The 72,089-nt window shown below is 44.5% G+C and overlaps 1 protein-coding gene across 1 annotated transcript; it reads right to left on the bottom strand.

Moving 5' to 3' along the window:
* Positions 1–22,500: 22,500 nt before the first annotated feature.
* On the bottom strand, positions 22,501–62,611 carry LOC140386808 (protein ABHD15-like). The gene is made up of 3 exons (XM_072469514.1): positions 60,963–62,611; positions 31,981–32,333; positions 22,501–23,951 (listed from the first exon to the last, which is right to left on the bottom strand). Exons 1-3 carry the CDS (start codon positions 61,530–61,532, stop codon positions 23,417–23,419), a joined length of 1,458 nt encoding a protein of 485 aa, XP_072325615.1. The 5' UTR covers positions 61,533–62,611; the 3' UTR covers positions 22,501–23,416.
* Positions 62,612–72,089: the final 9,478 nt, after the last annotated feature.

Raw genomic sequence — 72,089 nt, 5'->3', positions numbered from 1 at the left:
GCTGGACGGTCCTGACGTGTCTGCGAGGCTGTCGGAGATGTGTAGGATCCATGGGTTGAACCGCACGACAGTAGGCAGCATAATGGCCCATCTTGCCACATCGGAAGCACTGTCGGCTTTTAGCAGGACATTGCCCTTTTAAGTGTACAGCTCCACAGTTGCCGCACGTCATGACGTCACGGCGTTTGTTGCGCCACTGCGCATGCGCAGTGCGATCTTGCATTGGGCGCGCCTGCGCGGTGCGTCCCTCGATGTTGCCGTTGGTTTTGGCGCGCACAAGTGCAGGAGACCGCGAAAAGCGCGGGAAGCGGCCGCTCTCGTCGGAGCCGCGGGTCGGGAGATAATCGATGGCCTGGATGCGTTCGGCATCGTGGGCGGCCTGGCTTGCCGATTCGACGGCTGGGGACCTCCTCCGTGCCAATTCGGACGCCTGAAATCGGGCAAAACGGCTGGTTGCATTTTCGTGGAGGACACAGGCTTCCACTGCAGACGCTAAGGTGAGGCTTTTGATTTTAAGAAGCTGCTGGCGTAGGCCACTGGAGGCAACGCCAAAAACAATCTGGTCCCTGATCATGGACTCTGAGGTGTTGCCGTAACCGCAGGACTGCGCTAGAATTCGGAGGTGCGTCAAAAAGGGTTGAAAAAGCTCCTCCTTACCTTGCAGGCGTTGCTGAAAGAGATATCTTTCAAAACTTTCATTCACTTCAACATTAAAGTGCTGGTCTAGCTTGAGGATGACTGTGTCATACTTGGATTGGTTTTCGCCTTCTTCGAACACCAGTGAGTTGAAGACATCGATGGCGTGCTGACCTGCGTAGGAGAGGAGCATTGCAATCTTTGTTTCGTCCGAGGCACTCTGTTTCTCGTTGGCTCGGATGTACAGGTCTTATCGCTGCTTGAAGAGCTTCCAATTGGTACCAAGGTTCCCCGCGACTTGCAACGGCTGCGGTTTATTGGTGAGGTCCATGTCCAGAATGGCAGGTTAGTCGGCAGGTATCGATCCACTCCTGTACCATGTGGTGTTGGGCGTTCTGACACACAGATGAGCCAACACAGTTGTGTTTGGTACAACGCTGTTTTATTCAAACTTACTATCGACAGTTTTGTCTTGATACTCTGCACGTGGGGACTCCTTGTCTGTGATGTTATTACAGGTCTTGTCGTTGTCCTAGTCCCCAGATCTACTGCCCACCAGGTGTCGTGTTCTTTTGTACTGTCCCTGTCTTTGTCTGTGATTGGTTGTGGTGTTGTGTGTTCTGATTTGTCTGTTGGTGTGTCTATCATGATGTGTGTGTTTGAATATCATGACACTGGGTACGCACAGGTAAGCACAGTGCCCGGGGGAGAGGGACATGTGTTTGCAGTACCTTGACAGTGTAAGCCGGCGGGGGGTGGATGGGGGGGTTCACAATGTGTGGGAGATGTTCACAGTGTACGCGTGGGAGGGTTACCCATGTATGTGAGAGGGTTTCCCCATGGGGGTGGGTTGTCCATGTGTGAGGAGGATTGTCCTTTTAAAAAGGATGTTCCGATCTCTGGAAACTCAACGTTGCTGGCATTTTAGGCTCCACCCACCAGCATGGCAGTGTGGGACATGCCTCCAGAATTTATTTCTTCCAAGTGTTGGACAATATGGCGAGAAAAGCCGGCTGTTCAGCGGCAAACTGCACACCACTTTTCTCGCGGGGTCCAGCACTTAGAAGAAAAAAGGAAAATTCCACCCTATATATAGTGCATTTAATATAATTAAACTTTCCAAGGCACTTCACAGAAACATTTTAAATGAAGTTTGACATGGAGCCACAGAGGAAGATATTAGGTCAAATGACCAAATGCTTAGTCAAAGAAGAGTGTCTTAACGAAGGAAAATGAGGTAAAGAGAGTGAGAGGTGTAGCGATGGTATTCCAGAGCTTAGATCCCAGGCGGATGAAGGTGTGGCCACCAATGATGGAGCAATTAAAATGAGGGAGGCTCAAGAGGCCAGAATTGGAGGAATGCAAATATCTTGGAGGGTTGTGAGGCGGGAGGAGATTACATAGATCAGGGGGATCGAGGCCATGAAGGGTTTTGATAAAAAAAGTGAATTTTAAAATCAAGATATTTCTTGATTGAGAACCAGCGTCTAAGAGCCTAATTAGCTCACCTGACATCCACATATGTACAAGACCCCCTCCCCTGGCTTTAGCAATGACCCGGGTGGCCTCTAGCCAATTTTGCCTTCTTTAATCCCAAGACATTCAATTTCCTATCACATTTCTGGCTGTAATAACCTAATACAGAAAATAATTTATCCAGGTTCTGTGGAGCTGACAGGGGTCTCGCTGATCGATCAGAGAACCAGCAGGGAATGCCTGTCAGATACATGGTGGAAACTTGATGGAATCAAGTGCCCTTCAAGCATTTAAATGGCCACCAGTAAGCCTTCCATGCGATTGAAGTCTCCAGTGGGAAAAAACCTGCCCGCTGGCCAATCACGAGCCAGCAGCTCATGACTGCTGCCAATGCCAGTGGGAGTGATGGCTGCCGGTGGCACTGCACCCATTGGATGTTCAGGGTCATCATGGTACTCCAGGCCAAAGGTGACTGAGTTCAGAATGGGTGTTGCTAAGTGGTGGTCCTGGGAGATAGAGAGTGGGGGTATCAGAGGCAAGGGCAGGAATTGGCTTTCAGTGGCCATCCTCCTGTCTAATGCTGGTGTTGTGTTCCGTGGTGATGAAGTCATACAGAACATACATGTGTTGAACCAGAACGATGATTTATTATTAGACACGTAGGAGGATAGCAAGCAGATCTATATCCAAACGACATTTCTCAAGTTCCCAGGGAGCTGCTCTTAGTGCGACTGTCCGACTCTCCATCCTACCACCAACTGCCCAGTCCCATCAGTCACATGATGCATGTCCGACGCCACCCACTGGCATGAGGTCCTTCTTGTGATTATCATAGATCATATCATAGAATTTACAGTGCAGAAGGAGGCCATTTGGCCTATCGGGTCTGCACCGGGTCTTGGAAAGAGCATCCCACTTAAGCCTTCACCTCCACCCTATCCCCGTAAACCAGTAACCCCACTTAACCTGAGGGCAATTTAACATGGCCAATCCACCTAACCTGCACATCTTTGGACTGTGGGAGGAAACCGAAGCACCCGGAAAAAACCCACGCAGACATGGAGAGAAGGTGCAGACCGAACCTGGGACCCTGGAGCTGTGAAGCAATTGTGCTATCCACAATGCCACCGTGCTGCCCCAAGTACTGATGGAGTCCATATCGAAAACAAGCAATCAGCAGGAGAACCAAAGGGTATGCAGTATCCATAGAATCATTCTCATTGGGCCTCTGAGAGAGTGAATTATACATTTTGTAAATGGCAGTTTTCCCCACCTATCCAACAGTTCTATTTACTTGTCTAACAGCAATGTGTAATGGTGTATCCTATTCAATATTCTGCTTATTAAAATATTTAATCAAACACTGCCAGAAATGTAAAGAATGGAAGTTATTGAGAGTATCATTGTGGTATTGTAATTTGTTCAGAAGTCATTTTGATAATAACAGAACAGTAAGTCCAGATATTTCTTATTTAAAAACAAATTAACAACTGCTAAGAAAAAATGTAGATAAGAAAATATTTTGTAAATTCCAGGGAATCCTCTGAAATACTATGGCCAATTTGCCATTTTACAATTCTGCTGAAGCTGGACCTGATCGAATGTGCCATCTAGTGGAAAATGTGCATTACAGCTCTGTTTTATAAGAGAGCATCCTGCTGGAATTAATCTCAAAGACTATTTCATCACCCTTTAAAAGCTAAACTGTGGCAAAGGGTAACTTTTAGTATCTATGTTTTATGTTGATTTAAAAGACAAAATACTCATTGAATTGAAACTCTCTCAGTGGCACAGAATCTCTTGGGGTAATTTATCTGAGTGCCAGGTGGAAACTGGGCAGTTACCCATAAAGGTAAACACATTCACCCATACATACACACCCAAAGGTGGTCCCATTGCTCTGTAGCAGGGGAAGCAGGGTTCAGCGCGGAGCTCAAATACTTCGACTATTGACTGGTGGTGAGCTTTTGTTATCAGCTGAGTTGACAAAACAGTCAACTCTCCTGTTAGATGAAAAACTAAGGTTAAAAAGTTCACAAACATTGCAACTAATATGTTATTGTTTATCAAAAACCTGCCTTTTTCGCTAAGCTTTAAATTGGCCCATCTAATCTTCCTGCTTTGGATCAGTGTCAATTCCTGTCTGCTAATGCTTGTCTGAAGTGTCTTGAGAAGTTTTCCTAAGCTAATGGTGCTATATAAATTCAAGATGCTGTTTAAACAACTCGTATTGTGTTGTGCAGCTAGCCTGTTAATTTACTGCAGCTTCTCACTCTGGGGTGTGAGAGTTTCTTTAGATGGCACTGCCTGCCTCAGACCAAATAATTCTTCTGATGTGGACCATTTAAAATCAACTCAAAGTTAAATGAAAAACCATTGATGACATTTCAGTGATTGCTGCAGACTGATTATTCATATTGGTAATGTGGTGGATAGCTCAATAAATGAAATCCGTTCAAGTTAAATATATTATATTGTGACTTAAGTTTCAGATTTGATTTTATGGAAGGAATAGAAACAAGCAGAGCTCTCCCACACCATATTACAATCATAATAAATCCTTCTGAAAACTATACATGATTGGCACGAGGAGTGTGATTACAACTGGTTAAGGCATTGGATAGATGTGAGGCTGCATCCAACCCCTTTTCGGAATAGCTGCTGACTTCTTAATCGTGCTCCTACACTCAAGTCCAAATCTTGATATATACTGTTGAGTTCTGTGAGATGGTCGTTGCAATGAGGTTCATAGAACATCTAGTTGTTTAACTATAAAGATGATTTATTCACAGGGCAGCGCGGTGGTGCAGTAGTTAGCACTGCTGCCTCATGGCGCCGAGGTCCCAGGTTCGATCCCGGCTCTGGGTCACTGTCCGTGTGCTGTTTGCACATTCTCCCCGTGTTTGCGTGGGTTTAGCCCCCACAACCTAAAGATGTGCAGGGTAGGTGGATTGGCTACTCTAAATTGCCCCTTAATTGGAAGAAATGTAACATGGACCTCAAGGATCTTACATGTTACAGTTTTATATGAAAATTGAGTCCATCATAGGAGCGGATACATGTAAATCCCTGAACTTAGTTGAGTGACTGTATGTCCCAGAAGACAGGTGGCCAGCTGAATACTACAGATACATACAAGATATCATAGTGTGCACATTTGATGAGGATTTAGAAGAAATCCACATGGAGGACGACAAATCAGACAAAGTGATGGAAGAGCCAGCGAGCATTCCGCAATTCTGGTTAATTCATAGAATTTACAGTGCAGAAGGAGGCCATTCGGCCCATCGAGTCCGCATCAGCTCTTTGAAAGAGCACTCTACCCAAGCCCAGACCTCCCCACATCTCCGCCCTATCCCCATAACCCAGTAACCCCACCCAACACTAAGGGCAATTTTGGACACTAAGGGCAATTTAGCGTGGCCAATCTACCTAACCTGCACATCTTTGGACTGTGGGAGGAAACCGGAGTAGCCGGAGGAAACCCACGCACACGCGGGGACAACGTGCAGACTCCGCACAGACAGTGACCCAAGCCGGGAATCGAACCTGGGACCCTGGAGCTGTGAAGCAATTGTGCTAACCACCATTCTACCGTGCTGCCCTGATGTAGTGTTCAAGAAGGTCTATGTGCTCAGTGGAATGATACAGGAGCATGTCGAGCCCGTATTAAAGTATCTACAAGATGTGAATGTTAAATGTTCAATGCATGAGAAGCCGAGGAGCTTCACTCTGGAGTTTAAGTTTGAGCCCAATTAATATTTCACAAACGAGGTGATTACGAAAGCATATCAATCAGATGGATTCACGGCCTGACAAGCTTGAATCTTCATTATTTGATGAACCAGAAATTATGGGTGCACAGGCTGTAAGATCGATTGGAGGGATGGCAAAAATGTCACGTTGAAAACAATTAAAACTAAGCCAAAGCACAAAGGTCGAAGCACTTGTAGAACAGTTCTGAAAACTGTACCAAATGAATCGTTCGTTAATTTCTTCAGTCCTGAAGTTCCACAGCGTGGAATGTTAAGCAAATATTCGGCAGCCAAACTTGATGCTGACTTTGAACTTGGCTGCCTCCTGCGCGAACACATAATTCCGTGTGCAATGTTGTATTTTACAGGAGAAATTATTGCAAACGATGCTGAATCTGACGATGAGTACTACGAAGATCTATATAATGACTTTGAAGATGTTGCAGAAAGTAATGGCATGAAAGGTGAGCCAGATGAAGACCAATATGAAATGCTCGTAAATCTATTTTGCAGGAGCAATGAAGCCCTACTCCGGTGGTTTGGCGGAAATGCTGAGGTGGTCACAAGGGACGCCCAGACCACGCTGGACACTGAGAAGGGCCGGAGCTCTGAGATGGCGCACTCCAATATAAAAACTAAGATCACAGTGGCTGATAATTCGGAGGTCCAGCTCCTAAACAAGCTAGAAACAGACAACATCGTGTCAATCTTAGAGTAGCTTGTTCCAGAGGGACTTGGTGAATCGTTTTGGGCCTCTGAAATGGTTCCGGTAGTCGACTCCCTGATCCTCGAGGATATTGAAGATGAGTGGGAAGATATTGATGATGACTACGATAACATTGATATTGATGATAATGAGTATGAAGATATTGATGATGAATATGATGAAACCAGCTCTGATGATGTTCAAAATGATGACTCTGGGTGTGAGTCAGCAGAGGAACTGATGTCTATCTCGCTGAGTAGCTCGACGGATCACACATATTTGCTCGAGCAAGACCAGGAAGACCCAACGCCTGGATCGGCATGATAAGAGAGTGTCTGCATCGTTATTTCCAGTGATGAGGAGCCATTGAGCATTGCTCCAACGAACCAAGAAGGGGCAGCACCTGAAGTCGTCGATCTAACCTCCACTCAGGCACCAGAAAGTGAGGCGCTCCAACATCCAGTTGAGGGCGCAGAATTGGGCATGGTCACACAACCCAGTGATGACGCGTCATCGCCTCAGGCTCCACCTGAGCGTCCACATACTTCCGAGCACAGGGCGCAGACCCATACCGAACCAGGGGCTGCCAAGCCCAAACATAAAAAGAAAAGAATTCACAAACTATTTGTTAAACCAAGAAGGTGGAAGAGGTGAAGACTGGGAGAGCTAGCTCATCCCACTGTCAAAAACAAAAGAGAAGAAAGCAATGATGACCAACAAGCCAGAGACAGAAAAGACAAAAAAACACACAACGAAGCAGATAACACCATCATTGGAAGACACGAACAAAGAAGAAGCTGGTGACACATGTGTGGCAATCATGGCTGCATGCCTTCCAAAGGCACATAGTAAAGAGGATACAAAGCAGGAGACTGGCACATAAACCAGTCTTCGAAAAGGCTGGCAACAGCCCAAGTGATCACAGGGGTGGTCCCGCAAGGGAGGCACAATGACCATGCAAAAGGGATGGACGTTGACCAGGCAGATCATGTTTATGGACACCCTAGTTAAATCTGTTTAATGTATAAGCTTATTACTAATGTATAAAGTAATGATAGTAATCATGTTTGTAAACAAACTTCAATATCTCCTAAGGAAGGGGGATGTGCTGACATGCCTGTCGACGGTTTTGTATATAGTTAGTGGTCTGACCTCCAACCAGCAGGTGTCGGTACAGATCCACCATGTCGTCTCGAGACAGTGGTCATGTGACAAGGCACTCAGATATAAGTGAGGGCAGGTCCGGGGATCCAGAGAAGGTTGTAAGACATATATGAGGACAGTTGTGCAAAGGGGTAGTTCCAGGAGAATATAAAGAAACTCCATGATAACTTGCTCTGTATCTGATCGTTACCTTACCACGTGTGTATTAATAAAATCTTGGTTAGGCCAAGTCACCAGCAGTTCTGTGGATTCCTTGCTGGACACAAACACCGAACACAACACTGCAGACCTTTAAGAAGTTGCAGTTGCACCCAATTTCTCACCTCTCTGAAAACAAGCTGTTTATGAGAAGCACATTTCATGCTGACAGATCAGTTTCAGCATGCAAATATGAGGTGGCCCAGAAATTGTGACAGGGTTCCTGCTGATTGCTCCAGGTAGTTGCTGCTCTCCTTTCTCTCACCTCTCACCCATTTCATACTGGGTGATTGAAATGAGAACCCTCGTTTTTGCTGTTGCTGAGGGAGCTTGATCAGTATTAATTGATCTTGACGTTACTGCTTGACAACATGGGCCAGAGGTCTTTGAACCTTGATGCCTTCTGTTTAGCTGTGAGCTTTAGTGGATTGAAGGATGAACTTTGAGATGTGTTTGCTCTTTAAAACTGTGTGTTAGACTGGCAAAACATAATGATGTCACATCAATGGGAATTGATGCACGGCACCAAGCTGCTTCACACTCACCGTTTGAAAGTAGGAAAGGTGAAGGACAGTCACTGATAAGCATTCTGATAGTTGTTTTAATATTTAATATTATGAAATAAATCAGAATAAACTTCCCATTGAAGACCCATTTACCCAATATTAAATTTGTTTTGGGTTAATTAATAACAGTCTGAAATGTAGTCCCTAATCAGATCAATTTTGGTTAAGAATTAGTTTGCTGAGAGGAAATGAGTCGACATAAACAAAACAAAAATGCTAGGATTTAGGATCCTCTTTCACACTTGCTATGATTGACAGCTCCTCATCAAAAGGAGCTAAGTGGTTTCACTTCCACTTATCAGCAGCAGAAAGCACTTATCAGCAGCAGAAAGCACTTATCTGCTTTTTATGTGGCAGGAGCTGCAAGAATGTTTATAAACATTGTGGTTAGCATCAAAGCAGGGTAATGGGCATCCACCAAGCATCTATCTCTGGATTAATAAAACTGACAATCACCACAGAACTGCTGGTGACTTATCCTAACCAATGTATTGCTATGTAAAATTGAATGGCCGTTTTGCATTTCAAAGGCTGTCCCGGGTTGGAAGCCCTTTCAAGTGTACTTGGCTTTCCAGGAGGCCTCTGACATTTGTAACAGCTGCTGCTTTAAACACTTTTATCTGAGGCAGCAAATGTTAGGGAAGGGTAGGTGAAAATGCAGTGCTCTTTCATTGTACTGGCTGGACTGCTCTTCAGCATGACTGATGAAGGTCCCTGTTTGGGGGGGCCTGATGGAGGTCTCGGATGAGGTCTGACAGGGGTGTCTAATGAGAGGTCTGAATGGGGTCAGTGGGGTGGTCATGGGGGGGGGGGGGTCATGGGGGAGGGCTTGGGTCAACCTTGTGTGTGCTGTGAGGGTGTGACCTGTTATTTTCATGGTACAGAGGAGGATGCCCCTACTTGTCAGCGGGGGGAGGGGTCAAGATTTGCGTTGTGGTGGAGGCTTCCAATGGACTTTGAGGGGCACGTCAGTTATGCACTGACCCCTTTGTTCCACTTCAGGGTCATGCTTGGACGGATTTTCACCAAAGCCTGGCCGGTAGATTTACCGCTGTATGAATTGGTGCATAACAGAGGGTGGTGGTGAATCGGGCTTGCAGCCAGTTAATCAAATTGAAATAGATGCAAATCATCAATTTGCAGGTCAGGTAGTGTGCTGAGGCCGCCAGCGGGAATGTAGCATCGCACGGGTTTGGTGCCTGGGGAAGCTCCATTCTCTACCCAATCGGGAATCCAGATTGTGACATCGGACAATGGAGAACCTACCCCTACAAGACATAAAAATTTAATTTTTAGAATACTACAGAAATGACAAAAGATAATTCTGGAGGAGGTACAGAGGACCACAGAATTGGACTGAGATATAACCTTTGGCACCAAAGTTGGAAGGACTGATCTACATACTGGAAACAATTAATCAGAGGTTAAGTAGAAGAAATGTACTTGTTTAGTTATGATTTAAAGTGACTGAAGAGACAGCAGGTGTGGCAGGAAGCAAGTGTTGCCCTTAGTATACACTGTAATGAGATAAATAGACAATTTTGTTTTTGCCTGGATGAGTGCAGCTCCAACAACACTCAAGAAGCTCGACACCAGCCAGGACAAAGCAGCTCATTTGATTGCTACCCTTTCCACAAACATCCAACCCCTCCACCACCGACAAACAGTGGCAGCCATGTGTATCATCTACAAGATGCACTGCAGGAACACACCAAGGTTCCTTAGACAGCGTGCTCCAAACCCATGATCACTACCATCTGAAAGGACAAGTGGATACTTCGGAAGTCCACCATAATAGATTGTAAGACAATAAGACATAGGAGCAGAATTTGGCCATTCGGCCCATTGAGTCTGCTCCGCCATTCAACCATGGCTGATATGTTTCTCATCCCCATTCTCCTGCCTTCTCCCCATAACCCTTGATCCCCTTATTAATCAAGACCTATGGAATTCTGTCTTAAAGACACTCAATGATTTGGCCTCCACGGCCTTCTGCGGCAAAGCGTTCCACAGATTCACCACCCTCTGGCTGAAGAAATTCCATCTCATCTCAGTTTTAAGTGTTCGTCCTTTCAGTTTGAAGCAGTGCCCTCGGGTTCTAGTTTTCCCTACAAGTGGAAACATCCCCTCCATGTCCATTTTATCTAGGCCTCTCAGTATCCTGTAAGTTTCAATAAGTTTGTCCCTCATCCTTCTAAACTCCAACGAGTACAGACCCAGAGTCCTCAACCGCTCCTCATATGACAAGCTCTTCATTCCAGGGGTCATTCTTGTGAACCTCATCTGGACTATTCCCAAGGCCAGCACATCCTTCCTTAGATTCGGGGCCAAATGCTGTTCACAAAACTCCAAATGGGGTCTGACCAGAGCCTTGTACAGCCTCAGAAGTACATCCCTGCTTCTGTATTCTAATCCCCTCGACATGAATGCTAACATTGCATTTGCCTTGCTAACTGCCGACTGAACCTGTGCGTTAACCTTAAGAGAATCTTGAACTGGGACTCCTAAGTCTCTTTGTGCTTCTGATTTCCGAAGACTTGTCCCATTTAGAAAATAGTCTTTGCCTCCATTCTTCTTACCATAGTGCATAACCTCACCCTTTCCACATTGTATTCCATCTGCCACTTCTTTGCCCACTCTCCTAGCCTGCCCAAGTACTTCTGCAGCAACCCTGCTTCCTCAATACTAGCTGTCCCTCTGCATATCTTTATATTGTCTACAAACTTAGCAACAGTGCCCTCAGTTCCTTCTTCCAAATCGTTAATGCATATTGTGAAAAATTGTGGTCCCAAAACTGACCCCTGAGGCACACTACTAGTCACCGACTGCCATCCTGAAAAAAAACCTTTACCCCCACTTGCTGCCTTCTGCAAGTCAGCCAATCCTCTATCCATGCCAGTATCCTACCCTTAACACCATGGACTCTTAACTTATTTAACAGCCTCCTATAAGGCACCTTGTCAAATGCCTTCTGGAAATCTAAATAGATCGCGTCCACTGGTTCTCCTTTGTCTAACTTCCTTGTTACTTCCTCAAAGAACTTTAACAGGTTTCATAGAATCATAGAGTTTACAATGCAGAAGGAGGTCATTCGGCCCACCGAGTCTGCACCGGTTCTTGGAAAGAGCACCCTACCAAAGCCCACACCTCCACCCTATCCCCATAACCCAGTAACCCCACCCAACACTAAGGGCAATTTAGGGCACTAAGGGCAATTTAGCATGGCCAATCCACCTAACCTGCACATCTTTGGACTGTGGGAGGAAACCGGAGCACCCGGAGGAAACCGACGCACACACGGGAAGAGCGTGCAGACTTCGAACATACAGTGACCCAAGCCGGGAATCGAACCTGGGACCCTGGAGCTGTGAAGCAATTGTGCTGACCACTATGCTACCGTGCTGCCCACACATTTGTCAGACAAGTTTGTCAGACATGACCTCCCCTTGACGACGCCGTGCTGGCTCAGTCCTATTCTACCATACACTTCCAAGTACTCCGCAATCTTATCTTTAATAATGGACTCTAAAATCTTCCCAATGACCGAAGTCAGGCTAACCGGCCTATAATTTTGCGTCTTCTGCTTCCCTCCCTTCTTAAACACCGGTGTTACATTAGTCATTTTCCTGTCCTCTGGGATCCTCCCTGCCTCCAGTGATTCCTGAAGGATCACCAGCAATGCCTGCACAATCTCCTCAGCTATCACCTTTAGAACCCTGGGGTATAGTCCATCCGGTCCAGGTGATTTATCCACTTTCAGACCTTTCAGTTTCCCCAACACCTTCTCCTTACTGATGGCCACTACACTCACCTCTGTCCCTTGATTCTCCTGAAATTCTGATATCCCACTAGTGTCTTTTACCGTGAAGGCTGATGCAAAGTAACTATTCAGTTCCTCTGCCATTTCTTTGTTTCCTATTACTATTTCTCCAGTCTCATTTCCAAGTGGTTCAATGTCAATTCTTGCTTGTCTCTTATCTTTTATATACTGAAAAAAACTCTTGCTATCTTCTTTTATATTACTAGCTAGCCTACACTCACATTTCATCTTCTCTCCCCCCCCTTACTGCTTTTTTAGTTGTCCTCTGCTTGCTTTTAAAGTCTTCCCAATTCTCTGGCTTCCCACTAGTCTCACCACCTTGTATGCTTTAGCCTTTGCTTTTATGCTGTCCTTGACTTCCCTTGTCAGCCATGGTTGCCTTGACCTCTCCTTAGCATGTTTCCTCCTCCTTGGGATGAATTTCTGTTGTGCCTCCCGATTAACCCCAAAAACTCCTGCCATTGCTGTTCCACTGTCTTCCCTGTTAGGCTCCCCTACCAATCAACTCTGGCCAGCTCCTCCCTCATGCCTTTGCAGTTACCGTTATTCAATTGTAATACTGTTACATCTGATTCTAGCTTCTCCCTCTTCAACTACAGGGTAAATTCTATCATATTGTGGTCACTGCCTCCTAATGTTTCCTTCACCTTAAGTTCCCTAATCAGGTCTGCCTCATTACACATCACCAAATCCAGAATTCCTTGTTCCCTAGTGGGCTCGACAACAAACTGCTCCAAACACCCATCTCGTAGACATTCCACAAAATCCTTTCCTTGGGATCCACTACCAACCTGATTTTCCCAGTCCACCTGCATATTGAAGTCCCCCATGATTATTGTAATATTGCCTTTTTTACAGGCCTTTTCTATCTCCTAATTTATTTACTGCCCCACATCCTGACTGCTGCTAGGGGGCCTGTACATAACCCCCATCAGGGGCGGAATTCCCCTCTCCCACGCCGGGTGGGAGAATCGCCGGGGCACCGCGCGTGTCCCGCCACGCCGCCCCGACGCCCGCACGTGATTCTCCCACCGCCCCCCCAAAACCGGAGCGGTGAGAATCACGGCTGGCTGCTGGGAGAATCACCGCTCGCCCGTTGCAAACGGCGAGCGGCGATTCTCCCAGCAGCCAGCCGTGATTCTCCCACCCCCCCCCAAAACCGGAGCGGTGAGAATCACGGCTGGCTGCTGGGAGAATCGCCGCTCGCCGTTTGCAACGGGCGAGCGGTGATTCTCTGGCCCGGATGGGCCGAGCGCCCTGCCCAATACGACGGGTTCCCGCCGGCGCCGTCCACACCTGGTCGCTTCCGGCGGGAACAGCGCGGGAATGCTGGGGGGGGGGCGGCCTGTGGGAGGGGAGGGGGGTTCCTGCACCGGGGGGGGGGCTCAAATGGGGTTTGGCCCGCGATCGGTGCCCACCGATCAGCGGGCCGGCCTCTCTGAAAGAGGACCTCCTTTCCTCCGCTGCCCCGCAAGATCCATCCAACATCTTCTTGCGGGGCGGCCTCGGGGAGGACGGCAACCGCGCATACGTGGGTTGGCGCCGGCCAACCCGCGCATGTGCGGGTGACGTCATTTACGCGGCGCCGGCCGCGTCATTTACGCGCCGCCGCTTTTACACGGTGCCAAGGCCCGCGCGTGTAAATGACTCCGATTTTCACTCCGTCGTCGGCACTTAGACTCCCGATGGGAGAATTGCGCCCAGGGTCTTTAAACCTTTGCGATTCCTCAACTCTACCCACAGAGATTCTATGCCTTCTGATTCTATATCGCACTTTGCTATCGATTTAACTTAATTCCTTATTAACAATGCAACCCTGCTCCCTTTGCCCATCTGCCTGTCCTTTTGATAGGACACATATCCTTGTATATTTAGATCCCAGCCCTTATCCCCTTGCAGCCACATCTCTGTGATGCCCATAACATCGTACCGGCCAATTTCAATGTGTGCAACAAGCGCATTTACCTTGTTCCATATACTGTGTGTATTTAGGTATGACACCCTCAGTCCTGCATTCTCACACTTGTCACCATTATTGCTCTGCCTGAGGGTGATGTTGTTCTCTTATTTTGGTTCTCTATTTCCCCTTCAGTTATTACACCTTCAAAGCCAACATTCTGGTTCCCACCCCCCTGCCATACTAGTTTAAATCCTCCCAAGTGACTCCAGCAAACCTCCCAGCCAGGATATTGGTGCCCCTCCAGTTTAGATGCAACCCATCCTTCTTGTACAGGTCCCCGGAAGAGATCCCAATGGTCCAGAAATCTGAAACCCTCCCTCCTACACCACCAGTTTAACCACATATTTAACTGCACTATCCTTCTATTTCTAGCTTCACTGGCACATGGCACAGGGAGTAAACCTAAGATTACAACCCTAGAGGTCCTGCTTTTTAGCTTACTGCCTAACTCCCTGAACTCCTTATGCAGGACCTCATCACTCTTCCCGCCTATGTCGTTAGTACCTATGTGTACTACGACCTCTGGCTGTTCACCCTCCCCCTTCAGGATGTCCTGTGTTCGTTCGGAGACATCCTTGACCCTGGCACGAGGGAAGCAACGCACCATCCTGGAGTCTCTTTCACATCCACAGAAGCGCTTATCTGTGCCCCTTATGATAGAATCCCCTAGAACTATCACTCTCCTGCACTTTGCCCTCCCCTGCTGAGCAACAGAGCCAGTTGTGGTGCCACTGTTCTGGCTGATGTTATTTTCCCCTGATAGGCTATTCCCAAAAACGGTATGGCTGTTAGAGAGGGGAACAGCCACAGGAGATTCCTGCACTTTCTAGCGGTCACCCATCTGTCTGCCTGTACCTTGGGTGTGACCACGTGTCTATAACTCCTATCTATGACGCTTTCCGCCATCTGCATGCTCCTAAGTGTATCCAACTGCTGCTCCAACCAAACCACGCGGTCTGTGAGGAGCTGCCATTGGTTACACTTTGTCATATTTGTCCCCTTTTTTGCTCTACAAAGTTTAATTCCTGCCACCTTCAATATTCTCTGTTCTATTATGTGTTCCAAAAGCTTTACTAACCTCTCCTGAGCCTTCAGCCTCTTTAACTAGTTTAAAGTCCTCATCATTAACCTGTACTTCTACCTTTTCCTTTAACTTAGATTTTCTAATTCTCCATACAACTGAACCCCAGCCCCCACTATTTAGTTTAACGCCCTATCTGCAGCTCTAGTTATGTGATTCTCCAGGACTCTGGTACCAGCATGATTCACCTAAAGACCGTCCCATCGGAACAGGTTCCCTCTCCCCCAGTACTGATGCCAAAGTCCCATGAATTCAAACCCATTTCTCCCACACCAATCTTTCAGCCACACATTTAACTCCTTAATCTTATTGACCCTATGCCAATTAGCCCATGGCTCATGTAGTAATCCAGAGATTATTATCGTTTTGTTTCTGTTTTTCATTTAGTTCCTAGCTGTTCATACTCCCTTAGCAGAACCTCTGTCCTTGTTCTACCTATGGCGTTGGTACCTATGTGGACCACGCCAACTGGATCTTTACCTTCCCACTCCAAGTTCCTCTGCAACCCAGATGAGATATCCCGAACCCGAGCACCAGGCATGGAACACAACCTTCGGGATTCTCGATCTTGGCCACAGAAAACAGTGTCAATACTCCTAACTATACTATCCCTAATTATGACTACATTTATTTTCTCTCCTCCCACTTGAACGGACCCTTGTACCACGGAGGTGGTCAGTTTGCTCATCCTTCCTGATGTCCCCGTTTCTGCCAACACAGGGAACAAGAATCTCAAACCTGTTGTACAGGGACAAGGGCTGAGGCTCCTGCAACCCTGCCTGCTGGATCCCTCTACCTGCCTCACTCGGACCACACCCTCCTGTCCCTGCCCACTGGCCAAATTTAAGTTAGTTATTCTAGGAGGTGTGACTGCCTTCTGGAAAACAGTGTCCAGGTACCTCTCCCTCTCCCTCTCCCAGATGTGTCGCAGCTCAGAATCTAGCTCATCAACTCTGAGTTGGGGTTCCTCAAGTAGCTAACACTTGCTACAGATACAGTCACCGGGAAACACAACGGGGTCCTCCAGCTCCCACATCATGCAGGAACAACACATCACTTGACCCTGCATCTCTATTTTACTTAATTAGTTGTTAGCTTGGTTTTTAAATTTTAATTTCTTTATAACTTTTTTATATCTCTCCTTATTACCTCAGTCTGAAAGCAATTTATAACCAGTAACCCTCACAGATTATAAACCACGAAAAGTATTTTCAAACTATAAATGATAAAAATTGTGAAGACTTACCGACCCTACCCAATCAACTCGCTCCCTTTTAGCCTCAGCTGCAGCAGGGCAAGACCTCTCTCTGAAGATTTAAAAGTGACACAGCAAGGAAAAAAAGCAAAGAGCACCTCTTCCTGCACTGCATCAAATTCCCACTCTGCTTCAAATTCTCAAATTTAATGCTCTCTCTATCTGTGCCTCCTTCCAGGTGTGTCCTCTCCCACTGCTCATGCACAAAGTTCACCTGTAGGTTCCCCTCCAAGTCACTCACCATCCTAACTTGGAAATATATTGCCATTCCTTCACTGTTGCTGTGTCAAAATTTTGGAATTCCCTCCCTAATAGCACTGTGGGTGTACCTACATTTCAGGGACTGCGGCAGTTCATAAAGGCAGCTCGCGACCACCTTCTGAAGGGCAAAAAGGGATGGGCAATAAATACTGGCCTAGCCAGAAATGCCAACATCCTTTAAATAAAAAAAGCAATTAACTTTTTTAAGACTTATTTCATATATGTAATAACAGCATCCAATCAACTGACGCTAATTATTAAAGTACAGCTACTGAAATACATTCTCACTTATAGAAAGAGGGCTCAATAATGAATCCCTTTCAGTAGAGACAGATGTCTGCCCAACATGAAATCCAGAGGGGCTTTGGACAGTTGTGCTGCTCAATGTGGTTGCTGCTCCAAAACTTAAAAATATACACGTCTTTCATGTGACAAATTATCTCAATATAGCTTTAACTGAGTTAAAATAGGATTCTCCAGAATGAAATGATGAATATTATCATTTATCCTTCAATCTGAACCCTTTTGTCCATTTTTTTCTGCTATTGAATTCCATCTGCTCCTTATATAGTTTAGCTCAGTTGACTGGACGGCTAGTTTATGATGCAGAACAATACCAGCAGCGCGGGTTCAATTCCTGTACCAGCTGAGGTTATTCATGAAGACAAAGTCGATTTCGGCGGGAGAACAGCTGGTTTGTCAATTTCAGCGGGGGCAGTGCGGAAGTGATTGCTGGGAGGTAAGTCTGTGCTTTAAAAACACTTGTCTTTGCAGGGGCAGGCCAGTCGATTTCGGCGGGAGAACAGCTGGTTTGTCAATTTCAGCGGGGGCAGTGCGGAAGTGATTGCTGGGAGGTAAGTCTGTGCTTTAAAAACACTTGTCTTTGCAGGGGCAGGCCAGTCGATTTCGGCGGGAGAACAGCTGGTTTGTCAATTTCAGCGGGGGCAGTGCGGAAGTGATTGCTGGGAGGTAAGTCTGTGCTTTAAAAACACTTACCTGGTCCCGTTTTCGGTCCCTCTTTTCTGTTTTTAAAAAATATTTTAGTATTTAAGGCGGGAACAGGAAGTTCGACCCGCGGACCTCTGGGAACACCCTCACCAATAAATTCTGGTGGAGAGGAAACCCGAGACACTACACGTGTAGTGTCTCCCACCCGCCCTCCTCCTCTAACCTAATAATAAAACCCATTGGTGTGAGGTAAGTACCATATTTTATTATTAACACGAAGAAGGTAAGTAAGTGATTTTTACGCATTTTTACTTTTGTACCTTTTTCAAATTGTGTGTCGGGGGGGAAACTGAAGTGAAATCACAGAAAAGCTGTGGCCTGAGTGGCTGGTTGGGATTCTACACTAAATTAAAAAAACTGAGCATTGGTAACTAATTAAACATAATTACTTAATTATAATTTAGAGGGATATCTAAGCCAGAGATCGGAGAGTACTATATTTAGCTTTCGCATTTCTATTAGAAATCTAGTGCTAGGAAACAGATAGTCAACAGTAACTTTGAAATTAAAAAAAAATATTCAAAAACATTTTTTTTTAATTTTAATTTTAATTAATTGACGCAATGTCAGTTAGAGGGGTGCTGTGCTCTGACTGTGAGATGTGGCAGGTCCGGGAGGCTTCCAGCGTCCCGGATGGCTTCATCTGCAGAAAGTGCACCCAACTGGAGCTCCTCACAGACCGCATGGTTCGGTTGGAGCGGCAATTGGATGCACTTAGGAGCATGCAGGTGGCGGAAAGCGTCATAGATCGCAGTTATGTAGATGTGGTCACACCCAAGGTGCAGGCAGAGAAATGGGTGACCACCAGAAAGGGCAGGCAGTCAGTGCAGGAATCCCCTGTGGTTGTCCCCCTCTCGAACAGATATACCCCTTTGGATACTGTCAGGGGGGATAGCCTATCAGGGGAAAACAGCAGCAGCCAGAGCAGTGGCACCACGGCTGGCTCTGATGTTCAGAAGGGAGGGTCAAAGCGCAGAAGAGTAATAGTAATAGGGGACTCTATAGTCAGGGGCACAGATAGGCGCTTCTGTGGACGTGAAAGAGACTCCAGGATGGTATGTTGCCTCCCTGGTGCCAGGGTCCAGGATGTCTCCGAACGGGTAGAGGGCATCCTGAAGGGGGAGGGCAAACAGGCAGAGGTCGTTGTACATATTGGTACTAACGACATAGGCAGGAAGGGGCATGAGGTCCTGCAGCAGGAGTTCAGGGAGCTAGGCAGACAGTTAAAAGACAGGACCTCGAGGGTTGTAATCTCGGGATTACTCCCTGTGCCACGTGCCAGTAAGGCTAGAAATAGGAAGATAGAGCAGCTAAACATGTGGCTAAACAGCTGGTGTAGGAGGGAGGGTTTCCATTATCTGGACCACTGGGAGCTCTTCCGGGGCAGGTGTGACCTGTATAAGAAGGACGGGTTGCATCTAAACCGGAGAGGCATAAATATCCTGGCCGCGAAGTTTGCTAGTGTCACACGGGAGGGTTTAAACTAGTATGGCAGGGGGGTGGGCACGGGAGCAATAGGTCAGAAGGTGAGAGCATTGAGGGAGAACTAGGGAATAGGGACAGTGTGGCTCTGAGGCAGAGCAGACAGGGAGAAGTTGCTGAACACAGCGGGTCTGGTGGCCTGAAGTGCGTATGTTTTAATGCAAGAAGTATTACGGGTAAGGCAGATGAACTTAGAGCTTGGATTAGTACTTGGAACTATGATATTGTTGCCATTACAGAGACCTGGTTGAGGGAAGGGCAGGATTGGCAGCTAAACGTTCCAGGATTTAGATGTTTCAGGCGGGATAGAGGGGGATGTAAAAGGGAAGGTGGAGTTGCGCTACTGGTTCGGGAGAATATCGGGAGGGCAGTGAGGCTATATGGGTAGAGATCAGGAATAAGAAGGGTGCAGTCACAATGTTGGGGGTTTACTACAGGCCTCCCAACAGCCAGCGGGAGATAGAGGAGCAGATAGGTAGACAGATTTTGGAAAAGAGTAAAAACAACAGGGTTGTGGTGATGGGAGATTTCAACTTCCCCAATATTGACTGGGACTCACTTAGTGCCAGGGGCTTAGACGGGGCGGAGTTTGTAAGGAGCATCCAGGAGGGCTTCTTAAAACAATATGTAGACAGTCCAACTAGGGAAGGGGCGGTACTGGACCTGGTATTGGGGAATGAGCCCGGCCAGGTGGTAGATGTTTCAGTAGGGGAGCATTTCGGTAACAGTGACCACAATTCAGTAAGTTTTAAAGTACTGGTGGACAAGGATAAGAGTGGTCCTAGGATGAATGTGCTAAATTGGGGGAAGGCTAATTATAACAATATTAGGCGGGAACTGAAGAACATAGATTGGGGGCGGATGTTTGAGGGCAAATCAACATCTGACATGTGGGAGGCTTTCAAGTGGCAGTTGAAAGGAATTCAGGACCGGCATGTTCCTGTGAGGAAGAAGGATAAATACGGCAATTTTCGGGAACCTTGGATGACGAGAGATATTGTAGGCCTCGTCAAAAAGAAAAAGGAGGCATTTATCAGGGCTAAAAGGCTGGGAACAGACGAAGCCTGCGTGGAATATAAGGAAAGTAGGAAGGAACTTAAGCAAGGAGTCAGGAGGGCTAGAAGGGGTCACGAAAAGTCATTGGCAAATAGGGTTAAGGAAAATCCCAAGGCTTTTTACACGTACATAAAAAGCAAAAGGGTAGCCAGGGAAAGGGTTGGCTCACTGAAGGATAGGCAAGGGAATCTATGTGTGGAGCCAGAGGAAATGGGCGAGGTACTAAATGAATACTTTGCATCAGTATTCACCAAAGAGAAGGAATTGGTAGATGTTGAGTCTGGAGAAGGGTGTGTAGATAGCCTGGGTCACATTGAGATCCAAAAAGAGGTGTTGGGTGTCTTAAAAAATATTAAGGTAGATAAGTCCCCAGGGCCTGATGGGATCTACCCCAGAATACTGAAGGAAGCTGGAGAGGAAATTGCTGAGGCCTTGACGGAAATCTTTGGATCCTCGCTGTCTTCGGGGGATGCCCCGGAGGACTGGAGAATAGCCAATGTTGTTCCTCTGTTTAAGAAGGGTAGCAAGGATAATCCAGGGAACTACAGCCTTATTTCAGTGGTAGGGAAATTACTGGAGAGAATTCTTCGAGACAGGATCTACTCCCATTTGGAAGCAAATGGACGTATTAGTGAGAGGCAGCACGGTTTTGTGAAGGGGAGGTCGTGTCTCACTAACTTGATAGAGTTTTTCGAGGAGGTCACTAAGATGATTGATGCAGGTAGGGCAGTGGATGTTGTCTATATGGACTTCAGTAAGGCCTTTGACAAGGTCCCTCATGGTAGACTAGTACAAAAGGTGAAGTCACACAGGATCAGGGGTGAGCTGGCAAGGTGGATACAGAACTGGCTAGGCCATAGAAGGCAGAGAGTAGCAATGGAAGGATGCTTTTCTAATTGGAGGGCTGTGACCAGTGGTGTTCCACAGGGATCAGTGCTGGGGCCTTTGCTCTTTGTAGTATATATAAATGATTTGGAGGAAAATGTAACTGGTCCAATTAGTAAGTTTGCAGACGACACAAAGGTTGGTGGAATTGCGGATAGTGATGAGGACTGTCGGAGGATACAGCAGGATTTAGATTGTTTGGAGACTTGGGCGGAGAGATGGCAGATGGAGTTTAATCCGGACAAATGTGAGGTCATGCATTTTGGAAGGTCTAATGCAGGTAGGGAATATACGGTGAATGGTAGAACCCTCAAGAGTATTGAAAGTCAAAGAGATCTAGGAGTACAGGTCCACAGGTCATTGAAAGGGGCAACACAGGTGGAGAAGGTAGTCAAGAAGGCATACGGCATGCTTGCCTTCATTGGCCGGGGCATTGAGTATAAGAATTGGCAAGTCATGTTGCAGCTGTATAGAACCTTAGTTAGGCCACACTTGGAGTATAGTTTTCAATTCTGGTCGCCACACTACCAGAAGGATGTGGAGGCTTTAGAGAGGGTGCAGAAGAGATTTACCAGAATGTTGCCTGGTATGGAGGGCATTAGCTATGAGGAGCGGTTGAATAAACTCGGTTTGTTCTCACTGGAACGAAGGAGGTTGAGGGGAGACCTGATAGAGGTATACAAAATTATGAGGGGCATAGACAGAGTGGATAGTCAGAGGCTTTTCCCCAGGGTAGAGGGGTCAATTACTAGGGGGCATAGGTTTAAGGTGAGAGGGGCAAGGTTTAGAGTAGATGTACGAGGCAAGTTTTTTACGCAGAGGGTAGTGGGTGCCTGGAACTCGCTACCAGAGGAGGTGGTGGAAGCAGGGACGATAGTGACATTTAAGGGGCATCTTGACAAATACATGAATAGGATGGGAATAGAGGGATACGGACCCAGGAAGAGTAGAAGATTGTAGTTTAGTCGGGCAGCATGGTCGGCACGGGCTTGGAGGGCCGAAGGGCCTGTTCCTGTGCTGTACATTTCTTTGTTCTTTGTTCAAGACCCTGCCTTTCAATCTTGCCCCTAGCCTGAGGTGTGTTGATTCTCAGGTTAAATCACCACCAGTCAGCTCTCCCCCTCAAAGGGGAAAGCAGCCTATGGTCTGGGACTATCGCGACTTTACTTTATATAGTTATTGACAGAAGGCTGATGTTACAGAATATTTTATTTCAAAATTGAAAGGTAAAAGATAAAGGTGACTTCTTGGTGGGGAAGGGTGTGGTTAATGTTGAGGCATATTGAACAGATACAATAAATATAAAACCACAAGGTATATGAAACAAGACATCTATCACTTTGACTGCATACATCTGTAAAACATTACTTTTCATGTTGCATTGTCAACAATTATACATATTTTACCACCAATTTCCCCTTCAGTTCATATTAACTGATGTCAAATGGAATCTTGAACTTATTAGTAAAATATTTCACATCTTAAAAATAAACCACTGAAAACATAGATCTGATCCAATCACATTGAGCCACAAAACAGTTTTCAGTCACCTTACATACTTTTGTTTTAATAAATAGACTGGAGATAATACAACAGCTAAGAATGACTTGCTCTTTGTGCTTTGGCAGTGTTATTTGATGTTTGATAGAATAGTAAGAAGTTAATTGTCAACTAAAGTGTTTTAATCCTGGGACGGAGTAGAAAAGTCAAGCTTGATTACAACGAACTGTTAATACAGTTCCAGCTGCAAAAGCAAACATTACCCAGTCCTTAAAGGAAATCTTAACTTATAGATAAGACTCGGCAGGTTCTGCTGTGTGTCTTATGATCATCTTAGCCCACTTTTAAACGAATTTGTAATTTAAAATCATTGGGACTTTTTAACATAAATAAAAGTTTGTAGATCCATTTTCACTAATAGTCAAAAATATTTTCTCTCTAGCTGCCTGGAAATGATATAGTCAGGTAGCAAACATGGGCCCCTGATAAAAAAAAAAGAAATGTTGTACCCTTGTCTATGCTACTGAAGTTCCATTTTACAATCCACATAAAATAGGGCGTCAAGGTCATTGTGAACAATCATTTTCTGAATGGTTCTAACTTTTAATCACCTGGTATAGGATCGCTGCCAGTTGAAAATGTCATGAATATTGTGAGAACAAAATGAATCTCTTTTAAAACTATTGCCTCTGCCACATTTATAAGACATGGAGTTTGCAGCTCCCACATATTTTCTTTTTGAAAAACTTTTTGTCCTTTCCTCAGTCATGAAGAACTCACTGACAGATTTAAAATACTCTAGTAATACTTCATGACTCCATACAGAGGATCTGTTTTTCAAGAAGCCACAATGGCCACCGTGTTTAGTTAACAATAGGAAAAAATGGGGATTGGTTTCAAAGAGCTCAAATGGCAAGGTTGTATCTGTGTCCCCTCTGCATGGGTCATCCTGGCTGCAAATGCACAGCACTGGCACTGCAACTTCATCCACATCCCGTAACGGATCATTCTTCTCCCAGTACAAGTCCCAGCATGGGATACTCTTCTTTGTTTGACAGAACAATATCTCTTCCATCTCCCTCAGAGTGCGTGTGGCAAATAACTTCTCCATGTCAATGATCTCTCCCAGCACAGTGGCATACCTGTGGAGTTGGGAAAATCATTAATAGCTATACTTTTAATTCTATAGTTAATTCAAACTTCAATATTTTATGGTGTTGTAAAAAGTCTCTAGTGACTCCAATTCCAAGATTTTTTATTTGGTTGATAAAATGTTAATTGAATTTAATTCCTAATGTTATGGGCGAGGCATTTTCAGAACCCCAAAATGTATCATGGAGTTCAACCAACCTTTCCCTTTAATGGATTTGTTGCTTTTCCTCGCACACGGCTTTTTCCCTAAGTGTGGGATTACAATTATGGACACGTGGGTTTTTAAACACAAAACACTGTTTATTCCATGAACTCAACTTAACATCTTAAATAAACATTGAATCTCTTAACACCCCTTACTTCAAAGATAACTCAGAAAATATTGCAACAGTAAATAACTCCTTAAAATGTTCCTTCAAACTTCCAAGAAGTTCCTTCAAACTTCCACAACCAAGCTAATATATCTCTGCCATTCTACAGAAATAAATAAATAAAGACTTAACACCTTTAAACAGTATCACATCAGGTTAAAGGATATTTATTTTTTCTGTAGAATGGCAGAGATATATTAGCTTGGTTGACTTCAGCTTCAGCACCTTGCTTTCTTCCTGCAGCTCTCTGGACACACACAGACACACATCAACTGCTTTTTCCAACTGCAAAACTAAACTGCAAAATGGCTGACCTGAGCTCAGCCCCACCCACTCTCTGACATCACTGTTTTCTTAAAGGTACATTGCTTAAACATCCATGTCTTAAAGGTACCTTCACATGACACTAAGTAAAAGTGCCCGTGTTTTGAATGCAGAATTTTGTCCACCACCATGAAAATTGGTTGACATTGGCTTGATTACCAAAGGACAAACTACTGCCCTATCTGCAGCCTTTTTTCCTCTGTAATATTTTGATGCTTCCTCCCAAATTCAAGCTCTTCTTTTTCACAACTTCACATTTGAACCTCTCCTTCTCACAGCACAGAATCAGCCCTAATTAAAGCCATAAATTATCCTCTGTAATTATGGAGAAAATAAAGGTCCTTATCTTTTTCAACCTCTCTCCTCCAATGATGCCACTCATCCGATTTCCAGTCCAGTGGACAATTTTCACTTGGTTTCCATGCTTACCTATCCAATTCTCCACAGTTTCTCAAGCATTAACTTCTCTTCCAACCCCTCCATGGTTGGAAGAGACTATTCTTCCCCAAAAGTCTACTGTTTTTGGCCCCTGCCCTAATCTCTGTGTCCATTTCCATAGATTCCACTCCCTTCCCCAATCACTGCTTCAGGTTGAACCAGACTGTCTGTTTGCTTGGTGTACTATTTAACCATGAGCTGAGCTTGCAAAGCCATATCTTCTCTTTCACAGAGACTGCCAGCTTCCATTCCTGCATCAGCACATCTGCTACCACAACCCTCATCCATGTCTTTGTCACTTTAGACTCAACTATTCTAATGCTGTACTGGGTGCACTCCTATCCTCCACCTTCCATAAACTTCAATCCAATCAAAATGTCCAACCAAGGACTTTCTAGCCATCACGTACCTACCGTATGGTCCGCCACTACCTAATCCGCTGAAGAACAAACCTGTTTATTAATTTAAATTGCCACCCCAAGGGCCCTGCCATCGAAGCCGGAATGGAAAACCTGACTCGCCCACCCCTTCCGCAACCTGGTGTGGTCCCTTACCCACAGATGAGTCTTATGCAAAAGCACCAATTCAGTCCCAAATTCTTTACAAGAGAGAAAACTCTCGACCTTTTTACTGGGGCCCCAATCCCCTTACACTGCCTGTGGAAGTAGTTGAGTCGGAAACATTAGGGACCTTCAAGCAGCTATTGGATAGGTACATGGATTACGGTAAAATGATACAGTGTAGATTTATTTGTTCTTGAGGGCAGCACGGTAGCATTGTGGATAGCACAATTGCTTCACAGCTCCAGGGTCCCAGGTTCGATTCCGGCTTGGATCACTGTCTGTGCTGAGACTGCACATCCTCCCGTGTCTGCGTGGGTTTCCTCCGGGTGCTCCGGTTTCCTCCCACGGTCCAAAGATGTGCAGGTTAGGTGGATTGGCCATGATAAATTGCCCTTAGTGTCCAAAATTGCCCTAAGTGTTGGGTGGAGGTGTTGACCTTGGGTGGGGTGCTCTTTCCAAGAGCCGGTGCAGACTCGATGGGCCGAATGGCCTCCTTCTGCACTGTAAATTCAATGATAATCTATGATTAATCTAGGACAAATGTTCGGCACAACATCGTGGGCCGAAGGGCCTGTTCTGTGCTGTATTTTTCTATGTTCTATGTTCTATTCCAGGTGACATGGAACATAGAACATTACAGCGCAGTATAGGCCCTTCGGCCCTCGATGTTGCGCCGACCTGTGAAACCACTCTAAAGCCCATCTACACTATTCCCTTATAAGACCATAAGACCTAGGAGCAGAAGCAAGGCCATTCGGCCCATCGACTCCACTCCACCATTCAATCATGGCTGATTTCAACTCCATTTACCCACTCTCTCTCCATAGCCCTTAATTCCTCGAGAAATCAAGAATTTATCAACTTCTGTCTTAAAGACACTCAACGTCCCGGCCTCCACCGCCCTCTGTGGCAATGAATTCCACAGACCCACCACTCTCTGGCTGAAGAAATTTCTCCTCATCTCTGTTCTAAAGTGACTCCCTTTTATTCTAAGGCTGTGCCCCCGGGTCCTAGTCTCCCCTGCTAATGGAAACAACTTCCCTTCATCCACCCTATCTAAGCCATTCATTATCTTGTAAGTTTCTATTAGATCTCCCCTCAACCTCCTAAACTCCAATGAATATAATCCCAGGATCCTCAGATGTTCATCGTATGTTAGGCCTACCATTCCTGGGATCATCCGTGTGAATCTCCGCTGGACCCGCTCCAGTGCCAGTATGTCCTTCCTGAGGTGTGGGGCCCAAAATTGCTCACAGTATTCTAAATGGGGCCTAACTAATGCTTTATAAAGCTTCAGAAGTACATCCCTGCTTTTATATTCCAAGCCTCTTGAGATGAATGACAACATTGCATTTGCTTTCTTAATTACGGACTCAACCTGCAAGTTTACCTTTAGAGAATCCTGGACTAGGACTCCCAAGTCCCTTTGCACTTCAGCATTATGAATTTTGTCACCGTTTAGAAAATAGTCCATGCCACTATTCTTTTTTCCAAAGTGCAAGACCTCGCACTTGCCCACGTTGAATTTCATCAGCCATTTCTTGGACCACTCTCCTAAACTGTTTAAATCTTTCTGCAGCCTCCCCACCTCCTCCATATTACCTGCCCCTCCACCTATCTTTGTATCATCGGCAAACTTAGCCAGAATGCCCCCAGTCCCGTCATCTAGATCGTTAATATATAAAGAGAACAGCTGTGGCCCCAACACTGAACCCTGCAGGACACCACTCGTCACCGGTTGCCATTCCGAAAAAGAACCTTTTATCCCAACTCTCTGCCTTCTGCTTGACAGCCAATCGTCAATCCATGTTAGTACCTTGCCTCGAATACCATGGGCCCTTATTTTACTCAGCAGTCTCCCATGAGGCACCTTATCAAAGGCCTTTTGGAAGTCAAGATTGATAACATCCATTGGCTCTCCTTGGTCTAATCTATTTGTTATCACTTCAAAGAACTCTAACAGGTTTGTCAGGTACGACCTCCCCTTACTAAATCCATGCTGACTTGTCCTAATCAGACCCTGCACTTCCAAGAATTTAGAAATCTCATCCGTAACAATGGATTCTAGAATCTTGCCAACAGCCGAAGTTAGGCTAATTGGCCTATAATTTTCCATCTTTTTCCTTGTTCCCTTCTTGAACAGGGGGGTTACAACAGCGATTTTCCAATCCTCTGGGACTTTCCCTGACTCCAGTGACTTTTGAAAGATCATAACTAACGCCTCCACTATTTCTTCAGCTATCTCCTTTAGAACTCTAGGATGTAGCCCATCTGGGCCCGGAGATTTATCAATTTTTAGACCTCTTAGTTTCTCTAGCACTTTCTCCTTTGTGATGGCTACCATATTCAACTCTGCCCCCTGACTCTCCGGAATTGTTGGGATATTACCGTCCATATGTCTATCCAATGACCATTTGAATGCCCTTAGTGTTGGCGAGTCCACTACTGTTGCAGGCAGGGCATTCCACACCCTTACTACTCTCTGAGTAAAGAACCTACCTCTGACATCTGTCTTATATCTATCTCCCATCAATTTAAAGCTGTGTCCCCTCATGCTAGACATCACCATCCAAGGATAAAGGCTCTCACTGTCCACCCTATCCAATCCTCTGATCATCCCGTATGCCTCAATTAAGTCACCTCTTAACCTTCTTCTCTCTAACGAAAACAGCCTCAAGTCCCTCAGCCTTTCCTCATAAGATCTTCCCTCCATACCAGGCAACATTCTGGTAAATCTCCTCTGCACCCTTTCCAATGCTTCCACATCCTTCCTATAATGCGGCGACCAGAATTGTACGCAATACTCCAAATTCGGCCGCACCAGAGTTTTGTACAGCTGCAACATGACCTCATGGCTCCAAAACTCAATCCCTCTACCAATAAAAGCGAACATACCGTACGCCTTCTTAACAACCCTCTCAACCTGGGTGGCAACTTTCAGGGATCCATGTACATGGACACCGAGATCTCTCTGCTCATCCACACTGCCAAGAATCTTACCATTAGCCCAGTACTTTGTCTTCCTGTTATTCCTTCCAAAATGAATCACCTCACACTTTTCTGCAATAAACTCCATTTGCCACCTCTCAACCCAGCGCTGCATCTTATCTATGTCCCTCTGTAACTTGTAACATCCTTCTGCACTTTCCACAACTCCACCGGCTTTCGTGTCATCTGCAAATTTACTCACCCATCCCTCTACGCCCAAATCGTAGGTTTCCCATCAACTCTCCCTCCCTCCAAACCTGGAGTCAGCCATTTCCACCGTAAAGGATTAACAAGTGGCTGCTCAGTGGATGTAGGTTCCAGGCCCACCCAAGATGGCGACTGAACCAACCCAAAAAACAAAACAAAGAGACTCCCGTGGTCACCATCAGAAAGCCAACTTTGCCCCCTCCCCTGAACCAAATCCCACCCAACTATCCATATTGGTCACACTCCAAAGAACAATACCCCCTCCTAACCAACACCAACCCCCACCCAAACAAAAATGCTCGGCTCATTGAACCACAAAAATAGGTCCAACAAACTGCAGCCCCTTCCCCCCCACCTTGCTCCTGTTTGCAAGCTAAAACTTTAATTCTAGTGTGGTAGTGCCTCCCACTGGGTCATATATTTCCAAAGAACAGAGAAATCCTGCCTTAAATAATATCCCACAAAAAAAAGCCTCCCATCCCCAACCATACACCTATGTAAAACAACCCCCTCCCATTTATAAAAAACAAAGAAACAGATACATACAAAATACCCCCAAAGCCCTTCCCATAAGCAACCATAACAAGTCCACTCAGAGCTTTAACTCGACCTCAGTCCATGTTCTGCAACAAACGCTTCTGCCTTCTCTGAAGTATCGAAGTATTGGTCCTTTGACCTAAAGTAATACGCAGCCTCGCCAGGTACACCACTCCAAACCTCACTCCACTCTTATATAAAGCCGCATAGGCCTTATTAAAGGCTGTCCACGTCTTTGTCAACTCCACCAACATCCTGATATATTCTAACGAGGCTTCCTTCCCATCTCGGGTCACAATTCTCCTTGGCCTACTTCAGAGCCTGTTGCTTCTCCTGGAAGCTGTGAAATGTGGTTATCACCGCTCGTGGTGGCTCAGTCCCACAAGGCTTATGCCGGAGTGTTCGATGGGCCCTATCCAACCCTCCCGCATCATCTTACCAAACCTCTGCAAAAGGTATGCAGATGGATTCAGGCCCACCACACCCTCTGGTAACCCTGAGACATTGTCTCCTCACCGATTCTCCATGTCATCCATTCTCACCCTTCTTGTTCTTCTCCACCACCACCAGGATCTCAGCCTCCTGCAAGGTGATTTGATTGCAATGCCTTGACAGTGCCACTCCACCCCTTTCAACACCTCGCCATGCTCCTTTACAGCCTCCAAAGCCCTCTCCAACGTCTTACAGACAGGACCCAGCACCTTCTCAATTGACTTACGGAGAGTATTGAACATCTCTCTCCATTGCCTCTCAGAATGTTTTTCAAACTGCTTCTCAAACTCCGTAGCCAGTACCCCAGTTAAAATATCTGCTGTGATTGGGCAGTCCGCAACTGCTGGAGCCCCTGCCGCCATCTTCCCTGCTGAGGCTCAACGTGAAGCCTCGGGGTCGGTTGAGGAATTTCCACCCGCAGCCTTCTTAATTGTGGTCTTTTTAGATATATTTCCACACTAGTACTCCTCTACTTTCTTATAGGACGAGATTAACCACCAAAAAATCCCGGGAAGCAGACAAAAAGGACCAAGAAACAAGTACCCTGCTGGGAGCTACCTAAATCACAATTTCCTCCGAATGCCGCCACAGGAAGAGGGGTCCAGAAAAATGAGTACAATGAGTGGGCAGCATGTAAAAATAGTGCTACATCTAACAGCAGGACCATGTGCCCAGATTTTGTCTGAGACCCCATTTATATCTCCTGGGCATGACATGCAGGGGCACAGAGGCCTCCTGTTGGGCACAATGATGCCACGCCAGGAAATAAAAGTGGAACAGCAGGCTTTAAAGAGCTACACGTACTTCAAAGGTTAGGTATATCCTAGCATAGAGGGCAGCAAGGTGGCGCAGTGGTTAGCACTGGGACTACGGCGCTGAGGACCCAGCCCTGGGTCACTGTCCGTATGGAGTTTGCACATTCTCCCCGTGTCTGCATGGGTTTCACCCCCACAACCCAAAAATGTGCAGGTTAGGTGGATTGGCCATGCTAAATTGCCCCTTAATTGGGAAAAAATAATTGGGCACTCTAAATTTTTTTTAAAGGTATAACCAAGCATCTTGGGGAGATCCTCAGGATGAATTTATGAACTGTGGGCCTGAGTGAAAATATATCAAGCCCACAAATTGTAAGGAAATATTCTGAGGATTAATTTACTTATGCCAGTAGAAAATGTTAATTATTTTAGTAGGAAAGGTGGTGTGAAATAATTCAGATTGCCAGTCAAGAGGGGTGCTCAAATAATCTGCTTCAATCACAGAGCCATTAAATGGTTGCTGGAGGTAAGTTCTTAAGAGTAGCTTGCAGTGACAAGACAAGAGGTGGTTGAGAGAATTGGCAGCACGAACAGTACGCCAAGGACTAAGATGGAATGCTGGAAATCAAGAACAGGAGGGGGAAAGTGAGTGAAAACTTTAGCACAGAAGTAAAATGTTTTGCCCTTTGCCTTCCCTCACACAAGACATCCTGTCACGCACTGTTCATTGTTTGGTGACATATCATTTTGCCTGGTGCAATCTCTTACCCACCTAAGAAATTACGCCAGGTCACAGGAGAAAGGGAGGGCACACAGGTCAGTGCACAGTGTAATGTATGCAATCAAAGACACACATTCATCTTTGCTCAATCTTAAAGCAAAAGAAAAAATTTGTGCAAATGTTTTGGGGTGTCCTGGCACTGCAAATATTCCTGAACATTTAATGTGTCTGCAGGAAAACAAAGTATTTAACAGAAGATGGATCAGAGTTATCTGAAAGAGGGCATACAACAGATTAAGAAGTGACCTCAACCATAGGTCAATAGAACTGCAATAACACGAGAGTGTTCCACATAGAACAATTATTATGAGACTCTGTCTGCTTCTACCTGACACAGTTCTGTTTTTTCATTTTTTTTATGAATCTAGAGTACCAAATTGTTTTTTTTCCAATTAAGGGGCAATTTAGCATGGCCAATCCACCTACCCTGCACATCTTTGGGTTGTGGGGCTGTGACTCACGCATACACAGCGAGAATGTGCAAAGTCCGCAGGAACAGTGACAACCTGACACAGTTCTTGATTCAGTAACATCCTTCCTGTTACTGAATGGGTTAGACATACCTGCTGAGCCATGTTTTTTGGTAAAAGAGTAGGAACCAGTGGTAAAGCCATGGAGGTCCTGTTTCAAACCATTCTTGATACCTGAAGACAGGTGAAATGCAGGCCGCAGATGTCACATAACTGGAGGATCCACACTCGCCAAGATAAGAGAGCAAAAGCCCAGCTCCTGTGCTCTCACTTACAGTGAACAGCCTGGCACTTGGATGTTTGTATCGAATGTATCTGACTGCTTCTCTCAAATCAGATGGGTCACCAAACTGTTGAAGCTTCAGTGTTGTTAAAAGACTTCCATTCTGGCACCTTCTATTAAAAATCACTGGACGGTGGCCATTGTCCAGGGCTGAGGCACAAAGCTTCAAAGACAAAATAAAGAACAGTTAGTTTAAAACAGGAGTAGTCAGTTCTAGCGTCAACAAAAACATGGATGACAGTTTCAGCAATGGATGAGATAAGACCGGGCGGAGTCAGACAATATTGCAGAGGTGAAAACAGGCCATCGTAATGATGGGGCATATGAATGGACGAAAGGTCAGTTTGGGTCAAGCAACCTGGTTCAGCTTCAGGCAGTTGCTAGCATGAGGAATGAAGTCAGTGGCGAGGGGACAGAGATTACTGTGGGGCCAAAGTCAATGGGATGGATTTTACAGGCCCCCGCTAGGCATGTTTTTGGTAGAGGGGTACTTAAAATGTGGTTGGTGGCAAGCTCACCTCTTTCCTGCTCACCCTTTCCCTGACGGGTTTCCCATAATACATGAATGCCCGCTAACTAAGACGCCTACTAGTGACCCAGACTTTCAGAGTTAAGTGACTTTAAAAACTCACTTAACTCTGCTAACGCCAAATTGAACCAACAGCCGAGATCTACCGGCCTCGCCAAAGGGACACCAGTCAGGCATCATTCAGGACTGATCCCCACAAACTGGGACCAGGCAGAACAGCACTTTGGGGGTATCCCAGAGGCTCCCAGATGGTTTGAAACTGGACAGAGTGGCAGCCTGGTGCTGCTGATGCCACTCAGGCACCTTGGCACAACCAACCTGAACCCTGGAAGTGCCACTGGGCATCCTGGCAGTGCAACCCAGGTGCCAGCTTGGCACTGCCAGGGTGCCCAGGTGGCACTGCCAGGCTGGAAGAGGCACTTCTAGGGTGCCAGGCTAGCAGTGCCAAGGTGCCCGGGTGGCATTTTCCTGCACCGGGGATCGGGCCAGGAGTGCCCAGCCCAAGTGAGGTGGTGTGTGGGGGCTCGAGAATCCCCAACAGGTGAGTTGGGATTCGTGGGGTCTGGGGGTCGCGTCGGAGGGTCGAGAGATTGGGGCACCATTTAAAAATGGCACCACGATCTCTTCCTGCACTCAACGACCTCGGCAGGGCATTCCTCATTGAGGCCCAGAAAAAAAAAGTGCTGTTAGATAGCGGGTAGCGCTGGGAACAACTCCTCGATTCCCACCCAGAAAGGGCTTGTTTTTATTAGATTGTGCCGTAAGTTTCCAAAGAGGGTAATTAACCCATGGAATCACATTTTGAAGGTGATGGAGGGGACTGACTCCGTACAGTGCTTGGAAATGGATTTTTGGAAACATATGCGATCACAACAGAAGTAAGCCAGGATTTTGTCTCATTGCTGATGGGATTGACAGGATTTTATCACCTGTGAGGAATTTTGAGGTTTGAGAACATTTTGACAGCAATTCCCAATTGACTTTTGCTCTCCATTTTTATCTTTCCTTGGAGGTTTAGAGGAGGAGCAGGAAGAGTTGGGATTCAGGTTCAAGTTCATTAAGAAGTGAGGTGAGCAGATATTAGCCTGAGCAGATATTGGCCTGAAAATATTTGCTCAGTTTATGAATTCTTAAAAAAGTATAAACAAATTTATATAACTAGAATAGTTGCAATAAAACTGTTGAGCACTTGTTTGAATTTGTGAAATATTGCTATACTCACCCTACAACATCAGTTGTTTATAAGCAATCAAAAAGGGCAGAATGTGAAATATACACGTTGTATATTTTAAAAAACCAAATTGTAAATTAATATGATGTCATATTGTTTGCACCGTTACTGGACTGTTACCCTGTAGTTTGTAACACTAAGGGTATGTTTAAACATCAAATAATTTAATATAAAGGAACAATTAGCAAGCATTTCATTTAAATATAACTATAGTCAGTTAAAATGTTTATGATTACAGAACATCAATTAAGGTGTATTCAATGCACCATGAACCAGTGATCATTTTGAATTTTAGAAGCCTCTTGCTTTCTTAGTTGGTTACAGTGCAGTTGAAGGATTGAGGATTAAACAAAAGAAACACACTTCAGAACCTTGAATAAAACATGGATTGCAGCTAGTGCCCCAATATTGTGCTTAATGGAGTCAATCGAACTTGAATCTGCAGACTGATCATTATTGATTGTCGACATGTATGGGAGATAGCTTGCAACTTGCTAATTTCATACTATGAATTTGTGTTGGCCTAACAGGGATCCTGATGGAAAACTCACCCCAAATTCATCATACAAAACAATATAACACTAATCAGGCTAAATCACACAGTAATTTTGTGTATAAATGAGTTACTACCATGTTCAGATTAATAATTGACAGATTTGTAAGGATGACAAAGCATATTGCATTAATCTGCTGCTTCAGATGGATGTTTCTTCAAATACTGAAATTCTGGCTTTTGTTGTATATTATGTCATAGTGTGATCTGCTAATACTTTCCTTATGGTCACAGGCTGCATTTTGATATCAAAGCAATATACAAATGGCTCGATTTTTCACTATTTATATTTTCAGAATCAGTGACAAATGGATTTCTAATAGATATACATAGGGCAGTGTGCCTGCCAGTGCCACCTGGGAGGCTCTGGGATGCCAATGTACCACACTGCCCAGAGCTAACCACCCAGGGGCCCCCAAATCCATGAGAGACCGCCTCCAGTGCCAATAGGCCTCGTTCCCATTTGTGGAGACCAGTACAAACCAGCGCTCGCTAGGGGTTTCCAAAGTGAGGGGGTTAGATTCCTTGGGTAACTCCGGCGAGAGCATATTAAAATGATGCTTACTGCAACGCTTTAATACAAAATTTGTCTGATCTAGATCCCAGCCATTGTGTGCGCGATCCAGATCGTGAAACTCGCGAGATCCTGTTAGATCTCTTGAGGCGTGGCGAGTGGATAAATCCCAGAAGAGGCCTCTCCCAGGATCTACTGGTCGCGTCCTGATTCCGGCAGGAGGCGGCCAGTACATCGCACCTGTAATGATATGTAGACAGACATGTAACTAAAGGGTTAATCTCAACGCCTAGCTGTAACACTATCACTAGAGGGCATAACTAGATCCACTATATAACTGAGTTCCCAAAAGCTCTAGCTCTCTTTCCAGCAGGAGTTACCAGAGGACAGCAGTGTAGTAGAGAGGATCTCAGCCTAGACACCATGTGTAGCTTAGATACAGTTTGTACAGTTAGTTATCCTTACCTTATTGCTAGAGTTAGTTCAGTGGAGTGTCAAACTCATTTATTAGTTTTATCGTGACTTAACAAATTTGTTCAGTTTATTTCAAAGACTCGAGTGTTCTTCAACATCATCTACAGTTAGTAACGACATATATTACTTAAACCCAGTAATATAACATGCTACCAGGAGTAGCAATATAATATAACATGGTACCAGAGTGACTACTGAATCTACCCTAGTTAAATTTAGTGATTACAGAGAGAGAATAGACAGCTATTCGGCAACAGACGCATCGCCTTTGGAACAAAACCTGGTAATTCCAGGATGGAAAGAACACAAGCTCCTCATCACCTCAGGATCACTGGTAACCTTAATATTAACTGGCAGTTGTTTAGACAACAATTCCAACTGTATTTAGAAGCATCTGACTTAACAAACGTGACAGATGCTCAGAAAATAGTTATTTTACTGACTATGGCTGGTCAACACGCGATAGAGATCTACAACTCTTTTAACTACACAGGTCAAGACAAGACAAAGTATGAAACAATCCTTAAAAAATTTGATAGCCACTGTAAAGTACAGTCAAATGAAATATTTGTGCTCTACATCTTTGCAAAGAAATTGCAAGGGAAAGAGGAATCTTTCAACAGCTTTGCAACAGACAAAGAACAACAAAGAACAAAGAAATGTACAGCACAGGAACAGGCCCTTCGGCCCTCCAAGCCCGTGCCGACCATACTGCCCGACTAAACTACAATCTTCTACACTTCCTGGGTCCGTATCCTTCTATTCCCATCCTATTCATATATTTGTCAAGATGCCCCTTAAATGTCCCTATCGTCCCTGCCTCCACTACCTCCTCCGGTAGTGAGTTCCAGGCACCCACTACCCTCTGCGTAAAAAACTTGCCTCGTACATCTACTCTAAACTTTGCCCCTCTCACCTTAAACCTATGCCCCCTAGTAATTGACCCCTCTACCCTGGGGAAAAGCCTCTGACTATCCACTCTGTCTATGCCCCTCATAATTTTGTATACCTCTATCAGGTCGCCCCTCAACCTCCTTCGTTCCAGTGAGAACAAACCGAGTTTATTCAATCGCTCCTCATAGCTTATGCCCTCCATACCAGGCAACATTCTGGTAAATCTCTTCTGCACCCTCTCTAAAGCCTCCACATCCTTCTGGTAGTGTGGCGACCAGAATTGAACACTATACTCCAAGTGTGGCCTAACTAAGGTTCTATACAGCTGCAACATGACTTGCCAATTCTTATACTCAATGCCCCGGCCAATGAAGGCAAGCATGCCGTATGCCTTCTTGACTACCTTCTCCACCTGTGTAGCCCCTTTCAGTGATCTGTGGACCTGTACTCCTAGATCTCTTTGACTTTCAATACTCTTGAGGGTTCTACCATTCACTGTATATTCCCTACCTGCATTAGCCCTTCCAAAATGCATTACCTCACATTTGTCCAGGTTAAACTCCATCTGCCATCTCTCCGCCCAAGTCTCCAGACAATCTAAATCCTGCTGTATCCTCAGACAGTCCTCATCGCTATCCGCAATTCCACCAACCTTTGTGTCGTCTGCAAACTTACTAATCAGACCAGTTACATTTTCCTCCAAATCATTTATATATACTACAAAGAGCAAAGGTCCCAGCACTGATCCCTGTGGAACACCACTGGTCACAGCCCTCCAATTAGAAAAGCATCCCTCCATTGCTACCCTCTGCCTTCTATGGCCTAGCCAGTTCTGTATCCACCTTGCCAGTTCACCCCTGATCCCGTGTGACTTCACCTTTTGTACTAGTCTACCATGAGGACCTTCAGCTGCTGGCACAATCCTGCAACTTTTTAATGCTGCATGATTCTAAAATTCATGACCAAATTGTTTGGGAAATAAATGATGAGCTCCTCAGAAAAAAATTACTGAGTGAACAGGATTTAACATTAGAAATTGTTATACAAAAATGCCTTGCTCATGAACAATCAAAGAATCACAACCTAGAATATACAATCAGTGAAAATGGCGTGAATACTCACCACGAGGCAGAGGCAGCGTTGAATGTGAAGATGATGGACGTTTTGAGTGACAGCCATCTAGCGTGCGTACACTCTGACCAGTAAGCACATGCGCTCTTCCCAAAAAGACGCAAACCGGCAAAATATTGCTTTCGCGCATGCGCAGTTGAAAAAAGAGCGCACTTTGTCCGAAAATTGATTTGCGCATGCGCAATCGATTTCTACGCATTACGTCATGAGCGTTGTGACGTCAGAATACTCAGAACACGCCCACTAAAAGGGAAACCACCCAAAAATTAAAAATAAGAGTTTTAAAGCTACAAAACCAAAATATTTTACCTCGAAAGGCACAACAATGCCTGAACTTCAACATAGTAAGAAGTCTTACAACACCAGGTTAAAACTTCAACAAGCAGTTAAAGATAACTTTCGCAGCACCACGGAACAAGCAATTTGCAGCATTAAAAGTGAAGAGCTCAATAACAAATCCGAAACCAAAGAAGATGATTTGTTAATTAAAAGTAAAGAGTACAATTACAAATCCGAAACCAAAGAAGATGATTTGTTTATTGAAGAATACTACTCAGACATGGCTGAGTTATTCGGATATGATGATCATAGCATCAGCAACACAGTTGTAAAGCCCAATACGACTCTACTCATCGTAGGTGAATCCAATACCATGAGGCAATGGCAGATCGTTGATACATTGGATGACAGCAACCTGTCAAATAAGCAAGAAGAAAACAACGTCACACAGAGAGTGCTGACCGAGTCTGTTGAGAGAGCACTGATCGACTCCACAGAGAGAACACTGCATGACTACACACAGAGAGCGATGAAAGACTCCACAGAGAGAGTGATAGAAGCCCCCACAGAGAGATTGTTGACGAAGCAAGTAAAGACTCCAGAGCGACAACCATGCATGAAGAAGACTATGAAGGTCTATCCACCTTATTTGAGCAACTAGAATAAGACTATGAAAGTGTACCCAGCTCATTTAATCAACAACAAGAAGACAATGAAAGTCTACCCACTGTATGTGAGAATAGACAATGTGATCACAATCAACATACAAGATGTGCAAGATCATAGCGAGACTAACAGATCTCAGCTCGACTATATAGAAGCACTCAACAGTCAAAGTAAAATTACTCATGAGTCCAGTGAGACCACATCAATTAAAACCTCATCTACTCTTGACAACCTATAAGAAACTGAAATCTTGATGACGTTAACTCCAGAAGAGGAGCACCAAGAGATCGAAGATGAAGCAGATTAACCAGAAATGACTCCAGAAGAGGAGCACCAAGAGATCAGAAATGACTGATGTCACCAAGATCAGTGCAACATCAGATCATTCACACAAACCTCAAACCATAAAGCTCAATGAAACATCAGATACCACAAAGGACACTGATACTGAAAAGTTTGAGAATGACTCAAACTATCTGCCAGGAACAGTCATTGAGCACAACAACAACAGCAAAAACAACAATGAAAATGACAACAACACCAAAAACACCAATAGAAACAATAACAACAATGAAACAACAACCTGTGCAACATGGTACAGCTCTACAACTACAGGACAATGTTACAGAACAGTCCAAAACAATGGCAAGAGTACAAACATAACATGGACATTGTCCACATAAAACAAATGCCATGTCAATGAATTTCACGAATTCATATTTGCTCCAAAACAAAGAAGCAACACAATGTTTAAGGCAAATGACATACTAAATCAATACCACAGGCACAAGAAAAAGTCCACTTCAGACAACATACGTGATTCGACCATTCGAATACCTGATGATTGAGTTGTTGGTACTTCAACACAACCGATTTTTCCTCAAGTGTCGTTTAATGAAGAAATCCTTCGGAACACCATAACCAACAACTCTACTAGTTGTGATTCACACACAACTATCAAAACATCGACTTCTCCACTGCAACTAAGAAGGTCATCGAGAACGAGAAGACGACCTAAAAGACTGAACTTATGAACATTTTGTTTCATATATTTGCTGTGTATATATTTGCTGTGTATATAAATCATACCTATCATGTTCTTACCTTTAATATTGTTATCCATTTTTCCTTGTTACCAAGCAAGAAATGTAAAAAAAAGGGGGATGTAATGATATGTAGACAGCCATGTAACTAAAGGGTTAATCACAACACCTAGCTGTAACACTACCACTAGAGGGCATTACTAGATCCACTATATAACTGAGTTTCCAGAAGCTCTAGCCCTGTTTCAGCTCTTTCCAGCAGGAGTTACCAGAGGACAGCAGTGTAGTAGAGAGGATCTCAGCCTAGACACCACGTGTAACTACAGTTTGTATAGTTAGTTATCCTTACTTTATTGCTAGAGTTAGTTCAGTGGAGTGTCAAACTAATTTGTTAGTTTTATCATTACTTAATAAATTTGTTCAGTTTACTTCGAAGACTCGAGTATTCTTCAACATTATCTACAGTTAGTAACGACATATATTACTTAAACCCAGTAATATAACATGCTAACAGGAGTAGCAATATAATATAACAGTGCCCATAGACTGTGCCTTGCGGTGTTTGCTTGAACAGAGAGAAGAATTTTATATCAGGGCCTGAATTGACTTGGGAAAACAAACCTTTGATATTTTACTGCTACAATTTTGACAATTTCATGTGGCATGTATAACTTTACCAAGGGTGTGGGGTAGGATATTTTTAAAGATTTCATAAATAGGTTCAAAGGCATCATTTATGGCTTGGAAACAAACAAAATATTCAAGAGTTGACATCTCAACTTGAGAAATATACCAACTGTTTCACTCGAAACCCATGCTAACATCATATAAGAAAATGTTGGTCAAATATTTTGCCTCGCGACCCGTTAAGTAGGGTTATTGTGAATGGACCACTCTGAAGTACCCCCCACCTGGCAATCAGCTTTTTAAATTAGAAGTCTTATACTGTCTCAAATGAAAGAGTATGTTAAAATCAGAGGGGAATGAGTCACTGCCAACAGAGACTAGACACATTTTTGGAGACTCTGAGGAAACTTTACAACTTCCAGATTCTTTTCCTGATGATGTTGTGAATCACCGTGCACACAGGAAGTGATATTGTATTGCTAATTTCACTAAATGTGAACACATATATATGGAATGCCACATCCTCTCATAATTATGGAATTCCATGCAGCTTTGGTAAGTATAATTTCTCAAAGCTTTCAGTGTTTCTATGACACTATAATGGATAGTTCTGTATTGAAAAAGATATAGAATCATCAGACCATAAAATCATAAGAATTAGGACCATAAATAGGCCATTCGGTCATTGAGCCTGCTTTAACGTTCAATAAATTCATAGCTGAGCTGATTGTGGCCTTTACTCCACTTTCCTGTCTGTTCCCCATAACCCTTGACTTCCTTGTCTCTCTCTAACTCAGGCTTGATGACCCAGCCACCACTGCTCTCAGGGGAAGAAGTTCCTCCTCATCTCCGTCTTAAATGGGGGACCCCTCATTTTTAAGTTATGTTCTTTTTTTCTATGATCCTCCATGAAAGGAAACATCCTCTCAGCATCTACCCTGTCAAGGCTCCTCAGAATCTTATATGTTTCAATAAATATAGGTCCAATATGCTCAACCTCTCGTTATCCTAGGAGACAGCCTTGGGAACCTTCTCTGAAGTGCTTCCAATGCAAGTATATCCATTCTTAAGTAAGAAGACTAAAACTGTACATAAGTACTTTAGTTATGATCTCACTAATGCCCTGCACAGTGTATAACAAGAGTTCCCCAATTTTATACTCCGTCCCTCTTGTAATAAAGGCCATATTTAGTTTCAAATGAAAGCCCCAATCTTATATTTATTTATTTACAGAATGTGGGCTTCGCTGGCTAGGACAGCATCCAATGTCCATTTCTAATTCCCTTGAGAAGGTGGTGGTGAGCTGCCTCCATGAGCCATTGCAGTCCTTGTGGTGTAGGTACACCAACAATGTCGTTGGGGAGGGAGTTCAAGGGTTTCCCGGCAGTGAGGGGTGCAGTCACGGGGAAATCCCGTTCACAATGGCGGGGTCGGCAGATCCCTCTGGCGGGCTGACTCTGCTGCCGAAAAACACGTGGCAGGGTGGTCGATAAATCCAGCCCTTAATCTTTGTGCTTAAGAACTCTAGGAAGTTTATCTTTATGTTGTTGCTAGCTATCTGAGACTGAGAGCTGATGGCTGAAGAGTGACCCTCTTAGAGGATGCATATCTGTCAACGGATTTCAAAATGCATCCATCTACCCACTAAAGATCCCACCAGACTTCACAGGGTCATGGCACAGCCACCTACCATTCCTGTTCAAATAAAGGGACGCTGTGATGGTGCTCACTAAAGCTCCAACAAGTAGGCGTGACTGTCAAAGAATTGGGGGAGGAAACCATCTTCCCTCTATGCTCCTTCGAAAGAATGTAGACCTGTTATAAGAACGCATCTTTTAAAAGAGCCTATAATTAGAATAATTATTGAGAAATGTGTGGGGTGATTTTCAACCAGTGATTGCCATCAGAGAGAATGGCGAAGCGGGAGGAAAACCCAGAATTAGACAAATGCTGTTTCCTTTGGCCTCGGCGAGGAATGCCCCAGCGAGACCGCACTTACCTGATTTCTTGAAATTAACTTTTTTTATATGCCGCCCTTCCTCAGACAACCCACCACAGCCTCTGGAACCCCCACTGCCCCAGTTTACCTCTTAGGGGTGGACCTTGAGCCTCCCGCCCTCACCCCATCTCTTAAGGGCAGGGCACCCTCGGCCCCGATCACTGGCAAGGGCAGCCTGGCTGCCGGGCGCCATGGCACTGCCAGCTTGATGCCTGGCAGGATCCCTGCCAGCCTCAAAGAGGCCACCCAGGAACCCTGGCAGTACCCAGGTTGCAATACCAAGGTATCAGGTTGTCAGTATCAAGGTGCCTGGGTGCCACCCTGCCCAGAGCCCGACCACCTGGGGGGGCTCCAATGGCCTGGGAGACACCCCCCCCCTCCCCAGCTGCCGGTACGCCTGGCCCACATTCTTCGAGTCATCGAGTCAGGTGTGACACGGCCATTAGATCACACCCAACGTTTCAGATCGTGATAAGCCTTTACCAGAATAATAAACTTGCTGTTTTGGTAGCAGCAGCTTATGAACTGGTTGTGATATAATGATACATCATGCAAATAACTATCAAGTTTATAATAATATCATGACACAATGTTAAGATGTGAACATTTCATGTAAATGCACTGGTCAAATTGTCAGGGACTGATAACGTACATACTAAATAACTATACCAACAGGACTGCTGGCTTACAGGAAGACTAACTAATAATAATATTATAATAATCACTTATTGTCACAAGTAGGCTTCAATGAAGTTACTGTGAAAAGCCCTTAGTCACCACATTCCGGCGCCTGTTCGGGGAGGCTGGTCCGGGAAATTGAACCTGCACTACTGACGTTGTTTTGCATTACAATCCAGCTATTTAGCCCACTGTGCTAAACCAGCCCCATAGACTACACTATCAATTGGTGGAGATAGAAGAATGACAGGCTACACTCCCAAGACTAAGGCTGCTATGTAAAAGCACTTGTGGACAATGGTCTGTAGGGGACATTCTGTAACATCAGCCAGTAACTCACCATTGATATATATAGCATGTTTGTTCAAGTTCATATTAAACCTTGTTCCAAAACAACCTGGCACAGCAGCTTAAAAGGTTGATGAACTTTGCTGATCAAAAGCACTTATTCAAGAGAACATGCACTTCACCCACAACACCAGTAATGCTCCAGTTGAGAATACCAACAGCTTATATGAAGAGAAAAAGATTTCAATGAGTGAATTTCCAGCCAGAAATTAATGCCAGACACCTCACTATGCATTTCAGCTGCCATGGTTCTGTCTCTTTGCAGCAGTCAAACGTATTTTGCCTGCACACTGGATGTAGATCTATCGCAGTGGTGCATGGTTCATCTCCGGAAAGTCCAAGATCAATCATTGTAATGAGGTTTACAGTACCATCTAATTGCCATTAAACGCACCACTGGTATTGATATTTTTGGAGTCTCAAGTCATGCGTCATGACAGATCTATGAAAGCACTCCAGCCCAGATCACCTTTATTCTCATTTCCTGAATACTGCACAATTTAAGAATCTGCAAAGGTTTGATGGTTAGGAGGTGGAAAAGGTATGAAAGAAAGGACCATCGGCAAGAGTACAACTGAAAGCCTGCTCCAGGAAGTGGTTATCCAAGAGATAAGACATCTGCGTGTACATCTAATAAAAACAAGTTTTACCAAGAAAAGCTCCACTCTACAGTGATAGCTCACAATTGGTTACAATACAAAGTCAGTAAGGTGCTAACCTGTAGCTTTCCTTCACAGTTAGCAAGGCTCCCATTTGAAGATACTCCACTAAAGTTTCTCCACCTCAGCTCAATTCATGCCACACCAGCCCTATCATTGATAAACACTTCTATATTTCATCTTGACACGCTTCTCTCTTGGGGCATATATTTATGTGTCCCTTCAAACCTAACTTTCTCCTTTCCTTGCATCTAATACATCAACGGAGGAGTCTGAATGTTTGAAGGTTCTGGGCATTGATCAGACTGTCTCAGATATCTTTCCCTCCCTCCCACTACAGTAATGTTAAATTCATTTTCCACATAAAACCAATCAAGGGAAGAAAGGTCAAGTCCATATTCATTGAATTTCATGGATCCTGATCCATCAGTGATATCAATTAAAATGACAATCTTCCCCTTCCCAAATTAAACCAGGTGTTACAAACTAATGTAGACATTGATCACAGATTGGTCATGTGAGTTTATAATAATGTTGGATATTTTCAGTTGCATTGTGAATAAAGTAGGGCAGCAAAGGCCTGTTTGCTGGTGTTTTACTCAAATCTCAGACAATAAGACAGATCTAAGCCTACAGCAACAATGTAAGAATAATGGTAGAATAATCAATTAGACTTAGTCGGATTTTAAATTTCCACTGCGAAATGGATAAAACATTGTTTGGATCACAGAGTTCTAAAACAGCTTTTCCAAGAATATTTAAATTCAAATGAAGATTCAATCACTGAAGCATTCACGGTGCTGGAGTAGAGGGCTGTATTTATTTGTTCATGGGATGTGGGTGTCGCTGGCTGGGAAGCATTTATAGCCCATCCCTGAGGGAATTTAAGATTCAACCATATTGCTGTGGATCTAGAGTCACATGTAGACCAGACCAGATGAGAATGACAGATTTCCTTTAGTGAACCAGATGTTTTTTCCGACAATCAACAATGGTTTCATGGTCACCTTTTAGACTTTTAATTCAAGATTTTTATTCAATTCAAATTTAACCTTCTGCCATGGCGGAATTCGAACCCGGGTCCCCAAAGCATGGCTCTGGGTCTCTGGATTACTATAAGCATAGCTAGCCTTCTAGTACATCATCCCTCTCAGCCACACATTACCTACACCATGTCCGCTTCTATTAATATTTTCCTCCTAGGGCAGCACAGTGGCGCAGTGGGTTAGCCCTGCTACCTCACGACGCCGAGGTCCCAGTTTCGATCCCGACTCTGGGTCACTGGCCATGTGGAGTTTGCACATTCTCCTCGTGTTTGCGTGGGTTTCGCCCCCACAGCCCAAAGATGTGCAGGTTAGGTGGATTGGCCATGCTAAATTGCCCCTTGATTGGAAAAAATGAATTGGGTACTCTAAATTTAAATATATATATTTTTTCTTCCTTAGTAAACACCAATACAAAGCATTCATTAAGTATCCTGCACCCCAAGCATTTAGTACCTTCTTAGTCCCTATTAGGAGTCACTCTGTCTCTTACTACCCACCTAGTATTTACATACTGAAGATTTTGGAGGTTCTTTTTATATTAACTGCTATTCTATTTTCATATTCTCCCTTTGTCAGTCTTATTTTCCTCTTCTCAACTTACTGCATTTGGCCTGGTTCTCACTTAAAGAATTCACCTAACATGCATTATACACTTTTTTCATGCGCAGTTTTGGTCCCCTTATTTGAGGAAAGATGTAGTGGCATTGGAGGCAGTTCAGAGGAGGTTCACCAGGTTGATTCCAGGATGAGAGGTTTGTCATATGAAGAAAGAGTTTAGAAGAATGAGGGAGGTCAAATTGAGGTATCAAGATGATAAAGGTATGGATAAAGTAGACGATGTCCTCTTGTGGGGCATTCTAGAACGAGAGGTCATAGTCTTAGGATAAGAGGTAGCAAATTTAAAACGGAGTTGAGGAGAAACTACTTATCCCAAAGGGTCTTGAATCTGTGGAATTCACTACCCCAGAGTGCGGTGGGTGTTGGGACAGTGAGTAAATTTAAAGAGGAGTGAGACAGATTTTTAATTTGTAATGGGCTGAAGGATTATGGAGAATGGGCAGTGTGGTGGAGTTAATGCCAGGATGAGATCAGCCATGATCAAATAACGGAGCAGACTCGATGGGCCAAATGGCATAATTCTGCTCCTTTATCTTGTTGTCATGTGAGAGTACCTTTAAGAAATGGGTGTTTGTAAATAGCTGCAGCGATGTCAGAGTGTGGGTGGAGCTGAGCTGGCTGTCTTTCACTTTTGTTTTTGAGCAGGCAGCTATAGTGTGTTTAGCTTCGTTTTGCAGATTGGGAGCTGCATTCAGCAAAACCAGGTGCACATCTGATTTATTTCCTCATGAAAGGAATGTCTTCAAATCACTTGCTAATTTAAAAGTGATAACTGCTCTCAGTAGAGAATTTAAACCTGATGTCTGTGTTGAAGAGGGTATTTGTCTTCTGGATGTTGCAAGGAAAGATTAAGGGTTACTTATAGAATATTGTATCTGTGGGGATGATTGGTGTTAATAGTTGTTAAGATGTATATTGTGGGTTTATAAAGTGTTAACTGGTTTCATAAATAAACATTGTTTTAATTTAAAAGTACTTTAGCTCTCTGTTGCACCACACCTGTAAAATAGGCCCGTGTGCTCCCCATAACCACAATCTATTAAAAGTTGTGGGTCATGTGAACTCCATGATACACTTTGGGGTTCTCTAAACCCTGGTCCATAACATTATGAACTTATCATATTCTCTATCTCCCCATCCCAGGCTTAGGCTCCCTTCACTTCTGTCCTTAATGGAATTATCTCACTTATGCCTAAAACATCTTTTAAAGGTCGTCCAGTGTTCCATACAGCTTTTCCAGTCAGTCGTTTGTTTTGGTTTGAACTGGCTAAATCGCCTCTCATCCGACTGATGTTAGCCCCCTTCCAATCTAAAAGTTCTATTTTAGATTGTTCCTTGCTCTTCTCCATTACTAATCTGAACCTTACTATACAATGTTCACTCTCCCACAGATACTTGTACCATTTGGCCCACTTCATTCCCCAACAACAGATCCAGAAATACCTCCTTTCTATTTAGACAGAGGACATACTCGTCAAGGAAGTTCTCCTGAACGCATTTCAGAAATTCTTCCCTCCCCTTTACCTTTGTTCTGACATTTTCCCAATTGATGCTTGGATAATTAAAGACCCCAATATCTCCATCCTATAATTCTTGCACATCTCTGCAGATTTGCTACTCTTTTTTTCTCTCTGTCTCAATATTTGGAGACCTGTGGCATACCCCAAACTCTAAGCAAATGGATTCTGTCCTTGGCCTCTTAACGACATCCTCCGTTTTCAGCATCTCAATGCCTTCCCGAATCCAGCTTGCTACTCCACCTCCTTATCTTTTCTGAGCAATTTGTATCCTTGAATGTTAAATGACCTGACCTCACCAATTGTAAGCCAGGCTTCTGCAATTGATATTGTATCACATTTCCACATTGTTATTTGTGCTTGACACAGTGAGATGTGAGAGTATCTTTAAGAAATGGGTGTTTATTAAATAGCTGTAGTAGACGTACCTTTAAGAAATGGGTGTTTATCAAATAGCTGCAGTGATGTCAGAGTGTGGGTGGAGCTGGGCTGTCTGTCTGCTTTACTTTCGTTTTTGAGCTGGCAGCTACAGTGTGTGTTTAGTTTTGTTTTCAGAGTTGGAGCTGCATCCAGCCAAACAAGGTGTAATTTTGATCTCTCTGCATGTAAAGAAAGTCTTCAGGTCACTTGCTAATTTAAAAGTGATAACTGCTCTCAGTAGAGAATTTAAAACCTGCTATAATTGTTAAAGAGGGTATTTGTCTTATGGATGTTGCTCGGAAAGATTAAGGGTTACTTATAGAGTACTGTATTCTTTGGGGGGAGTATTTGAGTTGATAGTTATGAACTGTGTGTTCATAAAATGTTAACTGGATTCATAGAATAAACATTGTTTTGTTTTTAAAGTACTTTAGATCTCTGTTGCATCGCACCTGTAGAGTGGGCTCTTGTGCTCCCCATAACCAAAATCTATTAAAAGTTGTGGGTCAGGTGAACTCCATGATATGTTCTCTAAACCCTGGCCCATAACAACAGATACAAATGTCAAACATGCCTGCAGTAAACCTGATCATCAACACCAACTAACATGTGATAACTAGGCCACAAATACACTAACATGCTAAACAACTCTAAAGGCCAGCACAAGTTAGATAAATTCATCCATTTCACTTCTACAGTCAGGCTTGTAATGTGTAATCTAATCAACTGCATTAAACATAAGCCATGTAAATCTCTAAGGAAATAGAATTAGACCAAAAAAAAGCCACCAGGCTCAGTCTAGTCCCTGTCGTCGCCTGAAAGGCACAGCACTCAGAATATTTGTGTTTCATGTGGTATTCTTCCTCAAGTATTTGTCTGGGTGTTACTGCTGATGAACTGCACATCCTCTGATAACCATCAATCTGTCAACAATTAACATTTAATGAGGTTAGTTCAATAATGGGTAACACTGCACATATCAAAACAATACTATATTTTCACAGATCATATCACATGTTGTTTCACCTTATGGTGAAGAAAATAAACTGTTATTTCTGTGATGGAGCATTAACTAAATGTACATTTAAAGTGTTTCCTTGCTGTTGCTTAGCTGATCGGATATGTCCTGGCATAAATAGCTTTCTGTGGTTGAAAAGTGTAGGTATTGTAAAGTAGCTTTCGTGCAGCTGCGAGGTATGTCTGCTGTGATCACGCTACTAGTTGTGGCTTTGCTGCAGCTATGACTGTTGTGGGAGTTTTATATCGTCCTGTCAGGATGGAAGTGAAATATTATCCATTTGTACTTCTTCAAGCAGTTCAAGTTGTACGATTGGATGGGATAATTAATAAAGTGCATTGTCACATCCTAACCTTCATGCTACAGGGACTATGGGGGGTCCCAAACAATGTACTCATCACCGTAGGACCTGCCCTCACTAGTTTAAGGCTAATTATACTCATTCTACCACTGCCAACCTATAGCACTGACTTTGCACTGTTAATCTGTACACCTTCACTTCTGGATTCAAACAGAATTTCTATCATCAGATTTAGTTATAATTGTGTCTCCTTTTAATACGGACAAATGAATTGCGTTTTTAATTTGGTGTGTTTACTGTGATGAATGCCAGTAGTTGTTAGGATTAAGAGGAAGTTCTATGGCAAGAAACGAAGAACTGAGCTGATCAGTGAAAATGTTGTTTCGCACAAGGTCTGTTTCTTGTCGAACAGAGTGCGTGATGTACAATGACTAGCTGTAAGTGAGACATTGGATAACTTGTGGAGGAAGTTGATTAAAAAGCTGCATCAGTCTTGTACAATCCCTGTAGCAATTTATTATGTTTCACCAACTCTCTCAGTCTCTTCAGGATTAAGCAGAATAGAAGGACCTGAGTGCTGCATGGTTTCTGATCATGTAAAAAGCTCAATTATTTTTTGGCGTGTGTAACAAAAATTTATAATATTACAAAAATGTGATTAGATTTGAATCAGTGGCATTGCCTTTTGATGTTTCCTTGTGACCCCACTAACCTTTCTGATATTGTGGATGCAACTATAATAATAATCGCTTATTGTCACAAGTAGACTTCAATGAAGTTACTGTGAAAAGCCCCTAGTCGCCACATTCCGGCGCCTGTTCGAGGAGGCTGGTACGGGAATTGAACCCGTGCTGCTGGCCTTGCTCTGCATTACAAGCCAGCTGTTTAGCCCACTGTGCCACTGTATATCAAATGGTATACATTGGCACAATGGAACAGTACTGAGAGGTCCACCCTATTATTCCACAATATTCAACCTTCAAATACTACACACTGGGCATTTTGCATTGTAACAGAACAAATGTTTTGATGATTTCCTTTTGCAGAGAATGGACTTTCAACGTCACCTATTGTTGTGAGAGTTTGTTCGGTAAGTCTCACTAAGAGGCTCAGAGACTTGTAATTTTGAACAACATTGGTAATACATAACTATTTACAAACGTACAAATTAAAGTCCAATCTAGGAGATAACTTCATGTTGAGTTCTCCATGCCTCTCTCCTTACAACTCTGTCTTCTGTCTATTGTCATGTGTCCTTCTAAATGATACTGTGGATGGTACTGTTTTCCAATCCCATATTAACCTTTGCTGTGCCAAACACTCAATGCACAAGTGCTATCCTGCCAGAGTTTCTGGCATGGACACCTACGCATATGTACCTCTTTATTTCAACTTCCCCAAGCAGGGTATCTCAGTTTTTTAAAAAGCATCCTGCTTTGCCTGGATGCCATTCTCTACTGCCTTATTTGGCCACCGGCTGCAAGGGGTTTGTTGAGGACATCCTCGAAATGTTTGAGAAAAAGATTTTGAAATGTGCTGTGAGATTCAAGTGGGTGAGTCAGATGCTGATTCTTCCTGATCAGCCTGCCCCCAGTTTGGTTGAGGTTCAGTCTGAACTGTCTTTTTAAAAGCTGCAGCCTACTCTTATGTACTGCAGCAGCTTACATCCATTTCATAGTCAATTTAAACCAAGTACAACTCTTGGAAATCGTCATGTAAATACCTCTCTTGACCAACAGTGGGCATAAATCTTTCTTTAATGGTATGACAGCAATCCAACTCAGCACAAGAAGATTCTTCCCCAAAGATTTTCCAGAGAAAATAGAACAGCCTCACTGACTAAATCTCACAATAAATGAATCTGAAGAGGGCACATGTGATCTCTAATTATATCACAAACCATGCCAATACACACATAATGTGTTTTACAGCATTAACTCTATCGTGAATCTAATACTAAATTTTGCTTGCTTAACCTAAATTAATTGCAGAGGTGATTAAGACACAACTTATAATTGGCGATGTAGATTTTTAATTCCGATCTGAATTGGGTTGAATTCATTTAATCCTTTGATGTTAACCTTGATCGATTTGAACATCATTTGCGCTACAGCTAGAAGTTCAAACCTACAATTCATTGATTTCTAAAAGCATTGACAGTACAATGTGAATTGCCTTAAATGTTCCCAATCAACCCATGCCTGACAGTTTCAGAAGACTGCTGATTATCCTCAATTCAGTATCAATCAATGTTTTAGAAACATGACAATGAAAATCCACCTTCAATTAGAGAAAATGCAGACTTTATCTCTAATTCACTGGCAAAGTACTGCTGATCCTGGAAAGAAACAGTAAGTGCTGCAAATACACAGCCGGTCAGGCAACATCTGTGGAGAGAGAAACAGAATTAACATTTCAGGCTGGTACCAATGAAAGGTCACCAACTTGAAATGTGGAAACATAATAGTAGAAAGTCTTTTGGTACAAGAGGAGGCCATTTTGTGCATCATGTCCATGCTGAGCAAATAAGAGTTAACTAGTCTGACCTGATCTTCCAGTTCTTGATCTGTAGCCCTGTAGATTACAGCATCCCAAGTGAATTTTTAAAAAAAATATGGCAAGGGTGCCTGCCTCTGCCCTGCCATCACACAGTGAGTTCTGGACCCCCAACACCCTCTGGGTGAAATAAATGTTCCTCTCTCCCCTCTAATCCTGCTACCAATTACTTTAATTTGATGTCCCCTGGTTATTGGCCTCTCTGCTCATTGAAAGAGGTTCTTCCAACCACCCAATCCAGACCCTTCATAATTGTATACACCTCAGTCTCCTCAGCAACTGTTCCAAAGAAAACAACCCCAGCTAGCCAACCTTTCTCCATTGTTGGTCACATCTTTCCTCTAATATGGTGACCAGAACTGTACACCGTACGCTAGCTGAGATCATTTATACATATAACATATATATTATAATAATGTTTTTTAGAGTCCAGCATTACTCCCTGATGTAATGTTCTAGACCTTGGGCAATAAAGACAAATATCCTGTATGTCTTCTAATTCACCGTATCTATTTGTCCTGCTATCTTCAGAGATCTGTAAGCCTAGGCTCCCAGGACCCTCTGTTTCTCTACATTTCTCAAAATCTTACCATTTATTGTATGTTCTCTTGCCTTGTTTGTCCTCCCCAAATGTTTGTCCTCCCCAAATGCATTACTTCACACTTCTCTGGATTCAATTCCATTGACACTTTTCTGTTCACCTAACCAGACCATTGATTTCTTCTTGTAGTCGATAGATTTTGTTCCTCATTATCAATCATGTAGACAATTTTTGTATCATTTGCAAACTTCTTCATCACGTTGCCTACATTTGAGTCTAAATCATTGATATATATATCATAAACACCAGGGGACCCAGTAATGAACTCTGGAGACCCCACTGGAAATAGCCCTCCAGTCACGAAAACATAGGTTGACGATTTGCTTCCTGCCACTAAGCCAATTTTACATCCAACCTGCCACTTTCCTTTGGATCCCTTGAGGTTTTAATTTTCTGACCATGGTGCCAGGAGAGACCATTAACTCTCTTTCTCTCTCCACAGTTGCATGCCTCACCCATGCCTCACCCATTTCTTTCAGCAGGTTCCATTATATTTTAGGTTTTATGTACTTGTATAAAAATTATTCTTGGAATGAGGGCATTTCCGGCAAGGCTGACAAATGCCCATCCCTAGCTGCCTTGAGAAAATTGTGTTGGGTTGTCATTTTGAATCACTGCAGTCCATGTCTATCGTGGTTTGATACAATTGAGTAACTTGGTGGATTGTTAAGGGTCAAGGGCCAATGTGTGTGTGTGCAGGAGGGGAGGTTGGAGGGGTGCACATTTGACAGAGGGGGGTGAAATGGGGAGTTAGATTTACATGAAGTCCAGATGGAGTAGTGATGGAAGGTTTCGTTCTCTGAAGGCCATTACTGAACCACCTCAGTTTTTAACAAAATTAAACAGCTTTGTGGGCCTTGGGCGGCACGATGGTGCAGTGGTTAGCACTGATGCCTCACGGCGCCAAGGATCCGGGATCGAACCCGGCTCCGGGTCACTGTCCTTGAGGAGTTTGCACATTCTCCCCGTGTCTGCGTAGGTCTCACCCCCGCAACCCAAGATGTGCAGGGTAGGTGGATTGGGAATGCAAAATTGCCTCTTAATTGGAATTATTTTTTAAAAAGCTTTGTGGGCCTGAATGTTTCGTCCATCGGGCATGTGCACTCGAGAGGCCTAGAAATGCATTCCCAGCTGACCCCAGAGCCCAATTTTATGATGGCCAATTATCAGGCAACCAGTGTGAAACGCACTCTGTGAAAAGCTGAGGCTGCCTGGTGGGATGGAAAGAGGGCAGGCACCATGAAAGGGGAACGTGTGGGCTGGAGCTTCTAATGTTCTCCCTCCAGACACCTTTGTAAATTTTATTTCTGCCTGGACAGTTCATCCCACCCTGGATCAAGGTTGAAGCAAAACGTAAAGGCCGTCTTGTGAATCGGCCTGCCCGCCAACCGTAAAATTCCATTCCATTGGCCGCTTAATCAGCTAAATTGCCTTCTTGATTGTCGGCAGGTGCACTTGCGATACCCGCATGTGCCCGCGGACTGAAATACTGCGTGAGTGTGCGATGATGGCAGAATTCGCATCCAACGTCTTATTGTATGATTCCATACACTTCCAGGTCAGACACAGGCCCACCTGTGCAAGACAAAATTCTGGCCGTGATGCCTTAAAAAAGAGAAATTTAACAAAACCAACAATTCCAATCAACTCAGTGCAATGTCACCGCACTTAAGTTCGTGCCTCTGGTGTGATGTGAATTGGAGGATTTGAGCTCAACGTGACTGAGGAAAGTTTACCCTAATGTATGGAGCTATCCAAATTTGTCAGGTGAAACTGCTTGTTTTGTTTGATCTGAAAATTAGAATGCATGATTGAAATCAGATTTTGTTTGCACTGCAGATCAAACTGAAGCCAAATTTATTATCTGGACATCAAAGGCATCTCATCCCACAAACAATGACTGTGTTGGAAATCTGATCATTTCCGGGTGTATATTCTGTATTATACAGGGATCTGAAATTGGCAGCTTGCATGGATTTGATTAAAATCACAGTAATTTGCGACTGCTGTAAAGCTGCATACTTGACTCATAGAGTTCCAATAATGATTTACTTTTTGTTACCTCAGTAACAGCTGAAGAAATTTTGCAGTTTAAAAAATCTTGCTTATTTAAACAATTAATTTATGATGACAGTGGTCAATTGCAGGATCTTGCAAGTTGTGTACTTGTTCAACAGATCTCTACCCAACCAACCTGGATTCTGGTTCCATGACCAATCAGACCCTAGGATAAAATGTAAATATCAATGATGTAAGTACACACTTGCCGTTTTCCTGAAACTAGATCTCCTGCTCAGTCATAACCATGAGCCAGCCTACTGCAAGGTACACTCTTGCCTCTGGCTGCTATTTCAAGGTTGGGGTCATTTAAGCAATTACGGCAGTTCCCTAGTCTCTACGGACATGCACACCTAGGAAAGGCCTGAGAAGGAGTTGACAGCACAAATCATCGCAAATGAGTATGATTTAGTGACCATTACAGAGTCATGGTTGCAAGATAGCCACGACTGGGAGTTAAATATCCAGTGGTATCAGACTATTAGGAAGGACAGGGAGGAAGGTAAGGGAGGTGGTGCAGCACTGATATTTAAGGATTACATCAGGACAGCAGTGAGAGATGATATAGGTTCTATAGAGAAAAAGGTTGAATCCCTTTGGGTTGAAATTAGAAATAGTAAGGATGGGGGATTTTAATCTACATGTCGATTAGTCAAACCAGGTCGGTCAGGGCAGACTTGAGGAGCAGTTCATAGAATGTATCCGCGATAGTTTTCTCGAACAGTATGTAATGGAACCTACAAGGGAGAAAGCTATCCTAGATCTGGTCCTGTGTAATGAGACAGGAATAATTAATGATCTCATAGTTAGGGGTCCTCTCGGAAGGAGCGATCATAGTATGGTTGAATTTAAGATACAGTTGGAGTGTGAGAAGGTAAAATCCAATACCAGTGTCTTGTGCTTAAACAAAGGAGACTACAATGGGATGAGGGAGGAGTTGGCTAGGGTAGATTGGGAGCAAAGACTTTATGGTGGGACAGTGGAGGACTTTCAAAGAGATTTTTCGCAGTGTTCAGAAAAAGTACATACCAATGAAAAGGAAGGACTGTAGGAAAAAGGATAATCAGCTTAGGAAATAAAGGAGGGTATCAAATTGAACAAAAAGGTGTTCAAAGTGGCAAAGATTAGTGGGAAAATAGAGGATTGTGAAATCTTTAAAGGTCAATAGAAAGCCACAAAAAAAGCTATAAAGTAAAGTAAGGTAGATTATGAGAGTAAACTAGCTCGGAATATAAAAAATTGATAGCAAAATATTCTACAAATATATAAAATGAAAAAGAGTATCTAAGGTAAACTTTGGTCCTTGAGAGGATGAGAAGGGAGATTTAATAATGGGAAATGAAGAAATGGCTGAGGCATTGAACAGATATTTTGTGTTGGTCTTCACAGTGGAAGACACAAATAACATGGCAATAATTGTTAGCAAGGAGGCTATGACAGGTGAGGACCTAGAAACCATCATTATCACTAAGGAGGAAGTGTTGGGCTAGCTAATGGGGCTAAAGGTAGACACGTCTCCTGGCCCTGATGGAATGCATCTCAGGACACTGAAAGAGGTGGCGGGGGAAATAGCAAATGTGCTCGTGGTAATTTACCAAAATTCGCTGGACTTTGGGGCGGTTCCAGCAGATTGGAAGACAGCAAATGTGACGCCACTGTTTACAAAAGGAGGTAGACGAAAGGCAGGTAACTATAGACTGGTTAGTCTAACTGTTGTAGTGGGGAAAATGCTTGAATCTGTGGTTAAGGAAGAAATAGCGGGACATCTGGATAGAAATTGTCCCATTAGGCAGACGCAGCATGAGTTCATGAAAGGCAGGACATGTTTGACTAATTTAATGGAATTCTTTGAGGACATAATGAGTGTGCTGGACAACAGGGAACCGGTGGATGTAGTGTATCTTGATTTTGAGATGGCATTCGACAAGGTTCCGAACAAAAGGCTGCTGCATAGGATAAAGGCGCATGGTGTTATAAGTAATGTATTAGCAAGGATGGAGGATTGGTTAACCGACAGAAAGCAAAGAGTGGGGATAAATGGTGTTTTTCAGGTTGGCGATCAGTGGCTACTGGTGTGGTGTGCCTCATGCATCAGTGTTGAGTCTGCAATTGTTCACAGTTGACAGAGATGATCTGGAGTTGGGGACCAAGTGTAACATGAGTGGTAGAGCCAAGTGTGCAGAGGACACTGAAAGTCTGCAGAGGAATATAGATAGTTTGAGTGAGTGGGCAAGGGTTTGGCAGATGGAGTTCAATGTTGCGAAATTGAGGATATCCATTTTGGTAGGAATAACAGCAAAATGGACTATTATTTAAATGGTAAAAAATTGCAGCATGTTGCTGTGCATAGGGACCTGGGTGTCCTTGTGCATGAATTGGAAAAAGTTGGTTTGCACGTGCAGCAAGTAATTAGAAAGCAAATGGAATTTTATCCTTCATTGCGAGAGGGATGGAGTTTAAAAGCAGGGAGGTTATCTTTTATCATAGAATTTATCATATCATAGAATTTACAGTGCAGAAGGAGGCCATTCGGCCCATCGAGTCTGCACCAGCTCTTGGAAAGAGCACCCTACCCAAGGTCAACACCTCCACCCTATCCCCCATAACCCAGTAACCCCACCCAACACGAAGGGCAATTTTGGACACTAAGGGCAATTTATCATGGCCAATCCACTTAACCCGCACATCTTTGGACTGTGGGAGGAAACCGGAGCACCCGGAGAAAACCCACGCACACACGGGGAGGATGTGCAGACTCCGCATAGACAGTGACCCAAGCCGGAATCGAACCTGGGACCCTGGAGCTGTGAAGCAATTGTGCTATCCACAATGCTACTGTGCTGCCCACTTGCAACTGTATAGGGTGCTGGCGAGGCCAAACCTGGAGTACTGTGTACAGTTTTGGTCTCCTTACTTGAGAAAGGATGCACTGGAGAGTGTGCAGAGGAGATTCACTGGGTTGATTCTGGAGTTGAGAGGATTAGCTTATGAGGAGATATTAAGTAGACTGGGACTGTACTCATTGGAATTTAGAAGAATGAGGGGGGATCTAAAAGAAAAATATAAAATTATGAAGGGAATAGATAGGATAGAAGCAGGGAGGTTGCTTCCACTGGCGGGTGAAACTAGAACTAGGGGATATAGCCTCAAAATAAGGGGTAGCAGATTTAGGACTAAGTTGAGGAGAAACTTCTTCACCCAAAGGGTCGTGAATCTGTGGAATTCCCTGCCCAGTGAAGCAGTTGAGGCTACCTCGTTAAATGTTTTTAAGGCAAAGGTAGATAGATTTTTGAACAATAAAGGAATAAAGGGTTATGGTGAGTGGAGTGGTAAGTGGAGCTGAGTCCACAAAAAGATCAGCCATGGTCTTGTTGAATTGCAGAGCAGGCTAGAGGGGCCAGGTGGCCTACATCTGCTCCTTGTCCTTATGTTCTAAGGAGGCCTGTTTCTCTAAGCCTGCCAAGGTGTAACATAGGTCTTGAGAGACTGAATTTTCCTTTACATTTTCCACAGCATGGGGCTGAAAAATTTAATCAATCACCAAGCAATCCCTTCCAAAAATTGTAATATTAATTCTCCTCTTGCTACGCATACAGTTTTGGATTAGAGATACGGAGATGCCCATGGCAACCTCCACTGCTTAAGCACTGGGAATACACAGTATGATGTACTCCCCCCACCTATGACTGCTAAAGTACAGCCTCCTGTTTTGAACAGGTTTCTGATGAGCTTATATCACATTCAATGGAAAATTCTCAAATTGACAGAGGCAAGCAGAGAGCTGGCAAAGCGGCTACAGAAGAATTCCCCCATCAGTCTCTATTCAGATGAAGCACAAAATCCTAGTTAACTGAAATTTCAAGCCTTACATAAGCAAATTAAATAGTAGGAATATGTTGGCTGTTGTTTCTGCTCTCAACAGAAAGAAAATAATTTTATGATCATGAACATCCTCTTTGATCAGGGCCACAGCTTAATCTATAACATTAATAGAGGGTAGAAAACTTAAAACGTAGTCCAAGATATTCAGGTGAACTGAACTTATATTGCAATCTAAATCAAGCACTTTCTCTCATTGGTATCGCGCTCATGACTTCGACAACCTTTACTTACAATTGCCTTTAATTTTCTTAAAACACCCATTCCCTTCATCACCAGCACACTGTCGGTGGGGCATCTACCATCTGCAGGAAGAACTGCAGTAAATTATTACGGCTCTTTTGACAGCAGCTCCCAAACCTACATCCTCCACCAATTGGAAAGAGAAGGACATTGGAATACCAACACCTCCACATTTCCCTTCAGACTTGGGTGCATATTGCCTATTTCTCGCCGTCTCTGGAACAACCTCACTAACAGCGCCACAGGATTACTTTCATTACATAAATGGCAGCTGTTCAAGATAAGGGATCGCCACAATCTTCTTAAGAGCAACTAGGGACAATAAAGGCACTAAGGGCAATAAATGCTGGCCTTACCACCAACATCCGTAACAAGAGAACAAATAGCATTCTGTTGTAGATGTGTTGCTGGGCAGAACTAAAACTTTTGTTACCCCATTTTCCCCCAGGACTTCTCCCCTGCTCCTAAAAGCACTGATAATTGCTGCAGTACAAATGCCCATTAGGAATCCCTCATTACTCACCAGGGATATCACTCTTCATATTTGTGTCTGGAAAATGAATGTCAACAGGATGGCAAGGATTAATAGCTAAGCTTCACTCTGTTCTCATCAGATGTCTAACACATGCACATGTATTAGCACCACTCACTGGATAACAATTGCAAATGTGATACTGGCAGCTTTTTATCCTTCTTGACCCAGGGGCACTGAACTGTCACTCTATTTTGATTTAGTTTACAAATACAAAGCAAAGAAATGTACACATCTACACATTTCTTTCTAAATATGAGCCAGCGTGCAAATTTGTTTTCCTTTCTGGGATCCATACCAATGATTCACTGACGACTCTTCCATCCACTCTTGAATTATAGATTCCTGTCAATTATGCAGTCACGAAGCTCTGACCAAGAAGGAGCTGGTGAAAATGTTGCTAAAAGTAGGTGATACTATTAATCTGTTCAAATGGATCCAATTTGAAGAAGAAATTTCTTCATTAGTAGGCTTCTTATTTGAGCAACAGAGAAAATAATTATAAATGGCAGCATCTTAAAAGGAACATTTTAAAGTTAAGTTTGGTAATGTAACTTTAATGTACTTTCCTCTTTTATTTTGTTTTGTTGCTTAAGAAATAAGCAATCAAAATGCTCCTGCCATCCTGCAGTCTGTCTTCAGCTGGATTGACATATGTGATAGTCAGTTTTATTAAGCTTTTCTGTGCCACTCCAAAATGGGAGGACACTGCATTTAAGTGGGAATGTGCACTGGAGTCTGCTCACCTTTACAATGTGATAGAATTCTTCAGTATTCCGGTGAACTATAACTATTTGGTAAACTACCAGCTGAACACTTGGGAGTCCTCTGTCCAAGTAAAGTGGACATGATGCTTTGTGATTCAATCATGATAGCATAACTTAATTAGCACACACTGGCTGGGGTAGTTGGTGGAAGGGGGCAGGTAATGCTGTGGAGGTAAGATGTACAATCTGCTCCGGTTTCTAACCATTTTTTTTCCACAGCCAAGTCCTTTGACAGTAAAGACAGAGCTTAAGTGGTTCTGGGGGGATACACTGGAATCTTGGCACACCCTGCCAACAATGTTCTGGCCATCGATTTTAATGGGCAGAAAATCACCGTCACTGGGTGTCAAATTTCCTGTTATATATTACCGGCAAGCGACAGATGTGCTGAAGAAAAATCCCAGACTCAGAGGGATCAGTATTGTGGCCCTTCTCCTTCAAGGATTATTGTGTCCTGAAGGGTATAAATAGTCACACTTCTCGAGCTGCTTTCTGACCAAAGCACTGTGCAGTGTAAAGAATGACCCCCCACCCCCCGAATGGTACTCTGCTGTTTTTAGATCTATTTAGATTAATTGTTGCTGCACAGTGAGTGAATGCGATGGGTGGTTTAGCACAGTTAGACAGCAGCTGCTCTGACACTTACTGCCACTTAATTTGGATTCTGAGGGCCCAGCATGCGGGATCCAGTCGTCAGGGTTTATACCGCGAGTTCGACATCTTTTATCCGTCAGGGACACATTTAAGCTGGCGGTCTAAAAGCCTGACACGAAGGAATTGGACTTCGCAGTATAAACATGAAAATTGCTCACAGGCACCAATGCTCCAGAATCTTGAATTAAACAGCACTGATAAATTCGTAGCTGGAGTAAATAATACTGGAAGGTCTCAGCCTCTTATTCCGACGATATATGTATTCCTTCAGTGGGATTTGCTATAACAGGGAGCTGACACACGGATATCGCTCTCCCGTCAGCATCATTAGAAACATGCCCTTTAGCTACTTTGAAGTTTCGTTTTCTTGCCATTTGGATTCTGGTCTCGAGTTTTGATTAGCTGTTTCTCTACATATGTGCTATCAACCCCGTTTTCGACATTGCGGTGACACATTTAGACCGGGGCCGTGTAAATTAATGAAATACAGATGAGAAAAACTTCAGAAAATCTGCTGGTGGGTTGAATGGGAGTGAGTGGGTGGGTAGATGGACCAGATTTCTCTGGAGTACTCTGAAGTCCTCCTGCCTCCAGTGTAAATGCCGGGGTAAAGTCTAACTTTGCTCTACAGGTGGCACATTGGTCGCCTGTGGCAGGTTTCATGACAAATTGACTGAAGAAATGGAACGAGCCGCTGTCTTTCCACCAGCTCAACGCAGATCCAGATTTCAGAGGCACTTGCCTCTGCAACGCACCATGTTGCCTCTTAAATTTAGAATCATTCAGCACAGACGGAGGCTATTCTGCCCATCGTGTGTGTCTGGACTAGCACTCCGCAAGAGCTACCAATCATTCCCTGCTCTGACCCCCCCCCCCCCCCCCTCCCGATGGCTGAATAATCCTAACTCTGGGAATTTCGTCGGGGATGGGGGGGTAGAATTAGAGCGCAGGTCTCACCTTGACCAAATTCCTGGTGATTTTCCCGAAGGAGTTGGGGATAACCAGGATGATGGGCGCTGGGGAGTTGCTGGATGCCCTTCTCCTGCTCGAGGTGCTGGGCACTGCCCAGTCCAGGGCCACCAGCCCTTCATCGGCCAACTGCAGGTAATCCCGGACGAAGTGGACGGCGGCGCCGGGCGGCCAGATGACATTCCAGACGGTTTGCAGGTGAGGCAGCTTCCTCCAGATCCACTGGGTTTGCCATTCCGAGGTGAAAGTCAGGCAGGTTTTGAGCAGGTACTTGGCGAGGGCTGAAGGTTTGCAGACCAGCTTCGGGACATCGCCGCCCCCTTGGTTCCGGGCGCATCGACTCCTCCAGTGGAATCGATCTTTGAGACTCTGGCCGAAGTACAGCCTGGCTACCAGATAGAGCACGGCCAGGGACACGATGCAGACACTGGGGCCCCACAGTGGCATTGCAAAATGCCAACTGACTGCTGAAGCAGTCACAACGACAGGAAAACGAATCCAAAAGGCAAGCAGGCTCCCAGTCAGGCTAGTCCCCTCCTTTCGGCTGCATGGACGCATGAAGCAGTAACTTAAAGCAGCTCCAAATGTCAGCGGACGGATGAGACCATTTCATGAATAGAAATGACTGAGCGGAGTGTCGAGTCCACTGTTTAGATCTGCACTGCTCCAAGACACTGAAAAGGAAAAGCCCTTTTTGCATGTACCCATTAAGCAGTCAGAAAGGAAGTTGATGCGATTGCACTGTCTTCCTATTCGACGCTGAAAACCTCGTCCCTTCAAATGAAAAAAAAATCAACTCCTCGCCTTGTTGTGGCCAAATGACACTGGCAGCTCCCGAGGTGCAGCCATCCCCTGCCCCTACACTCTCTCCGCTGTCTTCACCTACTTCCCAGAGGGTGGCTTTTAGAAAAAGATATCATTCAAGGTGCAAAGATTCTCCGAGTTATGTAACCTTTCATTATCGATCGCCTCCGTACAAAGCAGATGGTATCCGTTGCTGCTCAAGCCCATTAAACCCCCAGCTCCTCGCAGCTTCACAACACCCTACTTCAACAAGTGACAGGGAGGCTTCTCTCAGGCTTTGTTGAACCCCGGCGGTTTGTTTGAAGCAAGCCCTGTTCTGGGGACATGCATCCTCCTCCTGGCTGACAAGAGTTGCCTGGTAGTGGAGCTTGACTCTGTCCCTCCGATCCACAGTGACTTCTTTGGTTCAAACTGAGTAAGCGTGTCGCGAAATCTCTGGGCATTCAGTTCAATCCACCTTTCCCCTTTAGACTGTAGCGTACAGCTGTGCTCGCCTGTGGAAGTTGCATTCGCTTTTATCCCATGGCCACTGGCTTTACAAAAGCAGCAAGCTATTGGGAAAGGAATTCAGTTTGCTGCGCAGAACTACATTGAAAAGGGAATTTTTAACAAATATGTCCAAGGGTACAAATTGGGTGTGCAGTTAGCACCGTGGAGACAGACTCAGTTATCGTTTCAGGTCGGTGATCTTTAAACAGAGCTGCCTGACCTCACAGCATTCACTCTAGTCCTCTCTTTCATGGTCTTAAATCTATTGTTTGAAGACTAGAATGAATGCGGTTTACAAGTGGCAGATCAACACCAGGTCCAGCATGACCAGGTCGCACCAAATCAGCATCCTTTGGAGGATAAGGTAAACTCCACCATTCAGCCCCACTTCAGAGCTGCCTCTCTCTCTCTGCGGATTTTCTCCTCGCCCGTACTTCACATCAACCTTTTTGTTTCAACATTGAAGCTGCCACTTGACGGTCTGCTTTTCTTCAGCCTCCTCCACCCCCACCCTGTGCTTCTAGCCTGCATCGCATATCAACCCCAATTCCTACTCTGCTGTGAAGTTTCTCCTAGTTATTTCTTTAAAGAGTCTCTCCCATCTCCAGCCCAGCCCATTTCCTCCAGAAACCCACCTGCTCCCTTCAACTCAGCGCCTGACCACTCCCCTTCCCCTGATCCACACAATGCTCACTGCCATTGTCAATCTGGGACATCAGGCACTGCCCTGCCCCTAATAATAGCTTAACAGGGGACACATGCTTATTTACTTATAGAGAGGAAGATTGAGAAATAGCTGAAGAGATGACAATGTGGAAAAGTTGTGAGAGTCATGCAAAGAAAAAGTGAACAAAAAATTATTTCCAACAGAAAAAAAGAGGGAGGCAGATAGAATTAGAGAGTGGGAAACAAGCAGGAAGGGGTTTCAAGAAGTACTTTGTTTCTATTTTTGTCTGTGAGCAGTGTTGTGGGCAGAAAATGAATAGCAATGAATATTGTTTATTGCTGCTGCATAATGCAGCAGTTACAAAGTTAACTCACTACACATCAAAAGGATGAGAATATATGTTTACATTTTTCTAAATACCAATTATTGATCCTTGGTGCTGAATAACAAGACACTTATTTAACTGAACCTATGTCGCTGTCCACCACAACAGTTTGGGTGATTTATGGATCGTGTTTGAACCATGAGGTTAATTGATAACCTTTAATTTCTTCTCAACGCTTCATCATTTTTAACATAAACCCCCAAGGCAAGCAAATGATTGCACAAAGTAGAAATACTGGAGACTTTGTAATTGTCGTGAAATGGTTTCAAGATTATATTTAACAGCAGAGTATATCAAGTATTATTTTTCAGAGTAGAAATGACTTTTGAGAAATCGTTATTGTGAAAAATGGTTAATGTGCAAAAATGACTGGACAGGAATTGTTGTGCAAAGCAACAGACCCCAGTTTGAGTGATAATGAGTTGTGTGAGTGAAACCACGGTGACACTTCAAAATGATGGAGTCAGCAGAAGTTTTACTATTTGTGTGATGTAGAGAATTTTATGGAATATATAATTTATCAGCAGTGGTCCACAGCGACATAACTCATGGGAGCAAATCCATAAAGGAATGGTTTATTTTCCAGTTTACCACTATCTAACAGGTGAGCAATCATACATCAGTTTTGAGATAAAATGTATTTCAGGGATTTATTTTAGAAATTTAGATTAACTCTAGATTGTCACTAATTTGGATGGTCTTGCAAGTGCAGCTACTAAGATACTGGGGAGTGACAGGCTTAATGATGTCATGGAAATTGATCCAAAACCAACAGTAAGATAAAGGGATTTATTTAAAATACATTGTGAAAAAAACAAATTAAAATAAACAGATGGAAAAGTTAAATACAAAAGCAACATACTGTGACTACTAAAAATCTGAAATTTTCTGAAATGTAACAGAAAATGTTCGGAATATGCCTTTGTTACCTCCAGTCTTGGCTATTCCAATGCACTTCTGGTCAGCCTCGCACATTCTACCCTCCATATACTGGAGGTCATTCAAACTCTAGTTTTTCCTTATTTGCCCATCACTCCTGTGTTTGCTGACCTACACTGACTCTGGATCAAACAATGCTCCAATTATAAAATTCTCATTCTTGATTTCAAATTCCTCTATGGCCTCACCCCTTCCTACCTCTAAAACCTCCGCCAGCCCACCAAGATATCTGAGTTCAATTAATTCTGGGCCTTGAGTATCCCCAATTTTATATCACTCCATTATTGATTGATGATCGTTTCTTCAAGTGGCAAGGCTGTAACTGTGGGACTCCCTCCCTAAATTTCTCTGCCTCTCTCTCCTTTAAGATGGCCAAGCTTTTGCCCTCCGTCACTTATATTGCCTCATGTGAATTTTGCTTCACAACAGTCCCCTGAAGCGCCTTGAGACATTTTATTATGTTAAAGGTGCTGTATAAATGTAAGTTGTTTTTTGAAACAATAGAATCAGGCAACATCTGTGGGAAGATAAATCGAGTTAAGTTCTTAGGTTGATGGCTTTCAGCAGATGTGAAGCGTTCATTTTTTTGCGAAAAACGTAATCGCCGTCAAGGTAACTCCAGGCTTGATGGCTCAGTGGAGGTAAATAACCCCCTAAAAATAAGTCACTGTCTGCAGCCCACATGCATGGTGTAAAATATAATGATCTAATTGAGATTAACATAAAATCATAAAAAGTGAGAGTGCACCCTGGGCAGCCAGGATTACTGACTCATCATGTACACTTTGTCCATCTCAAATTTGTTTACTTTTTATGTTTGTATGGAAAGATAAGTTGATAAAGTGTTTGTACATGTTTTCTAGCATTTGCAAATTGGCTGTAAGCTTTAATGGGTTTATAAATGTTCTGGGAAGACTGGAACAGATTTAATTTCACACTGGCAGTGGCAGTCAGCGCAATCCTTGTCCTTGTTGATATGCAGTTGGGAGCATTAATTGCTCCGGTTGGCTTATCAGAAATAATCCTTAGTCATTTAACGTAAAAATTTAGTGTCCAGGTTGATTATGTACAATAAGTGCTTCCATTTAATTTCAACTTCCCTGAGGCCATTTACAGTGGTTGGCGCTGTTTGTTGCAATTTTTTTGAATTTGCCATGCAGTGTAGACCATGTCTGTCGTGCCTCTCGCTGGGCGTAAACCGCACTAACTCTAGGAGTTCCTCAATCACTGAGAGGAGGTGGTTGAAGAGGATTTTTGCAATGATCGTCTCTGTATAAGATAGTAGGGAAACTCATTTGTAGTTACCACAATCAAACTTAGCTCCCATCTTTAATACAGTCATGATCACATTTTCATTGAAATTCTCCATCACAAGATCTTCTTCCCAGATGAGAGATATGGGGGAAGATCCTCCATTGCCTGACGGCAGTGTTGGTTTTCCTGATCGGATGGAGAATGGACCAGCAATGGGAAAATGGGATTGGCGGTGTGCGCCAAACCCGTTATGATACTCCGATCTTCCACCGGCAGCACTAGCGGGTTACACGACCCGTGCCGGCGGCAACATGCGAAACCACAATTTGCATACATTTAAATATGATTAACGTGCTGCAAGCTTGAATCATCTATCACCCACGATGCTCCAGCCCTCTCAGCTAGGAGTTATGTGGGTGTGATTTGATGCAAATATTTACTAGCGGGGCCCAGGCACCATGTTCGTTGAGGGGGAGCAAGGAGGTAAGCAAACATTTCAAACTTTCCAGGCTTGCTGGGGGGTCTCGGGGGTAGCGGGGACATGGGATATCCACCTTTGGGATTAGGGTGCCCTGGCTGAGACCCCCATTGCTGCATAAATTCATTTCACCCCACCACCTAACTGCAACATACAGGCTTCTGGCTGTTGAATCAACTGACAGTATCCTGCAAATGCCCTGAGGGCTTCTGGTCATGTGGAAACCCAGCCAGCCCGTGCATCTTGAAACCCTTAAATCCCAGATGGTGAGGCATCTGGCAGCGTGGTGATGTGGCGGAGGACACCCGCTCATGGTGGCTGTCAAGGTGACAGTCACCCCAAACCTTTATGTCTCTGGCTCATTCCAGGGCTCGAGCAGGGACCTGTCTGGGACCTCACAAGCGTCCATGCACAGGTACATCTGTGCTGTCATGAAGGCCCTATGTGCCCAGTCATCGGGCTACATCGCCATCAACCTGGACCAGGCCCAACAGGATGCCCACACAGCAGGATTTGCTGCCATCGCTGGAATGCCCCAGGTCCAAGGGGCGATTGATAGCACAAATGTCGCCGTCTGAGCATCGGTCTGACATGGGGTGTTCTTCATCAATAGGAAAGGCTTCCATTCCATGAATGTGCAGTTGGTGTGCAACCACCATTGCATGCCATGCATGTCTGCGCCCGATATCCAGGCAGCGTGTACGACACATATATTCTGGCAACCTCGCTGGTTACCTGCATCTTTGAGGTACTCCCTCGGATGAGGGGTTGATTAGTGGGCGACAAAGTTTACCTGCTGAGGTCGTGGCTAATGACATCTGGTTGGAGGCCCCAGACGGAGGTGGAGAACCATTATACTGACATTCACACTACAACCAGGAGTGTCATCGAGTAGCTCAAGGTGCGCTTTTGATGCCTGGACTGCTCTAGTGGGGCTCTCCAATATAACCCTCAGAGGGTCTTGAACATCAGCTGGCCTGCTGTGTCCTTCATAACAATCTTGCAGCAGTGGGGCAACATGCTGGAGGAGGAGGATGAATGGCAGCCCTCATCCTACGAGGAGAACAAGGATGGTTTCTGTAACAACCTGCACGGGACTCATCCGGTTGCCGATGATTGTTTCTCTGTGCTCTCTTGCTGTGGGTGGAGTAGCTTACCCAGCACTGGTATAAAGCTCGGCCACTGTAGAGCTCTTGAGAAAGGAGAGAAAACTATGGTCAAACAAGCTTGTGCCATTTCACAAACTGTCTTCTCCATTTTCCTCGCTCAATGGTGAGTCAGTTTCAGCGGGAGCATTGCGGAAGGAGGTTGCTGGGAGGTAAGTCAACCTTTAAAAGCACTTGTCTTTGCAGGGGCAGGCCAGTCGATTTCGGCGGCGTGAGAACAGCTGGTGAGTGGTGAGTCAGTTTCAGCGGGAGCATTGCGGAAGGAGGTTGCTGGGAGGTAAGTCAACCTTTAAAAGCACTTGTCTTTGCAGGGGCAGGCCAGTCGATTTCGGCGGCGTGAGAACAGCTGGTGAGTGGTGAGTCAGTTTCAGCGGGAGCATTGCGGAAGGAGGTTGCTGGGAGGTAAGTCAACCTTTAAAAGCACTTGTCTTTGCAGGGGCAGGCCAGTCGATTTCGGCGGCGTGAGAACAGCTGGTGAGTGGTGAGTCAGTTTCAGCGGGAGCATTGCGGAAGGAGGTTGCTGGGAGGTAAGTCAACCTTTAAAAGCACTTGTCTTTGCAGGGGCAGGCCAGTCGATTTCGGCGGCGTGAGAACAGCTGGTGAGTGGTGAGTCAGTTTCAGCGGGAGCATTGCGGAAGGAGGTTGCTGGGAGGTAAGTCAACCTTTAAAAGCACTTGTCTTTGCAGGGGCAGGCCAGTCGATTTCGGCGGCGTGAGAACAGCTGGTGAGTGGTGAGTCACTTTCAGCGGGAGCATTGCGGAAGGAGGTTGCTGGGAGGTAAGTCAACCTTTAAAAGCACTTGTCTTTGCAGGGGCAGGCCAGTCGATTTCGGCGGCGTGAGAACAGCTGGTGAGTGGTGAGTCAGTTTCAGCGGGAGCATTGCGGAAGGAGGTTGCTGGGAGGTAAGTCAACCTTTAAAAGCACTTGTCTTTGCAGGGGCAGGCCAGTCGATTTCGGCGGCGTGAGAACAGCTGGTGAGTGGTGAGTCAGTTTCAGCGGGAGCATTGCGGAAGGAGGTTGCTGGGAGGTAAGTCAACCTTTAAAAGCACTTGTCTTTGCAGGGGCAGGCCAGTCGATTTCGGCGGCGTGAGAACAGCTGGTGAGTGGTGAGTCAGTTTCAGCGGGAGCATTGCGGAAGGAGGTTGCTGGGAGGTAAGTCAACCTTTAAAAGCACTTGTCTTTGCAGGGGCAGGCCAGTCGATTTCGGCGGCGTGAGAACAGCTGGCTGGTTAGTCAATTTCAGCAGGAGCTGAGAATTTTTCTTTTTTTTTAATTTTAAATTAGTTTTTTAGGCGGGAACAGGAAGTCGACCCGCGGACGTCTGGGAAGACCCTCCCCAATAAATTCTGGTGGAGAGGAAACCCGAGACACTACACGTGTAGTGTCTCCCACCCGCCCTCCTCCTCTAACCTAATAATAAAACCCATTGGTCTGAGGTAAGTACCATATTTTGTTGTATTGTTATTATTTTTTAGCCAGATCTTGGTAGAAAGTTAGAGGAATGGCAGAGAAGGGAGTGCAATGTTCCTCCTGCAGGATGTTTGAGGTGAGGGATGCAGTTAGTGTCCCTGCTGATTTTACCTGCAGGAAGTGTTGCCATCTCCAGCTCCTCCAAGACCGAGTTAGGGAACTGGAGCTGGAGTTGGAAGAACTTCGGATCATTCGGGAGGCAGAAGGGGTCATAGATAGCAGCTTCAGGGAATTAGTTACACCAAAGATTGGAGATAGGTGGGTAACTGTAAGAGGGACTGGGAAAAAACAGTCAGTGCAGGGATCCCCTGCGGTCGTACCCCTGAGAAACAAGTATACCGCTTTGGATACTTGTGGGGGGGGGGACTTACCAGGGGTAAGCCATGGGGTACGGGCCTCTGGCACGGAGTCTGTCCCTGTTGCTCAGAAGGGAAGGGGGGAGAGGAGCAGAGCATTAGTAATTGGGGACTCTATAGTCAGGGGCACAGATAGGAGATTTTGTGGGAGCGTGAGAGACTCACGTTTGGTATGTTGCCTCCCAGGTGCAAGGGTACGTGATGTCTCGGATCGTGTTTTCCGGGTCCTTAGGGGGGAGGGGGAGCAGCCCCAAGTCGTGGTCCACATTGGCACCAACGACATAGGTAGGAAAGGGGACAAGGATGTCAGGCAGGCTTTCAGGGAGCTAGGATGGAAGCTCAGAACTAGAACAAACAGAGTTGTTATCTCTGGGTTGTTGCCCGTGCCACGTAATAGTGAGATGAGGAATAAGGAGAGAGAGCATTTAAACACGTGGCTACAGGGATGGTGCAGGCGGGAGGGATTCAGATTTTTGGATAACTGGGGCTCTTTCTGGGGAAGGTGGGACCTCTACAGACAGGATGGTCTACATCTGAACCTGAGGGGCACAAATATCCTGGGGGGGAGATTTGTTAGTGCTCTTTGGGGGGGTTTAAACTAATGCAGCAGGGGCATGGGAACCTGGATTGTAGTTTTAGGGTAAGGGAGAATGAGAGTATAGAGGTCAGGAGCACAGATTTGACATCGCAGGAGGGGGCCAGTGTTCAGGTAGGTGGTTTGAAGTGTGTCTACTTCAATGCCAGGAGTATACGAAACAAGGTAGGGGAACTGGCAGCGTGGGTTGGTACCTGAGACTTCGATGTTGTGGCCATTTCGGAGACATGGATAGAGCAGGGACAGGAATGGATGTTGCAGGTTCCGGGGTTTAGGTGTTTTAGTAAGCTCAGAGAAGGAGGCAAAAGAGGGGGAGGTGTGGCGCTGCTAGTCAAGAGCAGTATTACGGTGGCGGAGAGGATGCTAGATGGGGACTCTTCTGCCGAGGTAGTATGGGCTGAGGTTAGAAACAGGAAAGGAGAGGTCACCCTGTTGGGAGTTTTTTATAGGCCTCCTAATAGTTCTAGGGATGTAGAGGAAAGGATGGCGAAGATGATTCTGGATATGAGCGAAAGTAACAGGGTAGTTATTATGGGAGATTTTAACTTTCCAAATATTGACTGGAAAAGATATAGTTCAAGTACAATAGATGGGTCGTTTTTTGTACAGTGTGTGCAGGAGGGTTTCCTGAAACAATATGTTGACAGGCCAACAAGAGGCGAGGCCACGTTGGATTTGGTTTTGGGTAATGAACCAGGCCAGGTGTTGGATTTGGAGGTAGGAGAGCACTTTGGGGACAGTGACCACAATTCGGTGACGTTTACGTTAATGATGGAAAGGGATAAGTATACACCGCAGGGCAAGAGTTATAGCTGGGGGAAGGGCAATTATGATGCCATTAGACGTGACTTGGGGGGGATAAGGTGGAGAAGTAGGCTGCAAGTGTTGGGGACACTGGATAAGTGGGGCTTGTTCAAGGATCAGCTACTGCGTGTTCTTGATAAGTATGTACCGGTCAGACAGGGAGGAAGGCGTCGAGCGAGGGAACCGTGGTTTACCAAGGAAGTGGAATCTCTTGTTAAGAGGAAGAAGGAGGCCTATGTGAAGATGAAGTGTGAAGTTTCGGTTGGGGCGATGGATAGTTACAAGGTAGCGAGGAAGGATCTAAAGAGAGAGCTAAGATGAGCAAGGAGGGGACATGAGAAGTATTTGGCAGGTAGGATCAAGGAAAACCCAAAAGCTTTCTATAGGTTTGTCAGGAATAAGCGAATGACTAGGGAAAGAGTAGGACCAGTCAAGGACAGGGATGGGAAATTGTGTGTGGAGTCTGAAGAGATAGGCAAGATACTAAATGAATATTTTTCGTCAGTATTCACTCAGGAAAAAGATAATGTTGTGGAGGAGAATGCTGAGCCCCAGGCTAATAGAATAGATGGCATTGTGGTACGTAGGGAAGAGGTGTTGGCAATTCTGGACAGGCTGAAAATAGATAAGTCCCCGGGACCTGATGGGATTTATCCTAGGATTCTCTGGGAGGCCAGGGAAGAGATTGCTGGACCTTTGGCTTTGATTTTTATGTCATCATTGGCTACAGGAATAGTGCCAGAGGACTGGAGGACAGCAAATGTGGTCCCTTTGTTCAAAAAGGGGAGCAGAGACAACCCCGGCAACTATAGGCCGGTGAGCCTCACGTCTGTAGTGGGTAAAGTCTTGGAGGGGATTATAAGAGACAAGATTTATAATCATCTAGATAGGAATAATATGATCAGGGATAGTCAGCATGGCTTTGTGAAGGGTAGGTCATGCCTCACAAACCTTATCGAGTTCTTTGAGAAGGTGACTGAACAGGTAGACGAGGGTAGAGCAGTTGATGTGGTTTCTGGATTTCAGCAAAGCATTTGATAAGGTTCCCCACGGTAGGCTATTGCAAAAAATACGGAGGCTGGGGATTGAGGGTGATTTAGAGATGTGGATCAGAAATTGGATAGCTGAAAGAAGACAGAGGGTGGTGGTTGATGGGAAATGTTCAGAATGGAGTACAGTCACAAGTGGAGTACCACAAGGATCTGTTCTGGGGCCGTTGCTGTTTGTCATTTTTATCAATGACCTAGAGGAAGGCGCAGAAGGGTGGGTGAGTAAATTTGCAGACGATACTAAAGTCGGTGGTGTTGTCGATAGTGTGGAAGGATGTAGCAGATTACAGAGGGATATAGATAAGCTGCAGAGCTGGGCCGAGAGGTGGCAAATGGAGTTTAACGTAGAGAAGTGTGAGGTGATTCACTTTGGAAGGAATAACAGGAATGCGGAATATTTGGCTAATGGTAAAGTTCTTGAAAGTGTGGATGAGCAGAGGGATCTAGGTGTCCATGTACATAGATCCCTGAAAGTTGCCACCCAGGTTGATAGGGTTGTGAAGAAGGCCTATGGAGTGTTGGCCTTTATTGGTAGAGGGATTGAGTTCCGGAGTCGGGAGGTCATGTTGCAGCTGTACAGAACTCTGGTACGGCCGCATTTGGAGTATTGCGTACAGTTCTGGTCACCGCATTATAGGAAGGACGTGGAGGCTTTGGAG

Source organism: Scyliorhinus torazame, chromosome 12, assembly GCF_047496885.1.
Source record: "Scyliorhinus torazame isolate Kashiwa2021f chromosome 12, sScyTor2.1, whole genome shotgun sequence".
In the NCBI taxonomy this organism is placed as follows: domain Eukaryota; kingdom Metazoa; phylum Chordata; class Chondrichthyes; order Carcharhiniformes; family Scyliorhinidae; genus Scyliorhinus; species Scyliorhinus torazame.
Note: the sequence above shows the minus strand (reverse complement) of the source record. Positions and strands in the feature narration are given on the sequence as shown.

Bases quoted from the DNA above. Each gene is read 5' to 3' on its own strand.
- LOC140386808 (XM_072469514.1), bottom strand. From the start codon at position 61,532: ATGCGTCCATGCAGCCGAAAGGAGGGGACTAGCCTGACTGGGAGCCTG. The intron at 32,334-60,962 runs GTGAGACCTGCG...TTGTCTTTGAAG, and splicing joins TCACCAGGAATTTGGTCAAG to CTTTGTGCCTCAGCCCTGGA. The intron at 23,952-31,980 runs GTATGTCTAACC...CCAACTCCACAG, and splicing joins CAAAAAACATGGCTCAGCAG to GTATGCCACTGTGCTGGGAG.